This window comes from Ictalurus furcatus, chromosome 19 (genome assembly GCF_023375685.1).
Source record: "Ictalurus furcatus strain D&B chromosome 19, Billie_1.0, whole genome shotgun sequence".
Classification (NCBI taxonomy): Eukaryota; Metazoa; Chordata; class Actinopteri; order Siluriformes; family Ictaluridae; genus Ictalurus; species Ictalurus furcatus.
Window position 1 is genome coordinate 16,782,319 of NC_071273.1, and position 59,068 is coordinate 16,841,386.

The window sequence follows — 59,068 nt, forward strand, 5'->3', positions numbered from 1 at the left end:
CTGTCATCGATTACATTCCTCTAACAGCACATCCCACAACAACCAACATTTTTAATTGACTAGTGAATGATGTCATGCTTCATAACTGTTATTAGTTACATTTAATGTTGTGGATTGTGAGACACGTTAGTTCCTGTTATCTTTTATAACATCTATAAGTAGTTGTTCCCTTAACAGCCTCTCCTATATTCGCTCTCTTCAAGACAAAAAAACCAACAACGACACACTTTTATGATGTTACAGAGAAAGTGAACTTTCCCTGTGGCAGGAAACTTACTGACCATTACAAAGTGCTGAACTGGGAACTCCTCTCACAGTTTCACCGTATCAATGATTAAACATCCATTTAAAATATGGATTTCTAATCCATTTATTATTATACTTATTTTATGTGGTTTGTCTGTCATACAAGTCCCTGTGAATAAGTTATTACTATAGAAATGATAATGTATTTGAATGAGCACATTAATATAAACCTGTCATTTCATTTACAGGCAGCAATACTGTTAGAGATGCTGTTATTTAAAAAAAAAAAAAAAATCAACACATTCTGAGCAATCAGGTTAAAGAATTCAGCTGTGCTGTGGTATAAATAGTCACTAACTACCTAAAAAGCAGAAAGAAGTAATTTCCTATATGCACTTGGAAAAAAGGTAATACTTAGAAACTTTTTATAAATTGGGCATAATTACACAATTTATTTAAAAGCTATATGAATTGTAGTCAACAAATTGTTGAACATTGTTGCTTGATAAAATGAGCAGTTAGTCTTTGTAGGAGTCTTTGCATTCTTTGTCATTTGTGTTCATCAAGGTACTGAGAGAAAAGCTTTGCCTTAAATAAATACAAAGTTATTGATTGTTGGGATGTAGGGTTAAAGTGAGTTATGGTGCCATACAGGTAGTGACCCCGTTGTACCCAGCCATGCCTTCTTTCAGTTCCTTAATACCCTGTCACATTCCAGACATTCCCTCTGGCTTTGCCAGTGTTAACCTCAATGAGTCTCATGTCTCAACTCTCCCATGTCCTTCCTCCAACCAAACAAAGGCACAGAGTTTAACCAATGAACCTAACATTTCTAGTTCACACAGATAGAGATGACAGGCACATTACCGATCTGAAAGGAACATGTTTATCTGCATAAGTGGGTACAAATGTGTAAATACTAATAACCCTAATCCCATTATTGAGCAATAATTCAAGCCAATTATCTGCATGTCTTCCTGGACACAATGGCACTTTGGTATTAACAGGTAACAGGTTGGTTGCACCTACAGCTTAGCTTGTTGACTTTATTAAGACTGCAGCCTGGCCAAACACAGAGCTCAATGGTTATTGATTTTTAAGATTACGCAGGAACACAAACACTTCAATTTGGAGACTGTGGCAAAAAGGATTCTCAAGACGGAACAAGTAGGAGATCATTTGATAAAAACAGTGTTCAATTACTGCAAATTATTCATATTTGATCTACACATAATCAAAGTAATAGTTGCAGGCTGTAAGACAGTAGAATTATATGAACGGTGCCACTATATTATGCATATTATGATGGCCTTAAAGAGTGTTTGGCTTTGTTAAATGCAATCTATAGCTGTTTCCAGTAATCCTCTCTCTGGTGGTGTCTTATCTATAGATGCAGGTGGGTCAGAGCCCCACCATATATCACAGCCGTTCAACAAATGGTAATCTTCATAAATTCCAGTTTAACAACTCCATACATTATAAATTCTGTTGCGATATTATTTGCCTCTTTTGATTGAACGACAATGTAAAAAAAGCTGCTATTTGACAGACCTTAGCCGACGCTCCATTGATTTGCTTGCCTTTCTAGATGTCGCAGTATGCTCACTATCCCATTTAGCACCATAGAGTTGTTATTGCATCTAGTGGTCAAAAATGGGTGCTACAACAAGGGCAAATGGAGGTCCATTGGGGCATGAATAAGGCTGCACCTGATGCTCACTCTATGAATATTTTCATTTGAGGAGGTGCATAAAACAGGACAATTAATGACAAGGTTTATCGCTTTATGCCAAATCGGGCTGGTTATCCATCCATCCATTAGTCCATTTTCTGTACCACTTATCCTACACAGGGCCACAGGGAGCCTGGAGCCTATCTCTGGGAACTCGTGGGTACAAGGCGGGAGACAATCTGGACAAGGTGTCAACCTGCACATGCACTCGCACACCCATTCACACACTACGGACAATTTGGAAATGCCAATCAGCCTACAATGCATGTCTTTGGACTTGTGAAGGAATACCCGGAGAAAACCCCCAAAGCATAGGGAGAAAATGCAGTCTCCGCGCTCACAGTGCAGAGACGGAAATCTAACCCCTGATCAAAATCGAATACATTTCTGCAAACAAAATCAAAGTGTAAATGCAGACAGTGTGTCTACGATGTACAGAATCATTTCTATTGTAAGATATATGTCAAAGACTGGGAGAGGGAAAGGGCAATTATGGAGTGGATAATCAGAAATGATGATCTGGTTTATGGAACACAGTTGAACAATGGTACATTTAAAACTGCTCATAACAAGCTGCTAGACTGGATCACTGCATATTACAGGGTAACTGTGATATCCTCTTGACTGAATTTTGTATGAGGTTATGTTGTTATTAATGTTGTCCTGTCCCACAACTCCAGAGCTGCGCTCTCTCTCTCTCTCTCTCTCTCTCTCTCTCTCTCTCTCTCTCAGTCTCTCTCTCCAGAATCTGCTTCATGCATTGGCAGTTCAGCCTCATAGTGGCAGACTCATTTGAGATGTTTTTTGGGGTGTTCAGGAATGTTTAGTGGGCCGTTCACTTTCTTTTGAACACTTCCTGTCTCTCAGGCCAAGATTCCATAAATTTGTCACTGTGAGTAAGTTAATCGAAAAACAGAACAGACTTTACTAGCACTACACTAGTGTTTCTTGTGTGTTTGTGTGGTATGTGACTGCGCATGTTAAAGAGATGGGGTAGAGTGCGTGTGCATGCGTGTGTGTGTGTGTGTATGTGTGTGTGTGTGTGTGTGTGTCACATATGTTTATGTTTGTGTGTGTGTGAGTGTGTGTGTCACAGAGATGGGCTGCCTCTGAAAAGGTTTCCTGTTCTGGAAAACCATTTGCCTTTTAGGAAAAACTCACAGAGCTGTGGTTTGCTGCACACAGTTATGTTCGGCACAGCCACCAGAAGAACAGCCATTTTGTTCTGACCATAACTTGCTCCATTCATAAATTTTTACAAGCATGTACATTTAGCAGGTTACGATTGCTGGTGCCATGTGATGGAACAGTGTGCGGAGAAAGAATTTCTTGCGGTGACTCTATGCCCTGAAGAAAAAAAAAGGTATTGCACAGGTACATTTTGTCCCCCATGGATGATACAAAGAGTGTAAATTTACCATCAAAGTAGCAACATTGGTCCTTAAATAACTGCTGTCAAATTACATCTGTTTGGTTTTTCTTGTTGTTTGTTTTTTCATCCTTGCAACTATGCAGTTATTTGAGCTGACAAAATGATCAGTCTGTATTATAAATTAAAATTAAAATTTTATTTGTCACACACACACACACACACACACACAACTATACACAGTACAACATGTAGTGAAATGATTTTCATGACTGTCTGTGACATAAAATAGAATTTACATTTATATATACACATTAAGAAATACACACACACACATATATATATATATATATGTATATATATATATATATATATATATATATATATATATATATATATATATATATATATTGTACATATCTGCACTTTATCACATTTATAGTGTTGCTGCCACCCATCTTTATATCCTTACATTATATCTATCTATCTATCTATCAATATATATGTATATAATGTAAGGATATAAAGATGGGTGGCAGCAACACTCTATAAATTTGATAAAGTGCAGATATGTGTTGTTGTTAAACATTAGGGCTCATACAGGAGTTGAACCCGGGAGCTTTCACACCCAAAGCGAGAATCATACCTCTAAACCAACAAGCCAGCTAAAGTAACAGTTATACAATTTGGAATACATTTGAGGTATTGTTTTATCACATTAAACAAAGGAGTATATCAGCAAGATGACAACAAATCTGTCTTTAAATACTTTTTAGTTTAAATACTTTTCAGTACTTAAAATATGTTTCTCTACAATTGTGTTCCTTTAACTAAAGCCACACTCACAGAGCCCTTGAGGAGAATACCTCAGTGACCAAACTACCAGCATAGGTACCATTAAAAGTACAATATACTACCTTTTTTTGGGAACATGGATATAAAATAACCGCCATAGCACTTAAAAGGATTCTCTGAATTACAGTTGGAGATAAGGCCCACTAGACTTTTAGAAGAAAAAACAGGGTTACTCAAGGGTTTGAATGGTTACAGGTTCCTTGCTTCCAAAAGGTGTCTTTCCTTGGAACTATCTCTGAAAGGGAAACCCTCTGTTGTAGGGTTCTGTATAAAACATTCCTTTTCCGTTTCCCTTTTTTTTTTTTTTTTTTAAATGAGTGTATATTAATTTTTGTCTCTTGCATATTTTAGTGAATATTAATGGATTAATTGTTGTCTCTTCTCATATTTTAACAGTCCAAATTATTTATAAAGGTGATATATCTATATCTATTTTATTGCATTTTTATTTTTAAGTTCCAAAGAACAAGAGCCATCACAAAAATAGTAATCAAATTGCACACTGTAATCAAATCAGTTTGAGTTAGTGATTCAAAGCCAGCAAAAAAAAAAAAAAAAAAAATGTAATCAAGAACAAGGTCCATGTTACGCTTTTATGGACATCTTTTCTTGCACCCTAAAGGTGTCTTTGGTTTGTCCCTATAAGGGTCTATGTAGGAACCCTTGGGATTCCTCAAGTGTATACAGTCAAATGTCAATCCACCATGAGACCAGAAGGACACGTATTCTTTGTGCTTTGATGTCTGAATAATGGCGAGAGTGACCAAGTGGCAGCTGCTGCTGTCTCCCTTATTTTCTCACTTACAACATAAGCAAACTCAGTGTGCCAGAACTCTTTATCCATGAACATAAAGAGACAAGGACAAAGTAGCCTAAGAAAGAGGTCACTCCTTAAATGTTTCTTTAGAGACAGTTCTCTCACAGTGGTGGGGAGGTATTTTAAGCTGTTTATTTGTATGGTGAGATCTTTAAACCTCCATTATATATACATAATAAAATGTGCAGAGCTGCAAATTTACACACAGGCACAGCATCATTTCAAAGTTGAAATTTTGAGACACCTTAATAAAGTTAGTATTTGTTCTGTTTCCTACTTTCTCTGTGCACCATGAATCTCCTACATCCATCGTTCTCAGGTTAGAGGCCACATTCCTAACCCTCTTAGCTACTAGCTGTACATAGACCAGTTCAAATATAATCCAAACACAAGAACTGCATTGTCTTTGAGCCTTGCTTGAGAAACCCTCAGATTCTGCAATTGTGCTGTCAGTCTAAGGGTCTAGAGGTAGCAAGACAATAATTATCAAATGACGTAAGATTGTTTAGCATCGGTAGATCTGATAAGTAAGCATCATCCTCTCTTTTATGCCAGCAGATGGAGCCTTTGGCCTGCCAGCTTCCCACTAGAGTGCAAACACATGGACTTGGCACTAAGAGGCCCAGACAGACCCGCCAGGTAGTTCCAGGTAGTCTTATAAATACACTGTAGGAAATATTGTCCATTATCTCAGTCAAAAATGTTGGATTACTTGGCTTCGCTAGTGTGAATACATTCCAAAGGAGTATGTCAAAAAGTATATCAAATTCTTACATTTAATTGATCATCATTAATCAATAAAAGCCTGTTTACCTGGCTCTTTTATAAAAATACTACAAGCATCTGTGTATATGCTAAAAATTCTGGTAAAATGAAGCAGGTGACCAAACCAATTGATCAAAATCTAAAATGAGAAGAGTTTAATTTACATTATCTATAGATTTTAATGCAAAGAACTAATGATTTTTGAACAACATAGCAGATCGTATTCATCAAAGATTCATCATAAATCTGTCTATAAGTAATAGACTTTTCAGTAGCTGTTCCTGGTCTGTTAATATTTTTATTTGAGAGAGATGTCTCATTTGTCTTCGTCGGGGTACCCAGCGGTAGTTCTTGCCTTGGCTGTGGAGGTAAATCCTTTGTGTTACAAATACTTTGACTCCAGTAGGGTGTGGAGACAGAATTTTTACCTTTAGGTCTGGCAACACAAAGGCAACGGTCACTAGGGTTTTCTGCCAGTGATTTCCTGAATACCGCCATCTCAGGAAATAAACAGCATGAGATATGTCAGTACTAGCAGAGCTACTGCACAGAAACAGAACAGGAGAGCCAGTCTCAGCGTAATGATAAACCTCTGAAAAAAAATGCACACCTTTAGATATTTATATTTTAAGTATCTCTGAGTTTTAATATATATATAGTCTGTCATATATTACTGTCTTTTAAATCTCTCACTTCCATGATCTATTTAAGAACAATTCCTGTAGATTTTATTAGATTTTTTTTTTCATGCAGCAGTGCCTAGTTTGATTAAGCAATTAGCTTTTGACATTATATAGTATTCTGTCCTTTAACAAACCAGAAGATCACAAACCATTAGACTTTTTTTTTTTTTTTTTTAAATCTCAAATTCAAATTACTTCAAACTTCACCATATAATTATCTACTGTATATTATAATCACATGATATCTGCAAAGTAAACCTATAAAACAATTGTTTTAGCAGTGGATCAGATGGTTTAAACATGATACACTGGCCACATACACAGGGAAAATGTCTCCGATGTTTTATCCTCTCTCATGCCAATGTGACAGCCGCTTCTCCTTATGACTACCTCACTGAAGAATGTCCACATATAGCCCTATCTTTTAAAAGTGCAGCCTTACTTCTGTCCTTTTCCTGGGGTCAAGAGGCACTGTTCAATTAACCTGGTTAACTTCTGGCTGGTCACATAATGCCTGTTTTATAAAGCTAAATTAGAATAATATGGTGCTCAATGAGAGAGTGGATGCAGCAGATATGAGGAAAGTTATTTAGAAAATTCATTGGACATGAGTGAGAGTCAAAACTAATCTGTATATGTGTTTCTAGAATGTGTCTTGATTTAAAAAAAAAATACAAATGTATATATATATATATATATATATATATATATATATATATATATGTATACACACACACACATTATTTAGATTGAACAGTAATGTGTCCTAAACAAATATATAGATTTTTTTTTTTTTTTTTTTTTTTGGAGCTCAGAGAACATCTAGCTGAAGCTCATGGGTTTCAGTAAAATTCCCACCCCAACTACAACTCAAAAATCGCACAAACATTGAATCTTGCCCAAAGTGTTTTGGCATAGGTATGTATTTTTCTTATTTTCTTATTAATCTGAAATTCAATCCAAAGTTTTATGCAAAATTCAACACAACTTCCAGGTTATTGATCAAAAACCCATTTTTTAAATGCTTATATAATTGTGAGAATCTCCATACAGATTTTATACTGAATACCATAATCTACAATCTATTTACATATTAGGCCTTTGCTGTTGTGCAGAGTTCAACACTGCCTTCTTCTTCTCTACTCCAAAACACACCAATCAATCACATGGCTTCATGGAATGAACCCGAGGCTGTGGGCTTTCCCGCCCTGTCGACATGAGCATATCAACAGCACAAACACAATGAATGTGAGATAGTGTGACAAAGCTGATAACACCCTAGGTTTACCTGTGACTTGGCCCCCTCACCTGCCCAGGAGACCCCACATACAGCCTGCTGCAGGCCATTGTGTGTTGAGTTTGTGCACAAACACAGGTCTCTGTGAAGTGTGTATTGGCTTAGATGAGATTCTCAGGGTCTGCGAATGTAAGGAGTTTATGATTTCACCTGCGTAACTTGAGCCAAAGTACAATCCTTTGAACGAATGCTTCTGGTCTCCCAAGTAGTGAGTGGGGAGAGGCCTGGACTCAAGAGGTATGTAGATGTCATTTACTTGAAATGTGAAAATTCATCTGTCATTAGATGGTCGTGGCAATTTTCAACAAGGGATTGTGCATGCAAATTTATAAGAATTTGCACAACTCATTTTGTGTGGAAATTTACGCATCTTGGGGCTGAGGGTAGGGTTAGGTTCGGGTAAGGGGTTGATGGTTGTATCTTTCCTTATGGCTTCATTCGTATGAATTCTTTAAAAAAAAAAAAAGCACTCACTCATTGAATTCTTTTGAATTTTGCATGACATTGGATTCACAATTTTTAACTACAAAATCCACAATAACATGATTCCTAAGTCATGCTGAGAGAATGAGAAGAATCCTCTGACTGTGTGTGTGTATTTTTAAACAACACCTTTTTCCTGTCCCGAGCACAGCACACTATATCAACTTCCTCTCTGAAACACTTCCCAAATTACAGGATGAGTTCACGGAGGTTAATTAGCACTTCGACCAGCGCTCTTCACCTTGCCCTTCTCAACTCCATTAAGCACATGAGAGCCTACAGACGGCACAGAGCAGCCATCCCTACTGCTCTCCAGGACGCTCATTTACAGCCTGTGGGAGTGAGTCTGAATTCACACACATTGTCCCACGTCCCTTAAAGGTGGCCTGGGAGACAACCAGATGTCCATGTGACCTTAGAAGGGAGTCAATGGGAAAAGCAGCCCAGGATAATAATTTGTCTCTGTGGTCTGGGGGGACCTCTAACACCCTTCTTCCCTCCCTTTTGCCAGAATTGCAACTGGCCCTAGATAACTCATTCCTGTGCTTGTTACTACACAGACAGTACCACTGTGTGGTCAGTGGTACTCCAATGCCACTTCCCCCACCCAAGGCAAAGGGGTGGCCAACCATCTGGATGCATTTTCTTCCCCCTTCAACTTCTATATTTAATTTGCTAATTTCCTATGCAAAGACGAGGAGTTTTGAAAAGCCAACGCTCAGTATCTTCAAAACTGTGACCCTATATAAAAACGTTAAAATGCTTGCAAAACACGTTCTTGTATGAGAATACAATATTGAAATTCAATGTCTGTGGTCGTTTCAGTAAATAACTTCAATCATGGGCAGGGGTGTTCATTCATTTCTGTTCGTTCTTCATGTTAGTCCCGCTTCTGGTGGCTAAACCGTTTTAACAGTTTGTCTCTGGTGTGGCTGCAGGGCTTCGGCAGCTGAGTCCCATGTCCCACAGCTGGGCTTAAACTCAGTGAAATGGTTCAAATTTACATTGAGTATTAAGGGTCTGTGGCTGGTCTCTTTTTAGTGTGCCATGGTGGACAAGTTTCTCCACAATTTGTTCTCCACTGTCCAAAGAAAAAAAAAAGGATGGGAGAAATCTAGGTTTGGCCCAAAGAACATTTTTAAGGTTCAGAAGTTCCTTCTTCACCTAGATAGTGCTTTGTTCTCTTCTTCACACTGTAACTGGGATGATGGAGGAGGGGAATAAATAGCCGCCTCAAACAAGTGCAATAATCAAACCCAAACTGCACTGAACACACACACACACACAAAAATCACTGCAGTCTTTACTCCTTTATCTTTGATGATTAATTGAACCAAAGTGCCATTTTTTTAAACCTAGAGAGAAAAATACCTATTTGCACAATGTGTGCATTTGAGTCAAACGCTTCCGCCTTCACGAAAGTTTCGAGTGGCCCGTAATCGATCTCGCCAGGACTTTCAGCAGTGGTTTGCGGCAGTGCCTATTGATTGGCCTCGTTTCACGCGCCTGCGCTCGCGACGCCGGTCTGTCTGCGGGGGCGTGGCCTCAGCAAGAGCGCGGCGAAATTCCTTTCTGGTCCGCCTTCTCCGGGGGACGGGGGGCCCGGGGCTGTTTTTTATGAATGAACTGAATGAATACCAGCGACAAATGAACCCACTCTCTTTCACAGGAAACTCGGGACTTCTTATGCGAAGTCAACCACACCTTTTCCACTCCCCTTAATAATTAAAAAAAAAAGGTCTTCAGATGTGGAAAGACATTTTGGACCGGGAAGTAACAATAACACACTTAGGTACACTGAATAGGTTTCACTTGATTTGAGGTGTTTTGGTTATAAATTTATTTCTCCTCCCTTTTGCTGTTTCAAAAACTGAAAGCTGGAGTTGGACTCGATGTGAAGAGGGTTAGGGGAGGACTTTGCTGTCCCCCCTGTTGTCAGGCAGGCTCGGTCAGATCGTGGGAAAGGGCCTCCACGTAAGGCACTTCATTCTCAGGCCCTGTTGTTCTTGTGTAATTGATCTCGCCGCGCGCCGATGGGCGGGCCGCTTCAAAGCCCACCGACTGCTGGAGGTCCGTGTGCAAGTTTCACTCCATGCACACATGCAGCTGCACAATCGAGCTAAAGCACTGACTTTAATGCAACTCTACTTTGTATTATTATTATTATTATTATTATTATTATTATTATTATTATTAGTAGTAGTAGTAGTAGTAGTAGTAGTAGTAGTAGTATCTTTTTTTTTTAATAAATGTGTTATGTCAATAACATTTCATTTTTAATAATCAATTTACCTACATAAACCATGCAGGTAATTGATTGTTGCGTATTAAATGAATACCTGACAGTGAAATGAGCATTCAAAGCACGCCTGATCAGGTTACGCTATTATATCATTATTTGCATGAAACTAAGCAGGCACTATTAAATGACTTGACTAAGTAATGGCCAATATTAACGCATGCATTTTCTCTTCGTCTCTTTAAACCCGCTGGATCGCGTCCAGTAACATGGATGGTGCTGTACACGTGAGTTTGTCTCGATGTGGTCTCTCCTCGCAGAATTTCTCATGTTTTCTGTGGAAGCTGTCCAACACCCCCCCCCTCTTTTTGCGCCTCTTGTGCCCCCTCCCTCCCTCCCTCCCTCCCCATATTATCCACCCACGAGAAAAGTGATTTTCGTCTTTTTTAAATAATATATATACCACAGCCCCGTCCACTTAGTGGACTTGTTTTCCGTGTGGGCAACAGAGATGCATTTAAAAGGCGAATGTTTTTTCCTAAGCTGACCCGTGTAGAAAAGTTTTTCCTCGAAGTTTTTTTGGGAACTCCACTGAGCCCAGCCAGCAGCGCGCGCAGATCTGACAGCGCGCCGATTTCCCCTCTGCAAATGTCTCGAGCTCGTCCGCACGGACAAGACCAACATTCTTATTGATCGCGCTCTTATTTTATGACTATAGCCACCCCCACTCAGTTCTAAAGAGGAGACGTTTTTTTTTTTTTCCTTCCTTGCGTGTGCCAAATACTCAAGCGGGCAGCACGTGCAAATCGCGACACCTCCAGGATCACGAGGCCCGCTTTTTAGATTCTATTTCGCATCCCAAACGTCTTACCTGCATTGCTTATTCATTACCGTTATTCTCAGACCTTTCTCAGACTACAGTGGATCCCCCATCACACATCGTCTCGTAATTCTGCAGCAGGACGTCCGGTGCGCGACACGGAGCGCGCGCGCTGCAGGAGCACAAATCTACAGGAACTTCCCCGTTTGGCTCTGAGTCATTGCAATGAGCGCGCGCGGTGAGGAAGCCGCCGAAGCCTCGGGATCCCGCGAGCAGCCCGCTCCGGCCGCCGAGCCTCCGAAGAGAGGACCGGGCAGACCCAGGAAGCCGCAGCAAGTCAGTGCCATCGGCTTGTCTTTTTTTTTTTTTTTTAAACACTTCTGTAGCTACGTCCTAAACCGCATAATAAATAATAGCCTAGGATACATCTGACAATGCATTAAAAGAATATTGTACAGTTTCGGACCTAGCCTGTATAGCACGAGCATGCAACTGTCTCTTGACGTCTCGTGTTGTGGTGTGTGCCTATTTGAACTGAACTGAAATATGAATGCACAATAATGGTAAATAATTCAATTCAGTGTGTTTGTGATTAAACTGCGTTGGGGAGCAACTTTTTTTCAATGCAACTCATTATTGTGCAGGAAAGATGTTCACGTAAATTACACCTTAAATACTGGGGTCCTGCAAAAACGTAACCAATGATCCAAAACTGTTTCTTAGAATCTAACAATGATCAACGCATTGGCTATGGGAAATGTTCAGCTATGCAAATGCATTGCTTTTTCCTTTTCAAGTGCAAACAAACCAACGCACGTCTGAATAGTTTTAGTAAATGGTGCATATAGCCTGCCGGTGATTTTCGGAAATTTGAGTTCTCTAGTGGTTCGTTGAAATCACAGATTAGCTCAGGGTTGCCGCCGGACGAAGTTATTCAGTGTGTACAAACTTTACGGTTGAAAGTTGCGTCTTTAACGATGGTTTTTTACGCCGCCCATGACCGAGGCGCGACCTCCGCCGTTCTGCAGCTCAGATAAAGCGCTGCACAGACAAACCCGTTTGCATATACCTGTTGCAATTTTGTTGTGCCAGCTCATGACCTGCTCACGTTCTCTAATGTAACATTGAATATAGTTTAGTCATGAGCATGTACCGCACGATGATGAATTTATGCGCGTGTTTACGCGCCGTAAAACCGTGATTCACTGTCACAAGGTTCTCTCTGAGTCAGTCTTCCGCTTGTAATTAGATGTCCCCGCACAAACGGGAGACAGGAGGAGTTGCGTCTAAAAGCGCACACTGCCATATTAAACGGTGAGTTAAATAGTCTTCCTATGGTGCGTACTATTTTGATACACTATTTAGTACGGCAGCATGCGGCTTTGGACTTGGCCAGTGCGGTTCCTTTGTGGAACTGGCGTGCGTAAAAACCTTGACACCAGCTGATATGCTCAACATTTTCCAAACTTTATAAACCAACGACTTTTTCTAGATTTCTGCTGGCTCACTTGATCCATACCTCAGTATTTCCGATGATAAATATGTGACTCCGAAATAGTCTATACACTCATTTGTTAACCCTTCAAGATTTTTCAATTTAAAACACTACAACAGTATTTTCCTCCATCATAAGGGGCTTCTCATCCAGTGAACCCTCAAAGAACCATTTTTTTTCTAACAGTGTACATAATTCAACAAAGACATATATTTAGTTGTAAATATTTTTGTTCGTAAATACATGAATATTTAACTGGCTAAATAAAAATCGAAAATAGAAATTACAGCATAGTCCATTCTAGACAAAATATCCTTCGTCGTATGTGCAAGTAAAGTGCTTTTGGTATTATATATAATGTTATAGCTTATGTAATTGTATATTCCCAATTATTACTAATTCAAATAAATATTGCATTTTAATTAGACTCATAAACTCACCCACTAAACACATAAAACCTTTGTCCTTCTCTTTGGTTTTTGATGCATACATGCTGAACACCAGTAAATGAGAGCATTGTTCGAAGGGATCTTGTCTTCTTCAGTTGAGAGCAGTGGGTAGTGGAATTGGTGTTGGAGGCAGAATGGGCAACAGCTTTGTTTCCTGTCCTCATCTGCTGTGTTTACCTCCTCTCCTCTGCAGGAACCCACGGGTGAGCCTGTCCCCAAACGTCCAAGAGGACGTCCCAAGGGAAGCAAGAACAAGGGCCCTTCCAAAGCAGCACAGAAGGTAGGATGCTAACTACTGCTGCACAGATCTGTGGCATCTCATTCACTGCTGGTTGAGTGTGAAAACACAGACATACAGACAGACACTTCTTCCATAGTTGTTTTATCTGCATGCTCTCATACACACCATGCCCTAGAGGTTACCAGTAAGTAAAGAAGGTCTTTGACTTCAATACTCCTGAGTCAGTTTAAAGATGTGTGTGTGTGTGTGTGTGTGTGTGTGTGTATTTATGTGGTGTGGAACTGTTCTCTTTACTGCTGCAATCATAACGCTTCAGTGTTGTGTACCCAGGCCAGTGCACAGTGAGTCCAATGCAGCAAGTTTTTATCTCACTACCCACACAGACACACACACACATATGCATATTCATATATGTAGAGAAAGACACACCCAGTTTGCTTTAGTGCCCGCACACACAATACTAACGTTCTAAATTTCTAACTAGAGAAATCAATATAGTATACAGTTCAAATGCAATTGTAAAATCATATTCACACACAAAGCTTTCCAAAAACAGAAACGGGCAGCCGCTGATGAAATCATTAACATGTCCCTCTTTTTTGTGTGTGGTCTGGTCTGGTCTGGTCTGGTCTGTTGTATATGGGAAGTTCCCTCAACATCAGTTGCAGTCTTGGTTTAGATGTATTAGTGTGCGATTCTCATCCCTGAGCCGTGGGGGAGTTTGGATGTCTTCATTTATCTGCTGGTGGTAGGGGGATCAGGCTCTGGTAATGACTCACTGACAGCCCGACTTGGGCTCTTCCGCATTAAGGTATCACTGTAAACAGTCACAGGCCCACTTTGAAAAACCCAAGCTCTTTTCTGCCAGCGTAATTCTGTTTCATCTCATTTGGCATTGTTATGATAAACAGTGAGCAGATAAATCTGCTAAGATGAAAGGAGTGGAAATCGCCAAGGCGCCTGACTCAAAACACTTTTCACAAAGTTTGCTCTCCCACCCAAAATTAATCATCTTCACCAGCTCCTACTGCTTTAATGATTGAAATAAAGTGTTCATCTCCAGTTTAAAAGCACTGCTCCTCACTATGAACCCCAGACTGTAGCTCCACTAGTTAAACTAAACAGAGTGGAGACTCCCCTTGAAGGTCTCTTCATTGGTAAGGGCCAGATCTGGGTAAAGGACTGTAACTTGACAATACTCTGCATATAGACAGGTCCACTGTTTCTTGAAAACTCAGTTTGAACAGTTATAGACTAGATGGATGGAAAGTAGGGGAAAAAAGGGTTTATCGATTGTAATGAATTGACATCTTGCATAGTTTGTTATGAAATACAAATTTTGCAAATGGCATTCTAAAATAGCACAATTTTTTGGAATGATAAAAGGGCAGTTTATAATACTGCCCTTTGCAGCTTTCAATAATCATTACAATTTAAGTGCTGCTCAAAAATGATGAACTCCCAAATTAGGAGCTCCTGAAACTGTATCATATGACCAGGCTAAATCTGGAAGGATAACCTCGCTGGCTGTTAACATAGTGTTATACTTATTCAAAAGCCAGCTCTGAACCACACACTCTGATCATCTGCTCAATGCATTGGTCCTAATGAAGAGATGGAATATTTTCCATGGAGCAGTCATTGTTAAACTTGATACACTGTACTCAGGGGGCTAATTTTAGACCCTCCTTTTACAAAGCAAGTTCTGACAGGGCAAGTCTAGCTCACCCAGTCTCTACCTACCCCCTTAATCTGCAATGGCCTTGCCTAACATACACATGTCATGTCAGAGAAGGGCGAGTAAAGGCTCAACAGTGACTTCAAGGCGTACATAGTGGACATAAGACTAGGCTGCAGAGCCGGACAAGACACACAAAACCATGATTAATTGATAAGGGTGTTCGTTTACAGACCATTAAATATCCTGATTAAATATGTAGCAACCTGAACTGAGAACTGGGTACGGATACACAGATTGGTTAAAGAGACACAGGCAGATAGAGACACATAGACAAATAGCGATAGCAAGAAAAAAAATAGAGAGTTCAAAGAACTGTGGATGACCTGTGGGCTGATTTGTTTGTACTAGTTTGAGGTAGAACTTAAGTACATAGTTGAAGTACATCAGTCTAGTGATTACCAGAACTGTTCAATCAAATCACAAAATGGAGTAACCCATCCTCTCATTTAAGAATTTGATATGCCCTGTCTGACACATGAAAGTTGCATGAGCTGGCTAAGCGGTCAGTTGAGTGGTGGCTGTGGTCAGACTTGGGTTGAGCCCTAAGAGGCTGCGTCCTTCTAAGAACTTATTCCTGTGACACTTGCACAAAAGTTTTGCATATGTTTAGGGCCTTTGTTACAGTGTACGCATTTAATGTGAACAATTGTTGGATAAACAGTAATGTGAGGCAGTGAGGTCATTACTTACTCTGGGCAAGCAGAACAAACCAAACAGAGCTGATATGTGTAACTGTTGTGTATCACATAAAGCCATAATTCCTATTGTAGAAGACGTATGTGAAAGATTTTAGTTTCAAATATGTACTTCACTGAGCTGAATTTACCAAAAGCATTGCAACAGCAAGATGATTATTTATGTATGAGAATGATGACACTGAAAACTCTCTCTGACAGTTAAGATGACCATAATATTGCTTTTAGGAACCAGCTAGCAGTGTAGTTTTGACACCTGTCCTTTCCCTTTCCCAGAATTCATAGTTGTTGTTTTTTAAAATTTGGATAGGGTTTCTTTCAAAGTGCAGCATAACAAAAGCCTGCAGCCTGGGAGAACACTTTATATTCTATCAATTATTGAGACGCATCTTGTCTTGTTAACTGTCCCTGTCTATTGTGACGATGGGACGTTCTTGACTACGGTAACTGCAAAGGCACTCTAGTTTCACCATTGCTTAAATGTATGGAAATGGTTCATTTAAACATTTCACAAATTCAAGGTGGTGCCCTAATATAGTCCATCCATATTGCCTTTTAATTTTGCAAGTCGATCAAATAAGACAGTCTCTATGATGGGTTTATAAATCAAAAAGCGCCAGAAAGGTATTGAAGATTGCATTTCATATGGTCTTATAAACAGTCAAATCTACACTTGTGAAATGCTAGCTTATAAATTTTCCCCAGACGCAAGTGGCAAAATGAGATGAGACAAATAAGACAATTGAAATGGTGCTTGTCTCAACTTTTAAATGGTTAAGGGACATCTGAGAAATTGGACGTATTCCATATCAATGCCTGGCTGTTACCAAAAGGTCTTTAATGTGATCTAAAACCCATAACAGTCTGTTATGGTCCTTATCTCAGCAGTGAGTCTGCCGATAATGGTCCTCTCATTTACATTTGTATAGCATAAAATTCCTCCAGTGAAATATTATGCTGTCCAGGTTGGGAACAACCTCTGTGCAAGATACACAGACAGCTCCTTGTCAGATGCCTGGATATACTTTACACAGACCCTCTAGTGCTACTTTGCTAAAATACAAGAAGCTCCCTATTCATAATGTATGAAATTTTCTCAAAAAACAAGTTTCTGCCATGTTATGCTTTTTGGCCGAACTGAATGAGTATTAACTCATAGTCACTGATGTTCACAGAAAGCTGAGACCACAGGGGAGAAGAGACCCAGAGGAAGACCAAGGAAATGGGTATGTTGCACACTTTCATTTGTTTCATGTGTATTATAGGCACATATATTTAGCATTAGTTTTCTTTTTAGGTGAATTCATACCCAAGAATAATTTTTAAAAAATTGTTTGAAAGGCTGAGTAATCTTATATTATACCTATCATACTAATATGAAAAATATTTTAAACTCCTTTTGAATGGTTGACTACATTTATTAACGATTAAAACAGCTATTTCATTCTTATGACGAAAACTGATCTCGGCACATTGAGTATAAGTAGTAAAAGTTAGTAAAAGGGTGATTAAAGTGTCTACATGACGTTGTACCTGTCATGTCTACAATTGTTTAGAAACATTTAACCACAGAAACAGTGTGCTAAAGTAGCCAGGATTGCAGGAGGACATTTACACATTGCATATTAATGCATATTCATAGGCCCTGATATTTTTCATGAGGGTAAAGGTGTACAGAAGTTCCTAAGCCATTTTAGTAGTTCCATGCGGATTAAAACGTATTAATCCAATGGTTCTCCAAGTGGGGTCCAAGAAGCATAGACGGGTCTGCATGCTTTTTTCAGTGGTGGAAATCAAAACTCACCGTTATCAAAGTTATTGTGTTAATTATAGTCATTATCCTGTTTGACTGGTAACTGAAATTGAATGGGTTTAATTCGAACTTCGAAACAGGTAGGCCTTTTAATAATTTTAACTTGAATCTGAATGATAATTTTAATAAAAAGGTGTTATATGAGTGGAACGTTCAGGAAGGAAAAGCTCTATGGCTCCAATAAATAGCCAAAACATTATTGTACACATATAAATACTCAGCCTAATATTTGAATAGCTGGATAATGTGTATAAAATATAGATGACTGAAGGGGACTGTGGAATTTAGTTTACAGTTAATGGGGTCCACAGCAGCAAAAAGTATTAGATAATTTTTTTTAGACTATGTAAAATGGATGTTTATACGTGTATTTGTTCTACAAATTTGTTTTACAAACAATGAATGGCAACTTATTTTCTTACATTAGCTTTGACTGTACATTTTCACTTGTATTAATTGGTATTAAATATCCTTTGGGCATGTTCAAGGGCCCAGATTAGACCTAGTCGTGGACTAAAAGGATTTTCTTTAACATGGAATTGCCATCAATCACTGCAATTTAATCCATGTCTAGGCTTAAGGCTGTGCCTGGGAAACTGCCACAGGCCTTCCACTCAGCCTTGCCACTGCTCGCTTGCTCGTCAGCAAGTGCTTAATGAGATTGTACAAATGTTTGTATTCTCCGTTAAAGAAAATATTTAGATTTCAGTTTAGACTTCACACTGACCATAGCCATACGTTAGCAATTATGTAGACAGCTTAAAAACATGTTTATCAACTTGTAAGTGACACCTTGATAGATTGATAGGCTGCAGGGAGAGAGTCCTCTGAATGGACACGAAGGAACTTTTGTATATCAGTCTCTCTCTCTCTCTCTCTCTCTCTCTCTCTCTCTCTCTCTGCATGCTTGGTTGATGGTTTTGTGTTTTTCTATTATGGGAACAATAGCATAGGTTCATGTTGATGTGTTTGGCATTGCATGAATTCTTGTTCAATTGGTTTATTAATAAGCCAGTGCAAGTGATTAGAAACTGCTGTTTGAGATGGACAAATATACTCATTTAAAATTTTTTAATGAATTACTGTGTATTGTACCATAGCCAATTTTATGGGATTGGTTTCTGATTTTTAGAATTTTGTTTTCTACCAAAATCTACGTAAATGGTAAACCTGTTGACTCAAAACTCACTTCCATCACTAAGAAATCGAATGCCCTCACAGTCAAAAAACAAAAACAACAACAACAAAATTACATAGAAATCCGACTGTTACACTTGAACAATAAAGATCTTAGAGTGAGGCAAGCAGAAAATGTTTTGCCAAAGTTGTTCCTATGTAGTATCCAACTTTTTAACCCTGTAGCAGTACAGTAAAAAGTGGCCAATCATGTACTTGTTAACTAAGGGTTTGTGTAGGGATGCATCAATACCTTCTCTTTTTTTTTTCTAAAGCAGAGAACATGTAGGAGTACATGTTTTGTGTGCTCACTGACACTGATAGCAATACTCAGCTGCGTTTCTCTATCGGCAACATGCAGGGGAACAACACGCTTCCATTTTAATGTGTTTTCACAGATACAACATTCAATTATCAGTTATGAGTAGCTGGAAGTACATTTCTAATAATATACACTGTTTCGATAGAGATATTCACTGTTTAATTTTGAACAATTAATGTAATAAGCCTACTTCAGGAGCTAGCAGAATCCATCACTGTAAATCACTCCCACTATCTGAGAAAACTCTCCTGTTTACTCATTTTTAACAACTCAAGTTGAACGCAGCCTTAGTATATTTTGTCCATATCTGCCAGCTATAAGTTGCACAATTTATTGCATCTTAGTAAATGACTTTAAATAAAGTGCACAGTATATAACAATTGTGGCTTTGTGATTTTTGCTTGAGTTCTATAGAATTTATGCTTCACTCATTCAAACCATTACAAAAATAAAAATTGAAAAATAAAATAGTATTGAAGGAGGTCATTGCGCAATACGTCAAGTTGTTATTTGACCTTTAGTATAAATCAAGGACATCACAGAACATTTTATTTAGCTCTTGTTTATGTTCCCCCACTTTACATAATGGCCATAAAACGTGTGCATTATGTTTTCATGGACTGAAGCTACTAGGCTAGTGCTTTATAACATTATGAAGTTGAATTGGAATGAAGTGCATTAGCCTAGTTAAATTAGTTGCCCCTTTTTCTTTCCGAGCCGACATTGACTGCTGTGTGCTGCTAGTGTTGAACTCCTTGTGCTGAGTTTAATGTTTAAAATGTTTTATCAGGTTACTTGTAAGAAGATGCTATAGTTTTTTTTTTTCTCTTGATATTTTCACAGAAGACAGTGTGCAGTCTGTTTTGCTTTGATTGCTATCATTGATCATGAAACACATCCAGATCACTGTCATTTTGTTTCGTCTGTTCATTAGTGCAGCAACATACTATGTGAGGTAAGGTTAGCATTTGACCTGGTATCAGATGTTGGTATGGGGGCATCTTTTACAAATATAAGTATGAGTAAATAAGCATGGTATCAGGCCTATACCCAATCCCAGTATCGGTATCGATGCATCCCTAGTTTTGTGGTATCCATATATGATCAAAGCAAAACTGAGGCCAGTGATGCATATTTAGAACTTCCTTCACAAATATAGTTGACTGACCAATTCTATAAAATTCTATAGCATTGTACAAAGATATGTACATTATATTTACATTTATACATAGATATGTGCGTTGTACATAAACATTTAAAGACTGCTTCAATGGCCGCTCTTAGAAATGGGAAAATGTGTCTAAATTATTGTTTGTGGAAATGGACCATGCACTATGCTGTAGATTAAAAATGTTGGCATATTTGTGAATTGTATGACAATTAATCAATTAAACAAGTTTTATTTCTATCCCTGCAGCAGTTATGTGGTCACTTGTGTAATCTATTATTCCTGCATGCATTCATAGCTATTATAGAAACTTGGAGCTGTAAGGTAGAATGATTCATCAGTAAATGGCTGAGAAATAATTGCATTTGTACTGGAGGAAAACATGGCCTGGCTTACTATATCATCCAAGAATGCAAGCAGCAATCTTCCAACAGAGTAGGATAATAATGGAGATTTCAGTGTGAGAGCATTTCTAAAGGGTTTAGCTGTTGCTGCTGCCACCCACTGCTGGAAACTTTGGACTGGCCTGATAAAGAAGGTCACGTTTATTGCACTGATTTTCTGGACTGATGCCCAGAGGCACGATCGGCTGCTCTTTCATGATGGCTGCATATATACCACAGGTACACACACCAACGCAGTCTACTGGCTACACACATATGCACATATGCATGAACACACACACACACACACACACTAATGTCAATTCATACTGGACAAACAAAGCATGAAATGAGTTATAAATATCATTTCTTGAAGAACAACAAGGGGTGTCTAGATTAAATGGGAAGGGGTGCCTTTATTTATTATAGGGTAGTTTACCTGTGAAATGCAACATTAGGAAACAAAGGTTGACAGGAAAGAGAATAAGAGAATAACGCAATTAAAAAATTGACCCCTCCATACATAAATTTTAAACATTGTAAACATCCAGATTAATTCCTTTTTTAATGACATTAAATTGAATATCATATGAAATGTTGCCATTTTCTAAACATCACTTATGTTAAAAAATAAATCTCCATGTGTATAAATACCACAAATAATAATAATAAAAAAAACGAATTTCAATGGGTTTATAGTCAAATTGTTAACATCCGAAAGATCTAAAGATCAGACCTAAAAGTTTAATGTTGATGAGCGAAATTTTAGAAAACATCAATTTTAAACCAAATACAGCACTATTCCTGATGTAGAATATCTACACAGTTTAATAATGCTGCATGATGATGATTTCTGAGGTAAAAATCTATCTTCAATTTAAAAATGATGGTTTTACAAAGAGGCTGTAACAAATTTACTTTTATTTATTTGTACATAATTGGTGCTTTTTAGGGAAAGAAATCAGCATAACGATTTACAGTAATGGCCTCAAATGATTACATCTTATCATTTCCTAATAATAGCCTTTAATTTGACTGTCCATAAGTATGTATGCTATGCATTAAAGGGTTAATCAGTGGGGATAATAAAGCCCATTAAATGAGATATATTATTATTATTATTATTATTATTATTATTATTATCATCATCATCATCATCATCATCACTGCAGTTGCTTTTCTATATATAGTGTGTGGCCAGCTGGTGTGGCAGTTTTTAAAACCCCCTGTAACAGAGTGAGCTGTATAGTGAGAGTCATCTACAGTGAACCAAGTTTATGAATGAGAATGAGTCAAGGAGGCAGCTTGCTATCAGCGCATGAGAGTGTCCTCTCCAAGGCCCGCTTTTGTAGATGGGTCTCATTTATCCAAGAGCTGTGACGCACACCAGAAATTGCCCATTAACTCAACTAATGCAGTCAGGGACAGAGCACTAACTTGTTTTCTTTGCCCTGTCGTTTTTTTTTTTTTTTTTTTTTTTTATGAATGGACTGAAGGAATGTATGTCCTCAGACCTATCCTCATGTATCGGTGGCTGTGTTGCTTTGAAAGCCTGGGTTATGATCTGTTTGGTAGCTTTATTTTGTCACAGATGAATTGGCATGGCCCAGGCATCCACCATAGCCACATGGCTGCCTCCACATATACAGGGTGGACTTGTCAAGAGCCTTGCCATTCTTTTCCTGGATAAACAAGCCAGCTTTCTTCATTCAGCTACCACTCGCCCTCCTGGAACTAATTATAGCATATCCTTTTTAGCTACAAGGGGCCACTGGAATGTTTTCCTTTGCCTCCCCCCACCACCAGCAGCCATCATGAAATCCTAAATGGTTAATGGAAGAAGGTGGCTCTGGCCACCAGAAGGGAAAGAAAGTAGTGTTTAACCATATCTACCCCAGAAGGGACCAAGAATGTGTGCGTCTCGTTTGAGAGTTAAAAAAAAAACAAAAAACAATTTGAAATTGAAATCGTAAGGAGACCTCCACCAGCTGCTTTAGGCTCTTATCTCACTAGTCACTGTCCTCCCAATGTAACATGTTCAAGCAGAGTAAGTCTCTCAAGCTGTTACAGCATGTTCAGATCAAAAAGTATGAGAAGGAATTTTAAATATCATTCTTTCAAAAGATTAAGGAAATGCACTAATATACAGCAAAATCCCCAGCCTTTAAGCAACACACACTGTGCTCATGTATGACTCTCATGAGTTGATTTTGCTGTGCGACATTTCTAGGCTAATTCTGTGTTGTATACTAATAAGAACATTTGTCACTTAAACACTGATTTGGATGACAAAATGTGCCCATTTAAGAGTAGTCTTGTTCACTGATAAAAAGTAGGGATATGTACTCTCTTATGGGAAAACAAAGTGTTCTTTATTTTAATCCTCTAGGAGAACACTTACAGTTTCTATGTAGAACCTTACACCTGATTGTTTTGTTTATTTCTGAATTTCCATGCCATGTAGCAACTGGTAAGGGCACCAGTACTATCATAATATTGTACCTGATTATATCAATAATGTACAGATATTATTCATCACTACAAAAAGATTGTAGGCTAATATTGATGGATATGAGTCACACAATGCCATTTTTTCACAGGTGGTGTGGATGTCTAGAAAGTTTCTAAGCAGCAATTGGAATTGCCCTCCCAGGGCGATGAGAAAAGAGAGCTGTGTCTAGCCAAGACCTTGAGAAGCTGATTTAGAATAGAATGTCAATATGAAGAGATTCTGTCCTGTTCAACAACGTCCCACTGTGCAATACATTTTTGCTAACCATCGAAAAGGATATTCCCAGATAGCTGTGCCAACACTTACCATTGATGACTACAGAAAGATTCAGAAGGTGACCTTTCCCTTTTTATGTATCATTTTGTTTTGGCATGCCTTTTACAGTTTTACAAGCATTTAGCAAGTCCTCCAATCCAGCATCTGTGCTGCTAGGTCGATCTGTTTAAGCATGCCAAAGCCCTGATTTACAGTCTCCCTCTTCCTTTTCCGAGTGTGCATCCTGCACAGGTGCTGAGATGGACAGGGTCCTCTGTGCCAAGCGGACAGGCTCCACAGTTGGCAGGGTGAGGAAGAATCTTTGTCCTCAAACAGCTAGCATTAATCAGTTGTGCACAGCAGTTCCCCCTTTCATGCTGCCAGCTGGCTGATGTCCACTGAGTATTATGCATTTGATTCCTCACCAAGCAAGAGGAACTACAGTGGAGAGGGAAGCTCTTTCTCCTCTTCCTGAGCAGTTTGACCCCCTCTCTTGCTAGTAATGTCACAGTTGCATTTTTAGCACTTGGCTGCTTGGCAGACAACCTGTCCACTTGTTTCCATGGAAATAAATGGGTAGGGGGCAAAAACAATAGATTTATGCCTCATTGTGTTTTCTCATCGAAGTCACTCTGTCAGGGACAGTGCTGCTACCACACAGCCAGGACAAATGGCCCAGGCAATGAGTGCAAAGCAAGCCATCAGCAGCCTAAAGTGCCAAGAATTCCTTTGATATGAGGTATAAGATGACATCTTGATTTATGGTGCCCTTTCACTTGCCAGGTGCTTTATTCCATTCCCCTCTGTAAGTTTCCTCAACTACGTCCATAGAACTCCCCTGCCCTAGAGTCAACCAGCCACCCAAACACAGATGACTCTGTGTATGAGTGAGAGGCACAGACACCAAACAAGAAGACATTACCTCTAGCCCTAAAGCCCTTTCACCTCTCGCTTACCTTCCTGTATATTACTTTAAAGGAAGCCATTGCCAGCTCAGTGTATGTGGGGGGACATTAGTCATTGCAGACCTAACACCAGTGAGACTCCGCACCCTACGCCTTTGGAAAAGGCTGGAGAATGAGTAAATGAATGAGCACGGGGGCGTGGGGTGTGGGTGGATGGGGGGCGTAGAGGAAGTACTCTCATCTAACACAAGGCTGTGCTGCTCTTGGCTATGAGACAAACAATGTTGGCAGGTGGTGAGGAGCGGAATTAGAGCTTAGGGAAATGGGAGGGAGAGTCCGGCAGTGGGGAGGAGGCGGATCGGTGGAGTAGATGAGCCCTGGGATTGGGATTCATCCAGCAGTCTCGAAGTGTGGTGGAGAGGCTTGGAAAACCCTCAGCCTCTGCCAAAGTGTCAAAAGTTTTTTCCCCCTCTTTTTTCTTTCTTTTTTTTGTTGCATATATAGGCTTGGAGGAGGACAGTGTGATGGGAATTCAGTGTCAAACATCAAAAACCTTTTATAGCTGCAACAAGTCTCTCAGACAAAATATTGAACCTGACCCCATGGGTTTTCTGGCCAGTTATTCCTGTAGTTATCTCAGGAGATTGGCAGTTCTGTGACTCATTGAGTGTGAGCGTGAATCAACAGTTTAGTGGATGTGCTCTCCCGCTCTCTCCCTCACTCTCTTTCATGCGTTCATGTTGCACATTAAATAAGGAAAAAACAAAGAGATAATATGTGTTCTCAGCCTTTTTAAACACATTTCTCCCAATTTCCCTCCCACTAGTTAGCTGTCCCTTTATCATACGGTAGCTATTAACTAGGAAAGCTAAGGGCTAGCCTGTGAAGCCAGCCAGCACATTGTTTCAAACTGCATCTCATAGTACATCACGGGGGAGCTGAACACACTCGGAGGAAAGTGCTACTTGCCCTCTTTTGCATATGTGAACTCACAGTCATGCACAATTGGTTGGTGTCACTCTGACCACCACTACCCCTACCCAGACAGCATGGCCAATTTTTCTCTCTTGGAATCCCTGCCATGGGTGGCAAGAATCTCCAGATGAGCTGTTGGCCTTATTAAAAAAAGCACAAACAAGCATAAAATGCAAAGGATGAGAACTGCATGATAAGTCACACATGCTTTGTTTATTACAATGTCTTGTCCATGTACTATGGTCTGTATGTCCCCAAGATGAACACTTGCTCCCTGGTTTTGCTGCACAAGTGGGAATGTTGGCCTCTATTGGGTCAATTTCGTACCACCATTCCTGCAGTAGTTCCAGAGCCAAATTTCCTGCCAGAAAGTTCTATTTACACCCAGGTCTGAGCTCCTTGTCCACTCCAATTATTTGCAGGACTCTACTTAGCAGAGTTCCACTGGCCATTTCCTTTTCTTTCCATCTTACTCCCTGAGTGGTAACAATTGGACATGATATCGAAAGGGAGATCTAAAAAAGAAAAAATCTACCTATCATTGATACTACTATGAAACCTCCAGACTTAATGATATCACCAGGTCTCATCATGGGCATAAATCTATGATGCATACACATACGAGCACACAAACACTCGTTGAAAGGCAGCACCATTCATGCTTCTTAATTTTTTAAGATAAGTATTTTAAGTCTGTAATCATGCCATGTCTCTTCCGAATAGTAAGCACGCTGATAAAGGTACACTTGACGTTATCTAGCATTTTTGTTTAAGGAAGAAAATATGAAGTTCTGTCTTTGGTCCAATTGTGTCATATATATTTAAAAAAAATAATAATTATTGAGAGAGTAAGCCACTTTGGTCATGTTTATTATACCTGCTATTGTAATTTTTTTTTATTACACAGTGGTGTTTAACTTTGTGTAATCACCTGATATTACTGATAGCGATAGGCTTCGTTAAGCTATGGTCTGGTTAAGAAAGAAATCAGCCCCAGCCTTTACTTTATATGTGTATTTTTTCTTATGACTGTTGGTGGTGTTATTTTTTTTCGGTTGCACAAAGGTTAAAAAAAAAAAAAGAAACAATCCATGTCAAGGTATTTGTTATCAGATGCAGTCCACAGTTGTTTTATTATATGCACCAAACATGAAAGCACTCATCCAATTAAGCTGTATAGCCAGTGTTCACAGAAGCGTTGACGTGAGAAAGTGGAAGAGAGGGATAACGGGGGGTGGCAACTGTGTTTGTAAGAGCAGGGAAAGGTATGTGGCCTGTGTTATTGATGGTACGGCCTCTACACAATCCATTGCCTCTATCAGTCTCAGGCCCCACATGTGCTGCCTCTATTTCCTGTTCGGGGGAATGCTGGGCTGACACAGGGCTACAGTTGTGAATACTTTCACTGAAGTCTTTCATCCAGAAACTTGTACACATTGAGAATATTTCCATGAAACATTCATTGAAATACCTAGCTTGTATTTACAGGACTATTTTTAAAATGATAGAAACTAAAATGATGAGGATATCACAAAAATAAGGAGAAAAGTCAGAATACATTATAGAGTTTTGTTAAATTGCACACTCTTGTGGAGGATGTTTTAAGCAGGTGAACCCCATCCAGCTCCTACTCCAAACAAAAAATATATATAGATACACTCACATTTCCATTGTCAGTTAGCGATTAATGTGTGCAACTAGTGTGATTAATGCACAGAAAGAGTCTAAAAAGGCAAAAGTCAAAGGAAAGGCAAACAAAAGGAGCCTCCACTACTAAAGGATACAAATGCCAATAAGGATGTAGATTCATGTACTCAAATAAAACAGTAAAATAAACCGTCAGGAGTAAAACAAACAAACAAAAAAAAACAGTCTGTGAGCTAGTGGGCTCATCCAGCATGTAGAGCTGTAAAGCGGACATTGTGTACGTAAATACACCACCCTTTGCTAAATAGTTGGTCTTTTTCCATGTTTTCTCACCACACTTCTGCTGTTCTTCAAATTATATGAAAACATAGTGGGGATTCATGTTATTAGCGTTATTTTGCCACTGCCAATAGGACACAGGACATGAGTTGTTCCAGGCAACGCAGGTTAATCCACAACATCTGTATCATTCAGCTTACTATGGGCGGAGTTGACTGCTTCTTATGGATTCTTTCCCACTCAATTCTTATTCCTGAACAAAACCACAACTGCATCCTATAGTTCCAAGAACACATATATGTCTCTTATATGCTGCATAAGTGGTTATGAAGAACTTGCACAGCTATCAATAACAACACAGGATTTGTGTAGTAGAGAGAGACTGCAAACATCAAAACTCAACCAAAAGACAAGGAACTGCAAATGAGTGTGAGATACTCTATATGATCCCATAAGACTTAGTTAGGATCCTCAAGACAACAAAAACTCAAACTAGAAAATTGTGTGGAACTGAACTAAAACCTGAATTATAGTGCTGCCCATGACCCCTCGCCCCTTTGAAAAACTCTGGGAACTGATTTCACTTCAAACAGCAGAGGCTCCTAAACAGAGCAGATCCAATTTGCGCCTTTCTTTCCCTCTAGAACACCCCCTCCTGAAAAAAAGAAAAAAAAATCTTAACAAAAGGCTGCTTGTCCTGCCAGGAATTTTCCACATTCCTCACTCTGGCAGACATTTTTCTCCTCTACAATGGGCCCTTCGGCAATTCCCCTAATCGTGGGGTTTAGCTCTACTCTGATAGGTGCCATTCATAGCACTATTTGGTAGGGGAGTATGGTTGATTGGTAAATGGAGAAGAGAGGAATGGAGGGGTGGATGGAGGTTTGTTGGCTGTGGAGGGCTTGGATTTCCTGGCTGTAGAACGTTTTCAGGATCAGCCGAAATAGTGGGGGCATTCCAGGAGAAATCACAAAGCTGACGTTGTGCCACCCCTGCACCCAGTAGATGCCTGCCTCCTTTTCCCCACTTCCACCTTTAGTTTAATATAACATGTGGCCTTTATTCGTGGAAGTGGTGGGGGTGGAGAGAGACGCAGTTACTGGGTGGCTCGTCCGTGGGGTCTGCCTCGACTGAGGGAGTCCTTGGATAGGTTTGCCTCATCAAATCAGGCAGAGTGTTTTTTATTTTTTCTGTCTTTGTGGAATTCTTGTCAGCAGCCCTAAGGAGAGGCTATGTTAAAAAAAAACGGCCTTTGCGCAAACACAAACCATGTGTTCTCAGTTTAAGTTTAAAGTGAACGTGAGCTGCACGCTTGCTTTCTAGACTTCATCCTCTATTTTATTAGCAAGGTAAAAAGAAAATGTGTGGTCTCTTTACAATTTAAAAATGCTTCAATAATTGCACAGTATTACTGAGTTTCTATTTATAATTCACATTTTTAAGCATGTGGTAGCATTTAAACACAAAATATCTAAAGAGTCGAAAGAAAACTTCATATTAAAACCATCCACCACAGATCTCCAAGACGGAGCTGAATGTAGTTTCCTGGATCAAAAATCCAAAGTATTAGAAGCGTTATCATAATTTGGACATATGGTGATACTTTTTTTTCTAGAGCCTTGTGTAGAGAAGATGTCATGTTTATCTGTAGAAAACTAGTTATGTGGTTCTGTTGAAGTTTGTTAGGGTTTAGACACCATACAATAAAGTTCAAAAAGCAAGGTCATGGGCACAAAATCCTATCTGAAGATGCTACCAATAATTACAAATAACTGGGATTGACAAAACAAATAATTTAAATGGTGCCCAGGGCTTCTGAGTGTCGTAAAAGAGTTCACCCTATCATTGGGAGATCGCAAATGGACAGGAGTAGCCATCTCTTTGGTTAGGAAGGCATTCTTTCTCTCTCTCTCTCTCTCTCTCTCTCTCTCTCTCTCTCTCCTGTCAATTAGAATGTCACGTTTTTGAGGTCATGTATGCCTAAGAGGGTAATTAGAGTGGTGATGGGCTACTTATCTGAGGGAGCATGTGTTAGACTTCACCCTCAAAAGTTGGTAGTGGTTGCACCATTGTGGAGAAGTATCTCGTGAGTGGAAATTTATTAACTGACCAAATTGGCAGAATGGGGTGGAAAATGTTTATTTATTAGTTTAAAACAATTAGAAAGGTAATTCAACTTGTGTCAGACCTTTAGTTGGGAAGATCTGTGATTCATGACACCAGAGAAACACCCAAATGTTATGAGAAAAGGCCAGGAAGAAAGTTATTCCACCCCTCCAACTGAGAGGAACAAGGGGGTTCCTATTAGTTGGCAGCTTTTAGTAAATTGCATGGCACGCAAAGGGGGCCATTAGGCATGACATGTTGTGAGGGTGAGAACCCTTCCTTTTGCTCTGTTCAGTGTGAGGCTTCATACTGTTCCAGCATGCTCTTCTCTGGAGCTGCAAAGACTTGCCCTTTAAAGTTCAAGGATTGTCGTCTCACTACTACGTAAATCAGAAACTTCTAATCATTAATTATGCCTCCTTACCCTTGCATAATCTCTCTAAAAGTCTACCTTATATTTTTTATTAAAGAAAACTGGTCAAATATGGACTCAGAGCAATGCACTTTGTGGGTGTCTTCAGGTCTGCCACCAATTCAGTGAGCTGTCACATATCCAAAAAGCATGTGCTGAGAACACACAGAGGACAAGGCAAGATTACACAAGAATTGACTCGTAAATTCTTTGAAATCCAAGAGGCATGAATCATTGCCAAGGTATTTTGAAGTGAAGATCTACCACTTCACAGGGAGGGGTAGAGCTATTGACAGCAGAAGAACAGTAGGAGGTCTGCCCTTTCCTTACTTTTCCTTCATGCACTGGAATAGTGAAGGAGATGGACAGGTTTTTATTGCCTGCGAAGCTACACCCACACAAAGTGAGGCTGGTAAAAATTCATGCCTGTCTCATCAGTTGAAGAGGGGGTGACAAACTGATTTTCCTGTTTTGTCAGAACTTGAAAAGGGGGCCGATGGTACAGATGAGAGTTAACTGGCTGTTGAAGAGCTCACTTATCTTGTTATGCTTTATTTCTTTGGCAAACCTAAGTGCTCCGCTAAGAACTATGGAGGATTTTTTGAGATTGCCATTGTTGTCTGCTACATGTACAGCAGCCTTTAGCATGGACTAAGCAGTGATGCCATGCTTTCTTTTGCTTTGCTTTTCTCCCCATCCCTCTGGTGAGCATTTTTTGATGTTATCATTCCTGAGCGTGGTGTGTGTGTTTCAGTCATCCGCCAGGCAGTTGTTACAAGGCATGCAAAACACTATAAGCTGGGAAACCAGGCTGTGGCAAGTCAGATGTCACTGGCAAAAAAAAGGAAACTCACACTGACTGCTGCAAAACTTGATCTCTGCACTAAAAAAAGACTTCTGTACTATTAATCCTACTGTGAAATTGTGATCACTGTGACAGAACAATGACCAAAGGATGCACTAACCACAGCGCAGACTAAAAAGATTCTATATTGATAGATATAGTCTTGATAGATAGATCATTTATTTGTCTTTTTTTTTTTTTTTTTTTTACAATGCAAGTGACAAATGATTTTGCACAAAGGAGCTGATAATATGCACAGATTAAAAATAATATCTTGGTGTCTTGTATTACGCAGCAGAAATAATTGTAGAACTGTGATGCACACCAGTATTTGTGGAATGATGAATGTTCATGTACTAGTATCGAGAAATCTATATGATGGCATAGTTCAAGATATTATATATATATATTTGCTGGCTGTTATTCATGGTATGCTTTGGCTACCTGATGAGCAAATAAAATCAAACTGAAATTCACATTTATATTGTGCTTAAAATACATTTGAACACAACTGAAATATATTTCAATTTAAATAAAGTTGAGATATGACAAAACAAGTTAAGTGTAAGGGTGCTATTTATCATTGATTGATAACTACTTCATCATTAGTAGATTTTATTTGTCCAAGCTTTTAACTGTAGCCAATGTCATTAAATGTTTCGCATCATTTGCTATAAGGCACTAACACCTCCTCCTCCTCCACACATGCTGTGACTAAGTGAAATCGGGTCAGCCTTTTTTTCAATCACGGTTTGAGTTTTTTTTCGATCAATCATAACTCAGTAGGCAGCTCCAATGCTGCACATTTTCATATTTCTGAATAAAAATGCGCATCCTTGCTAACCACGTTGTTTATAATAATATAACCTATTTATAAAATAGATGCTTACAGCACTCAGAAAAGCATTCTTGGGAGATTACGAGATCTAATCCTGATGATGCCACAGACATTCATAGCCAAGAGAACAAAACTGACTGGAGTGGCATATTCTCTCTCTCTCTCTCTCTCTCTCTCTCTCTCTCTCTCTCTCTCAATCAATCAATCAATCACAGCAACACTAACCAATCATGGGCATCTGTGAGCTCATGTATGCCGAAGAGGGCAGATTTCCTCCGAGTGTGTTATGTTGCCCTGCTACAAGCAGCAGTTTGAAAAGATGCCATAGCTGGCTTCATGTGTCTCTTAGGGGATATATATATATATATATATATATATATATATATATATATATATATATATATATATATATATATATATATATATATATATATTCCCACATGGTTCAGTTTTTCACTCTGGTTAATATGTAATGCATTTTTTGTTGCTGTAAAAGTCAACAGGCACAACAGGTACGTTGTTTTCAGGCAGGCATTAAACTCTCCTGGCTTTTACAGGCACATAAGCAACTGTTCTCACTTACTGACTTGCAATTACATTAGTCAGATAAAATGTTAACCTAAAGGAAGGCAATGTTCAGTAATTCATAAAATCCAGAGAACATTATTAGATAAAAATGACAATTAAAATGTTATTAGATGATAAATAGAATGACATTGAGTGAATTAAGTTTAATTTGTTCAACGAGGTCTCTGTTTTTGAGGTCTTTAACCAGTAATGACTGATAAGAGTTTTTGTCTCAGGTTACACCTTGCAGGTAGCTGTAGATGTTAAATGCCAGGAGTAAAAGGTTCTCACAAGTTAATTAGCTTTTGTCTGGCACATTATTCCTCCTTTGATCAGTTAGTGTGTGAGTGAGAGGGAAAATGTGTAACCGTAACACCACTGGGCACTTACTGACCTGTGTTTCCCTGTTTGTCATTATTGAAATGGCTCCCATTAAAATGTGTAATTAAGACATTTCAAAACAACCCTGGCAGTTTAAGTGTATTTCTGAAATGATTAACTACTGAATTCACAACCTGGACAGAAATAGAAATGAGGACTTTTTTGGGTGCCAACAGGAAGGATCAAAATATCCCAACTTGTTTTACCAAGAGTGTCATTTACCAACACTAATATGATGGGATATGTAGCGCAGATTGGTGGAGATCCAATGCCCTATGCCATGTGGAGTTCATCAGAGGATTGCCTGCATTCAATACGAGTGCCAGAATGGGAATTGATTTGTACTGCATTATCTCGAAAGGAAGTTGATCTGGGAAGGGCTTTCCAAAGATAGCTGGGTAGCAAAGGAGGGAGAGAGGGGGAATAGGCTGCATTCTTTCTCGGGGGTTGAGTTTCAACACTGATGGGGCAATTGCCTCTGGGGCTCCTTCTGCTGATCTCTTCCTTCTCTGGGAACATATCTCTAGTTCCTTTAGCACTGGGCCGCACACAGTGTGTGTGTGCACGTGTGTGTGCGTGTGTGTGTGGGTGGGTGTGTAGGATGTTGGGGGGCCTTAGGGTCACCAGGCCCTACTCAGCTATGGTCCACATCTTAAACCAGCACCCAGAGTGTCAGCTCCAAGCAACTTCAAAGTAGAGCTTCAGCCTTGTGAAAGACAATGCCAAGATTTCCCCTTTTGTGCAGATGGGGCAGAAGGGAAGGAGGTGGGGGGAATGTTCTGAGCCATAGAAAATGGGGGGCCTCTCTACCTATAGAGCTCTGGTTTCAAATACTGTTTGTCCTGAGCTACATTCCACAGTCAGTGATGGGGAAGAGAGCTGTGGGAACTCACTCTTCACATGGAGATTTGCCACAGCAAGTTTATAGAGGTGTTAAGATGTAAAACACATAAAATCCATGCAAAGCATTTTCTTTCAGTGGCCTTCACTGATCTCATTTTTGCATTATAATTACTTCAATCTTCTAACATGTAACTGTATGTTTTGGCCATTCAATTTCCATTCTGTAATAGGAAAATCGTAAAAGCGATGGAAAATTGGAAAATAAAGGATAACCTGTTATCATCCGGTTATCATTATATACTGTTATAATTCAGTTTGAGTTCCAGTAAACTCGTAACACATGCTCATTACCAAGCTAGCTCCAAAATTAGGTCTATAGTAAGCATAATGACCATTATTATTAAACTGTTTATCTTCCATTTCATTTTCCTATTATAAAGCAAGAATATATACATATTCCCTAGATAGTGTGTGAAATTTAGTGTAGCGAGCAAATGTATAACCAATAAAGGCACAGTGTAGGTATTAGATCACTTATGTGCGGCTAGTTTTGTATATTATCTTGCACAAGGTCCATGATGCTACTTTTTGCAAAATGAATCAGACTGTAAACTATGTCGATGAATGAGACAGATGAGAAGATTTGCCATTAAAATGTAGGACACGGCCACAATCTAGTGGAGATATTTGTCAACAAAGTCGCGGTTGCCACGCATCTGAATTATTGGTTGACAGTTCCCAGCTTGTATTCACTTACTCCTTCGTCTTCTCAATTTCCCTTTATCGACACACACACTCTCCTCGCAGGTCCATCCGGTGCTGACATTTACTATGTTACAGCCTGCTGGCATTCTGGCAGGAACTGGCACAAAATGCACCAGCTGTTCCCAACAATCCAGTGTAGTATGTGTGAGTGTGTGTGAGAGTGTGTGTGTGTGTGTGTGTGTGTGTGTGTGTGAGTGTGTGTGTTCTTGCAGTGGCTGGCTTTAGCTGCAAGCACAAGGGACTCTCAGGGGTTTTTTTTGTTTCTGGAAGAGCAGAAGACTGCTCAGCTGTCTGCTTGGGGTCTTAGAGCCTCTTCCGGTGAGGTGGCAGTGCTTAGTGGGTGTGATGTAACACTAGGAGGGCACAATCTATGCTTTGTTCACTCACCCATTTGCCCACTATGAAGGCTCTGTTGTGTTTCGGCCCCGTTTTCCTTTAATTTAAGGTTAGGTGCTGGCACTTTATAGAAGGCAATTTAGGGTTTTATAGTTTAGGTAATGTTAGTATTGATTACCTAAAGAGTAGTAGACAGCTTTGCAGAGAGCACTTATATGTCAAACGAATTGCAAGTGTCAGGAATGGTGGCATGGTAGGCAGTACTGATGTGCAAAAATGATCAATATCATAACCGTATTTCTTGCTGTCTCTCTTGCAGCCACAGCAAGTGGTCCAAGAAAAGCCTGCTCAGGTATGTAAGCAATTTTTTTTATCCTTAGCTCATGGCTTTCACACTCTTACTTAGTTTTGATGTAACCAAAACTTTTATTCATAGTGTATCCTGCACACACACACACACACACACATACACACACAAGCTCATGGCTCTCTCACATTAGTGCTTACTTAGAAAAAACAATAATTTCAGTCGAAACCTGCACAGCTTCAGTGTACATACTACAACCAGTGTCAAAGCATGAGAATACAGACCTATATAGACCCAGCTCACTGGTCAAATGTACACAGTCTGTCAGAAAAGGATGCTGGGAGGTCAACCTACATGCTTATATTTACATCAAAGCGAAGGAGAGTCATGGCCAGTTTGGGTTTTCAAGGTTCCACAGTTCCCAGTCTCTGACTCAACAGCATAACTGTTTCTCAAGCCAGGGACCTGCAGGGTGAATCTCTAGTGCCAATGTAAATCTTCTACTCCTGCGGATGATTTCAAAGCTTTCTGCCATATCATCTCCTTATGTGCCCTCACTGATGGATATGGAATCTGACCTGAAGGGTGTTTTTAGCTTCATTGCATTAAAAATAGAAAAACTGGCAAGAACTCAAGTGATTGCATGAGCTGACGGCAGTGATACGCTGGTACATTTATATTTGCACTCAAATCATTTCAATTAGTGGACATTTGGTTTAAAATAAAAAAGTCCCCAAATGCAAATACCTTCAAGTGCAATTAATGGATCTATACCAGCAGTGACTATGTTGATTAGTGTGGGAAGTCACCTATGGAAAGTAATGAATAGGTAAGAAATTCTCAAACTCCCTTTGTTCGCTGATGCGAACCATTTTGTGGTGGGAATGCATAACTGCAGCCTGATTTGTTGCTGTGTGGGAATGCATGGGCCATGATGAGCATTGGGAGCAGGAGCTCTAGCCCTAATGTACACGCACACACACACACACACACACACACACACACACACACACACACACACACACATATTTATACAGTCCATATAGGATTTAGAGATTTTTGTGATTGTTGCGGTGAAAAACGCTTCATTTTGCTGCGGATTTTTTCAAAATTTGCTATGCACCTTGTTGGAGTTTTTTGTGTTTTTTTTTTTTTTTTTGCAGAAAAGTACATGAATTGGCAAAATTACAGTTACACTAGATTGTTTCGCATGGTCTTTTGCAGTGACATTTCTTGGCAAATGTGATCTTTTAGCTGTAGTTATGTTTGCTGCTCGTGAATCGAAGAGGGCTTTGGCTAAATACAAGTTGTGGTGATGTCTCATGATCCCAAGTGTGCTGAAAATCTGTGGTAATTAAAAATAATAATAATTGCAAGCTCCTTTGAATACTGCAGAGTTTGCTTGATTTTGTGTTAACTTCTGCAATTGCAAAATCACAAAATCCTGGAGGGACTGTTTATATTTATATCTGTATAGCACTCCAGGTATTCGTATCTGTAGATGTTTATTTATTTATTTATTTTAATCCAAAGTGGCGTGGCCTACACACCTTTTTAAAAAAATAAAATGAAATATAGAATTCTAATTCTGACAGCATGGTCTGTGATTTCTCCTCACTTGATCATTTGTCTCATGAACTCATCATTTGAGTTCATAATCGGTCTCAACAAGAGATGTGTGCTAGACTGATTTTAATCACGCTTGCACAGTTATTTTTGTTTGCACTTGCCTGTGGTATCTTCTAACAAATTTCATTGGTTCCCACATAGCTCATACCTTTACGTACCTCTCTGTCTGGTGCTTGGGGGAAAAAACTCTTGACTTTAGATACTAGTGTAGCTATAAAATTCCTTGTCCTACGTTAAGAGAAAAGAGAGAGCTATTCACTAAGTTTAACTATAGATCTGTAGAACTGTCTCTCACCCAGCAGTGGAAACGTTGGGCCATCCATATTTGTTACTTGTTGCTGACTGATTTCTTTTGCCTTCTCTTGCCTTATTAGTAAATGAAAGATGCATACTCAGCGTGAGGGGTGGTATTCCTCACTCACCTGTCAATCAGAGTAACACCAGTCAGTCACAGGCATCTGTTATGTATATGTAAGAGTAGCTTGCACTCTCATCAGCTGACCTGTCAAGTTGCATGAGCAGCAGTTTGAAAAGCTGAGAATAGTTCATGTGTCTGGCAGGAAGCAGGTGTTAGCATTCGCCCACCCATGTCCAGAAAATGGCCAAGACTGTACTCTCACACTTTCTTTTTCCTCATTCTCTCTCTCTCTCTGTCTGTCTCTCTCTCTCTCTCTCTCTCTCTCTTTGTGTCTCTCTCTCTCGCTCTCACTCTCTGTCTCTCTCTCTCTCTCTCTCTCTGTCTCTCTCTCTCTGTGTCTCTCTCTCTCTCGCTCTCACTCTGCGTGTCTCTCTCTGTCTCTCTCTGTCTCTCTCTCTCTCTATCTCTCTCTCCCTGTCTCTCTCTGTCTCTCCCTGTCTCATTTCAGTGATCTCTCTCTCTCTAGTGATCAGTCAGATTTAAACACTTTATAGAGCATGAATATATCAAAACAGAACTAGAGCAAATCTTTACACTACTGACAAGTACACATGCTTTACTACCTTTATGTTAAAAAAAAAAAGAGTTTGCATCTCCCTTTCTTCATTATAGACAGCATTGAAAGTTTTAGTATTATAATCCTCAAATGTGGTGTCATTTAGTGTGTATGTGTGTGTGTGTGTGTGTGTGTGTGTGTGTGTGTGTGTAAATGGCATTTATTGAAGTAAGTTTTTTTTCTGCTTTGTAGGAAGAGGAGGAGGCCGAGGGCTCTCCCGAGGAGGACTAAACAACCACATCATTTTACCTCTACCTCATCCAGCTGTCAGCTCTCTTCAAGGGAAAAGACTGCCTTGACCACTTATCGTTGAGTTTCCACTTTTGTTTATCAAGTTTGTTAATCGTTCTCATTTGTTGCTTTTCTTAGGTTACCTTTTGTTTGTTCTTGTTTGTTTATTTTGTTTTGGTTTTGTTTTTGTGATCAGCACACAAAACCTCATAGCGCGAACGCAGGGCAAAAACACAGCAACAACAACAACAACAACAACAACAACAAAAATACAACCATTGTGCAGATGATAATTCTGCTCACCTCCGCATTCCAAACTGCTGTAGCACAGAGGTGCAGGGGTTAGCCACATGGGATGTGCTGCTGTTGCTCTCGCCACACACACACACACACACACTCACACTCACACTCACACACACACACACACACACACACACACACACACACACACAGAGACAGACACAGAGACACAGACAGACAGACAGATATTTCAGGTATTTAGCAAAAGAGAAGGAAGACCTATCTGGTTTTGTCATTTGAAAAGTTTGTGGTAGAGCCTTCAACAGCTACTCCATCACAAGTGCACACACATGCAGAAAGCCCCTTACTTCTGTGTCACACCACCAAAGACAGAGGAGAAATGAACCATTCTGTTTAAAAAATAATTATATATATATATATATATATATATATATATATATATATATATATATATATATATATATATATATATATATAGTTAGAGATGTATGATATTTATGATACAGCATTTTATGTTGACCTCCTGTGATAAAAAAATGTTCAGCAGAAAATGATTCACTCATAAAAAAGATATGGCCTGCAGATCTGAAAATAAAATGGTCTATTGGGCGTTAATCAAATTCTTTAGAAAGTTACATGCATTACATGAGTTATATAGTATCTTTGATACTACCAAAAGAAGAAAATAATCTGGTGTCACCGATAATGAAGAACATTGTGCTGAACATATTTAAAGGCCATGCCATAGCATAAAATGATCTGTCAGCAATTTTGTACAAAATAAGCCCAAATTCAATTATGTAGACAAGACTTTGCAGTACGTATACAAACACTAGAACTCCCTTATTATCGCTGGGTCTTATACTGCAATTGCATAAAGCACATAGTGAATATTTAACATGGATTTGGAATGCCTTGGGTAACAAAATGTGATTAAGGAATGCAAATAATGTGAGGTTTATAACTTTTAAAAGGTGTACTTATAGAATTGTGTTTATATACAGAACTCTCAATTGAAAATCTTCACCAAAAACATAACTAAGCTTTACTATATTTGCCTTAAATAAGCCCAGAGTTTGTTCAATTTTATTTAGAGTGCTGTCATAATTACCTGAATGTGGCATTACTGCAGGCTTCTTTTGTCAGGGGATAAAAAGACAGTTGGTTTAGTGTTTTTTTCTTCTTTTCTCCAGCCTGTCTTTGGTGGTGAACATAAAAACTAGACAACACCGTACTCCTGCAAATTGAGAAAAAAAGAGACACAAGTCTCCAACAGTACTACAGAACAATCATGCAGCAATCTACTGTACATACACAATCCTGGCATTTTCTTAACAATTTGACATGTATAGATTCGTTATTGTGTTTCTTTCTTTTTTTTCTTTTTCTCTTTTGGTAAAATATAGCTTTAAAGAAGACATAATATTCAATACTTTCACATAAAGGGAAGTATGTCATCATGTTCTGACTCAAAACCTGAACCTCAAGAAAGATAATCCACAGGAAAGAAACCACACTATACCTCAAGACACACAAGATACATGAAGCACAGTGACTTTGGAAGAGTTCAGGGCTTCGATCCCGTCGGCACTGGTGCCCATGAAATATCTCCTCACCATTTCAAAGCTACCTCCGATTTCTTCACCCAGCGAATCAGCTTGTGAGACACACGCTGCTATAAACTACTCATTACTCAGCAGGGGATGGCAGTGAGTGCCAATGTCAAAAAAAAAACCTTCTCTGAATGCCTGTAATAATGATGTGTGATGGCACAGAGAAGCTCTGCAAAAGATTTGTGAGAGTCAGGCAGGTGATGACTGAAATCAGAGGTGTGATTGGATTCCAAGATGAACTCCTCAAGCAGCTAAGGGAATACGTACTGTTTTGTTTTTTTATTATTATTATTAAAAAAAATTTGTTTCCTTATTTTTAACACTTTCATTTACCTATGTAATAAGATTCTTTTCTTTCTCTGCAACTGGGGCATCTGTTTTACATCAGTTAACTTGAATACGTTTTGTACTGATTTTATTCAATTGTTTCTATGGATCAATTGCTTATATGACTCTAAATGATATTATTGCAAATGGATTTTCTCTGCTCCTCTTATTCTTTTCATTCTTCTCCTTTTTTTGAGTTGTAGTGTAGATTTCTTCTCATATACGTACTATTCAGATATGTACCTCAAAAAAGAGAAACAAAAGACTAATAATCAGTTGACAAATACCTACCTCCGGTCTTGATCAAATAAACGATTTTGCCTGGTCTATTTCAGCACAATTTCAAACAATGTACGCTGAAGAAAAACAAAACAAAAACAACGGACTGCACGAAATCCATGCTTTACAAACTTTCAATTTGAATCAATTTTAATTTGCCTGGGGGAGAAGACAGAGTAGAAAAAAAAACTTGATAATTTTTCAGGTTAAAATATATATATATATATATATGTTTTGGTTTTGTATATTGCATACATGACTATGTTTTTTTTTTTTTTGTTTTTTTTTTGGAAAGATTAGTAGATATCGAGATATACTTGATTAGCAAGTTTTGTGTCTTTTACACAAATGTGATTTTTCTGTTCTTGTTATGTGGTTCAAGCAGGTTTATATGTGATACTTCATATGTAGTGAAATGTTACACCTTTTTCAGCCTATCGTCATGAAAACCTTTGAACCGTTAACTGGTATATTCTCAACTGGGCCTGAGGTAGAGCCTCATGGAAAGCTAGTGGAGCAGCGGACATGCCTCTTGAACTGACACATTTATAGTTGCATGGAGTGGCTACCTTTAGCATGGCAGCTGCAAACCAACATTAGATCTTGCTCAAACACTGTAACGCTACCTAACTTTTTTACAAATTCAGCAGAGCAAAAATCTGCCTGAAAGAGTAGTTTATAAGTGTAGGAGTGTATGAGTGTAGGCATTGAAATATGGTCTTTTGGCAGCTTGAAACTAAGGCTACATTCACGTTCGACACATTATGAAGCAACTAAATGGCAGAGACATAAATTAAATTTTTTTTTCTTTTTTTTTTTAGCATCATGCATCCAAAATGAAATGTAGCTCTGCAGGGAGCTGTACATTCATAAGAAAGTTCAGCTCACTGTAAAGACCTTCAGTTTACTATTAATGCAACAGTTTTATGTGATTTATGTGAATGCAGCTTAATTCGGAGTATTCACCGAGTTGGTAGATGTTGCCATTTATCACTTCAAAAATGGATTATTTTGGGAGAAATAAAAGAACAATTAGGTAAATGAGATTCAAATGTAGTCGGGGGAAGCAGGTTCCTGCTTAGTGGTAAAACGCAACTCCTACTTACAGTGACACCCATTGCCTAAAGCAGAGCTCATACTTCCTGCAAAACTGATGTGCACTCAGCTCAGAGGAGCAAAATAATGTACTGTAGCCGGTCACAATACTGGATTCTGGATTCCAGCAGGTCTCTAGGATTCTCTCGGATTCTGCAAAGGAATTGAACGTAAATACATCATCCTCACATTGTTCGTGGTAAATTGACTAAATACGTGCTTATAAAGCAAGGGTTTTGAATGAAACAGCTCACTACTGTAACATGTTTGAAGGGGTGGGGCCAAGTGGATAACTCCAGAGAGCTGAGGCTTGGATCCGAAACAAAATGGTTTACAAGTTACTACAAAACTATGCACCGTTAAACCCAAAGAGAGACGTAAAGGATGGATTGAATGTGCGAAAAGAAGTAGTACAGACTTTGCTGACACATTCACATACTGGAAGTATGTATCATTTTGAAACTGCATAGATTCTCTTTTATCCTGAAGAGCCTTAAAACAACTTTTCATTTGGAGACACCATGTAATGTATAGGGCGTTCCCTTGTTTAGAGAGTTTACATTTAAGCTTGTTTAAGTTTTGCTTACCCCCTAACAAACATCTGTTTGCAAGAAGTATGTTCACTCCTTTAGGGAAAAGAAATCATGAACAAAACAGACTGTTGGCTGTAATGCACAAGTCTGACAATGTGCATTGCTGAGAAAACGTCACAATGTTCTCATGTCCTTTCTTGACTTGATCTGTTGGTTTGAATGTGTATCCACAGGAGCCACTGTTAATGTGCTTTCCGCTGTGGGTGTCTTAATGAAGTCGACTCTGATAACATGGTCTAGTACAATCGAATACACACTACTACCTCCAAGAGGGCCTCTTTTTATACCTCATTATTCAAACTGCTTAAATTCAGTTAAATTCAGGTGGCTGACTCCAGGGAGAACATGTTATATATAATTATATATATATATTTTTTGTTCATATATCTATTTTTATGGGTGATACATTTTATAAGTCTGTTCATCTCTGCCTTTCAGTCACAGTTGGACTGAACAGTTAGAACCTTGCTCTAAAGCAAATTTCTTCTCATTATGCAATGTTACGTAGTTTCATTAGCTGTGGGGAGAGAAGGTCGCCTGTTCTTGGCCTCCTCCTCCTAATATATAACTTCAAATGTTTTCTAACATTTATGGCTTTCTCTGTTTCACCTAGTATTGCTGTCTATAATTCCACTTCAAATTGCTTGCCTGTTAAAAAAAAACTGAATTAAAAAAAAGTTCTCTTTATAGATATTCACTGCCTTATTAAGCACAATAAAATGGGTGCTTCTGACTGCTGTTGTCTGTGAAGTCTTTTGTGATACACTACTTTTGTATATTATTAAAAAAGTATTCTTCAAGGGTTCTTTACCAAAGGCAATGATGTACACTACAAGTCAGATGTTTGGAGACAAGAATACATTTTTGGAAATTCTCGGCAGAAAGGGGGTCTAGTTTGAAGATGCTAAAATATTAATTTAATTTGATTGATTTGGGATTTTTTTTTCACAACATAATTCCCATAGTTCCACTTGTGTTACTCCAGAGTTTTGATGACTTTATTATTATTCTAAAATGTGGGGGGAAAAATTAAATGAAATAAAGAATGAGTGTGTCTAAATTTTTGACCGGTAATGTAGAACTGTGACAATGTGCTTAATTGGTTTCTTACAGTACAGAAAATGGAAAACATTTGCTATTCAAGTTATGACAGTTGCCACCACAAGGTCAGTTATTATATTCTATACACTGTAAAAAGTCATTCATACCTTACTTAAAAACTTACTTAATTTTGGCTAAATTTAATTTAACCAGTTCTTCCATCTTTTTGATGAGGAAAGTGATTAAACTTGTCAGCTTTATGTAAGCTTTGCATAGTACTAGTAACGTAGAATTACATGCAATATTCAAAATTTTGCTTGGGCTGTGGTCAAGCCTTCTTCCAGCCCAGTGCAAATGTACAGATGGGTGACAAATTAAAGGAAAAACCTTAAATGTATTCGTAAGGTGTTGGGTCACCAAAAGATGCCTGAACAAATTCATTTCGCTTGGGCACAGACTCTACAAGTCTCTGGAATTGTACTGGAGGGATGAACACCAATGGGGCATGGTGGCTTAGTGGTTAGAACTGTTACCTCATACCTCTGGGGTTGGGGGTTCAAATCTTTCCTCTGCCCTATGTGCTCAGTTCACATGCTCTCCCCATGATTTCGGGGTTTCTTCCCTAGAAATCTCAAACGCAGTCCAAAGACAAGTGTTGTAGGCTGACTGGCATTCCTAAATTATTCGTAATGTGTGAATGTGTGCGATTATGCCCTTCCAGGATGTGCCCCGTCTTGTGCTGCAAGTTTCTTGGGATAGGCCCCAGGCTTCCCCGCAAACCTGCGTAGGATATGTGGTACGCAAAATGGATGGATGGGTGAATGCCATTCTTCCAAAAGATATACCGTCAGATGATGTTTTGATAATGTTAATAGAAAGTGCTGTCTAACACGTGGGCCCAATATCTCTCATATGTTTTCAGCTAGGTTGAGATCTGGTGAGTGTGAAGCCAACAGCAAATCCTCATCAAACCATTCATTGACCCCTTATACACTGTGAATGGGGGTGGGGCCATCATGGATGAGGCCAATCCCATCAGGGCAGAAATGTTTCATCATAGGATAAAAGTGATCAGTTAGAATAACTTCATAGTGATTTGGAGGGAGTTTTTCCTGAAGTTGCCCCAAACCATGCCACCAAAGTGCCTCACGTTAACAGCGACACTGAAGCCATCACTTTTCCCCCACATCTGTAGACCTGCGCCTATGGTTTTCGCACCACTAAAGTTTGAGTATATGCCTTAGTAATGTGTGATGTATACACTGTAACCCTATTAGAATATCCCTATGTAGTTCCTGCTCTTGCTGACAGTCTGATCACATCCCTCAGTGACTTTCACAGTCACAGGAAAAAAAAAACATTGCTCTTCTGTTTTTCCTTACATATTTCACTAATGCACAAGCACCAAGGTCGTTGAATGGGTGCCTTCAACCATAATTTCCAACCCAATCTACCGATGCCTTTCCCACAGATCTCAATGCATATCACTTTAGTTATTGTTTCTACTGAAACATTAGACAGTGGAGCAAATCTTTGTGACTGAAGCTCTTGTCATCCAGTCCCAAAAATGAGCCATAGGTCTTTTTTCTCTTGCTGCCTTGATCCAAACTTCAGTTGAACTGGGCCTGCTTTCCGTGCCACACAGCTTAATTGTAGCATACAGTATACCTGACAGGAAGCGTCTGCATTTGTCACCCATCCAATATGTGTGGACAGCTGGGTAATCCTAATGTTTGTTAGGCATGTTTTAAGATTTTATTTAAGTCTACATTTGGGAAAAAATGGTGAACATCATATTATGATGGAATCTATGTAAAATTAAGTATTAAATTATAATAAATGGGAAAAAGAAGAAAATGGAAATGTGAACAATCTTTTACCTGTATTGGGATAATTGTCTGGTCAGCTGTTTCGCATCCTGGAGAACTTTCTTGGAGCTTCTTGGAGGAATGCACCTTCTGTAGATGTTCACTGTCTCACTTTGCTGCTTTACTCTCTGCTGGTAATCCCGGACAGTCTTAATGATGTTGGTACCTGAAAAATCTTACTTTTATTGACATACCAACTTTTCTCTATAGTACTTCATTTTTAGGACAATTAATTTTTGGAAACATACAGTTTGTTCTTTTTTTTTCTATTAAAGGTATATAATATATATACCAGGATAAACATGTTTAAAGCTTCAAAGCTAAACAGATGTAAACTATAGTATATAGTAATCTAAAATAGCCTATTTATAAACATCTCAGTATTACATCGTTGATGTTTTGTGGATTCTTATATCATGCACAACAGAATAATAGTTGAATTCCACAGTAATTCCTGTTTCTTCAAATCTCTGTAATGATCTGTTGAAAGTAATTAATGTATATATGAAAGGTTTCTCCTGTATTGCCTCTTCTCTCTCTCTCTCTCTCTCTCTCTCTCTCTCTCTCTCTCTCTGGCACTCTCGCTGGGGGGATATGGCCCACCCATAAGCCCCTGACCTTTGTCTACTGTGGCCCCTCAGAATGGGAGGGAGGCCCACACTTCAAAGCTACACCATTCCTTGAGCAATGACAAGTTCCTTCACTCATTCAAAGCCCCTCCTTCCCCAAAATGCATTCTGCTCACCCTTTAAGAGTCCATCGTTTGTGTACAGCACACATCATACAGCTGCTTACTAATTCTTACAGACTGACCCATGAGGAGGAAGGGAAATGAGGGGCAGAGTGGGAGGCAACAGCTGAAGAAGGAGGAGGTGGGAACAAGCTTGCTGTCTGGGTGGAGAGGGAGTTAACTTCTACCACAACCACATTTTGAGGTGGTCTTTCCACCTCTTCCTCTTTTCCATGAACTGGGGTTCCCATTCTGTATAACCACAGAGAGGGTGAATCCACTGCCTTCTTCAGCTCCAGGCACACACTAACGTGCCAAGCAGAGAACCCCAGAAACCCAGAGTTACTGCATGCAAAATAAAATATTAGATGAACAGTTCAACAATGTTGTTTGAACAGTTTAAACAACTATTCTACTGTAAGTATATGAAAAATATTTAAAATATCTTAAAAACTGAAAAGGTACAGTCTGTAATCTTCTTTATGTCTGAACATAAACTGTTATTATAAAATAAATACTGTACAATAAATACTATGTGCAGTTTGACATACACTTGAAAGTAAAATTTATTTTAAAGATTCACCACTCCACTCTTGCTTGTAGCAGGAAAGACATATACACTGATATATATTTTTTCATAATATGGCATTATAGTACTGTGAAAAAGTATTTGCCCATCCTGATTTCTTCTGTTTTTGTGTGTATCTCATACTAAATAGTTTTAGATCAAACAAAATACAACATAAAACAAATGCGACCTGAGTAAACACACAATACTGTTTTTATTTATTTATTTTGTTTTATTGAAGCAAAAAAAAAAAAAAAAAGTTATCCAACACCTACCACCAATATGAAATACTAATTGCCCCCTTAAACTTAAAATCTGGTTGTGGTACCTTAGCAGCAATAACTACAACCAAATGCTTCTGATAACTGGAGATCAGTCTTTCCCTTACTTCTAGGACTGGGACTTACTCCTCTGTTTGGATCATTGTCTTGCTGCATAATCCAGTTGCATTTGAGTTTCAACTTATTGACTGAAGACTGGACATTCTCCTAGGATTTTCTGGTAGAGAGCAGAATTCATGTTTCCCTCAGTTATTGCAAGTTGCCCAGGCCCTGAAGCAGCAAAGCATCCCCACACCATCACACCTCCTCCACCATGCTTGACTGTAGGTATGATGCTCTTTTTGTGGAATTATGTTTAACTTCTGCAACAATTTAGTATAAAAACAGAAGAAATCAAATACTTTTTCACAGCACTGTACATGAACATGAATAACTCCAACAGGGGCAGATACAAAAACCAGAAATACCATGACGCTCACACCATCCATGCCGTGCAAGCTGGTCATAATTATGGTAACATTAACTAAATTTGTTCAGTGCGAGAGGCGTTAATATCTAGCAGCTACTTAAAGGAAAACTCCATCCTGGCACACATTAAATTTGCTTATATTCTAATATTTGTGATGTGATTAATGATTCTGTATTTTCATTATTACTTTGCGAAGTTAGAGGTTAGCTGCTACTCCGACATCACAGGGAGACAATGGCTTACACAAGAAATTTGGTATTCATAAAATATGAATTGAACTATGTCAATGAAAGGAATACAAACTAAAAGATCAACTCAATTTCATTACAAACTAAATCTCAAATGTCAGTTATAAAGATTCATGTGCAAGTCACTGAGGGTGTATTTTTAAAAAAAAAAAATATATATATTAATAACGATTCACTGAATGAAGTAACACTATATCACCAAAAGTGTGTGGACACCTGACTATCATACACATATGTGTGTCTTCCCCAAATTGTTGCCACTAAGTTAGAAGGACACAATTGTATACAATGTCTTTGTATGCGGTTGCATTACAATTTCGCTTCACTGGAACTAAGAGGCCAAAACCTGTTCCAGCATGACAATGCCCCTGTACATAAAGTGAGCTCCAAGGGTGGAGTGGAAGAACCCTGACCTCAACCCCAATGAACAACTTTGGGACGAACTGGAACACCGACTGGATCCCAGACCTCCTCACCCAACATCAATGTCTGAGCTCACTAATGCTCTTATGGCTGAATGATCAAATCCCCACAGCCACGATCCAAAATCTAGTGGGAAGCCTTCCCAGAAGAGTGGAGGTTATTATAACAACAAAGTGGGAACTACTCAGTCAGTCCATATATATAGAATTTCGCAGAGTTTTTTTGTGACTGATTTTGCTCCAGCTTTTTTCAAAATTTGCAATGCAACTTGGAGTTTTTTGTGTGTTATTCTTGCAGAAAAGTACTTGAATTGGCGGAACATTTGCAGTGATATTTGCTGGTAAACGAGACCTTTAACTGTACTCATTTTTGATGCACTTGAATTGAAGAATGATTCGGCTGATTGTGCGTTGTGATGACATCACATGATGCGTCTTGACCCAAATTTGCAGAAAATCTGCTGCAATTTTGAACAACTGCAAGCTCCTCCGAAAATTTCATTTTGAGTTTGCTTGATTTTGCATTAATGTCTGCGATCACAAAATCCTGGAGGGACTATTCAATATTAATACCCCTGGTTTTGGCATGGGATGTTCAATAATCAGGTGTCCACATACTTTTGCCCATATAGTGTATGTGTGCTCATGATTTCTGCTGATGGTGACAGACTGAAGTTGGAGACTGAACTGTGTAAAGTTGTAAAGTTGTCACTCCACTGCAAAGTTGTCAAACTCCAGTGCTAGCTAACACGATTTAACCTGACAGGATTTCTGAGGAAACTTTTATCACATAAAATGTGTACACGAACAATTTAAGTACAATTTAAAAGAAAAAAAATTAAATAAAAAATAAAAAATTTATTATTATATATAAAAAAAAAATAAATAAAATTCCATTAGCTTTTGCTAAGTTTCGTATAACAGTTAGCTAGTTAGCTCTAATTTGTTAGCTTTTTGCCAACTAGGCTTATGTCATTGAAAAACTAGCAGTTATTTGAGAAAATATAGCCTAACAATTTCTTAGTGCAGATATAAGTTAACATTTAATTTTGAAACAGGGGAGGTAGAAAAATCCTAGTAATAACCATTAAGTTATGCAAAAACGGATTAAAAGTTATACAAATGTATAAGTTATGGGAATGTATAATGTGCATTAAAAACATGAAAGTTACATTTTAATAAAGAAAATATTATAAACCAAATTGGAAGTAAAAAAAAAAAATGTTGTCAGAATTGTTAGCCGGGTAAATAAAAACATTAATAAAAAGAATATGTTTATGAAATTTGCCTTACATTATGATGTTATTTTATGGCTTTATAGTGAACCTAATGGTAATAAATAACCTATCCCTTTTGTTCATTTCCTTCCATTACTGTTATAATTATACAAATTATATAAAACGATTTTTCAATAGAATAGTGCGAGAGCATGTCTCAAATTGAATTATTAGATGCCACCTCTATAACAATAAATAAAGTTGTTTGGAAGCTCTTCCTTAGAGCATCTCACAAATTGGAACAACAAGACCAAAATCAAACTGTTTAACTATGCATACCCACATATGTGTGTGTTACATGCCAGATGCATGTAAAAGCCCCCAAAACCCACTGTGAAGTAGGGCGATGATTCTGTACTATCTTAGGGATGTTTTATGGGATAAATGCCAAGATATTTTATCTAAACCTGTTTGCCTCTGCCAGTAAGTTAAAATATGACCATAGACAGAGCTTTAAACAAGATAATGTCCCTGCACATCAATTAAAAATAAAGACAGAAAGTTGATGAGTTGTGGGGTCAGTGTTTGGTAATGTTTATCTCAGGTCTTAAAGAAGCCAATTCAGAATATGAAGGAGATTTAATATAATGGAGAACATAAATATTCTGCATGGAGCTGTGTCTAAGTTCCATCTAAGTGCTCTCCAGCCTTGTTACATATTGCATTACAAAATATTACTTATTACATGCGTTGTTTATTTTGTACATTTATTGTTGCTTCTTTTTATGAAGAGCTCTTTTATTATTTTTTGGCATTGACTGTACTGCATATGCTCGAAGTCTTCTAAATTGGCTCATCCTCAAAACCCATTCCTACTAAATACAACATAGTTTTAGCATTCTAAAGAGAAAAGAAATATATGAACTGAAAGTAAATGCCCTGTCCGTATCTTTTTCTTTGCTTACTCTTTTCCTCTGAGGTGAGCTCTTGCACATGTACTTAATTGGCTGTTTCCTGTATCTTCCACTCTAAAGGATGTCCGTCCTCTCCACTGAGCAAATAAAACACACTTCCTGCTCTGTGGGTCTGCATGCAGCTGCTGCCGAGAGCTGGCTCAGGCTCAGCTTTCACACACCCTCCTGATGCAATTCATGTGCTGCCACAGGCTCCATGAGCCCCAGGAGTGAAACAGTGGAGCGCTTCTTCAGTCCTGCCCAACATTTTCATTCAATTTACTCACTCTGCAGGTATAGTGTATAACTAGCAAAGGAAAAAGAACAATTAAACAGCTAGGGCTTGCTCCTCAGCATGACTGTAGGTTTTGGTTATAGTGCGGATAATAAATTCATCTTGTTTTTTAAAAAATAATACTGGCATGCAATGAGAGACATTTTATACTCCTGTCCAGTAAGACCTCTTCCTCCTCTTCCTCCAGGCTAGTCTATTGTGTATTTGTCCTATTTCAGATAGGGTAACGTAACAGATATTTGTCATTAAGCTTGAGTACATGCATGCTGGAGCTGTTTTCAAAGATTTCACAAATTGTAAACTAGTTTTCAAAAAGGTAGCAAATGAAAATGCAAATGAATAAGAAGTTCCCAAACATAAAGGAGAAATGAACTGTTTTGTGGAAAATATGCTAAACTTTTTTTATCTCCACTTCGTCTATCTTTTTCAGTTCATTTCATTCTGAAAATATTTATATTTTTTTTCTGGCTTATCAGTTCAGTTCTTCATGCACACTTTCACAATTTCCAAGAGTTGAATGAAAAACCTCTAATGTCTTAATAGGGTGGGGGGTCTGTTAAGAAGTGAAGAGTCATTTTAAGTCATAAGCAGCAATATTGGTGGTGGAGTGGGATGTCCACTAATTGTATGGTTGGCGGTTCGATTCCCGGCCCACGTGACTCCACATGCCAAAGTGTTCTTGGGCAAGACACTGAACTCCAAGTTGCTCCCGATGGCATGTTAGCGCCTTGCATGGCAGCTCTGCTACCATTGGTGTGTGAGTGTGTGTGTGAATGGGTGAATGAGACACAGTATAAAGCGCTTTGTAGATTCACTAAGATTAAAAAAAAGCGCTATATAAGTGCAGACGATTTACCATTTACCAATATTGTTTGTAACAATGAGCAGGGGATAAAGGCTGAAGTTTGTGGTGTAAAAATAGGATATAACCTCCTCCACTTGCACACACATGCACACACACCCTGTACAGCCACTTCCCAGCCTCTTGAGTAAATATTTAACCTCAGTATCCCTCTCGGGATTTTCAGGAAGTCTGACTTCTGTATCTCCTTGAGGGAGGACAAAAAAAAAAAAGACAATGAATACCGCCACATGACATGTACTTCACCTAGTTCCCCTTTTTCACGTGTATGACCTCCTCCAGTCATTTCCAGACTTTTTTTTTTGGATATAGACTTTTTTAAAAAAATTATTTACTCAATGTAATCTCTAATTCAATCTTTTGCAAAGTTTAGTGCATTATACCCATTAAAGCAGAACTAATATTTTGGCAAAGAAGCTCAGGTAATGATGTTTCAGGCTTGAATGCATAGATAAAGTACGGAGATTTCATATCTGAAATCAGAGGACGCATCAGAAAATGGAAAAAAAAAATCATGTGCTTAGGATAAAATTAATTCCAGCGATTCTTTGGAGATCAGTGTGAAAGTGCATTTCCCATGTCTTAAGTCTGATTAAGAACACAACTTTTTACTGGCTGCATGATGGGCTGTTGATCTTTCTCTGTCTGCCTCTGCTGAGTGTCTGGGATATGAGGGGGATCCACAGGGGCAAGTGGGGAAGTCCCCACTGAGGCTACTCTGCATCTGGGTGCTTCCTGCAGACAAGTGTTTGGAAATGACCCTTTTGGGTGTCTGCCTGTGAGGAAGACCAGACCTCACTCCTGTCTCGTCCTGCACCAGGAAAGGGATTAAGGCTAGCCATTCTGGCCCCTAGCAGGGTCACAGCAGCATAATAAAAATAGTTAAACCAAGACTACTTTGGGAGTATGAAACAAGCGGATATATGCTTCTGAATATCCTAAATGACCTGCTCATCTAATCTCATCATTTACTATTCACAACACAGTCCATCTTATCATCCCATGCATCAAAGCACAGGACTGAGCAGACATCTCTAAAGATGGCGCAATGATTCTTTTTTAAATGTATTGAAACAGATGAATGGCTTTGGGATCTGAGAAAGGATGTCACCCTTTCTTCATCTATTTCCTCCCAGCCATCCATCAAAATGAAATGGCTAAAGTTCTTCCTTCCTCCTCCCCCCCCTCTCTTTCCCTCCCTCCCTCCCTCCCTCCCTCTCCCTTCTGTCTCACACAGGAAAAAGGATGTCTGATTACCAGTTACCTGGTGATGGAGCACATCCATGCCATGGACCCTAAATGGAAAGCAAAATAGAAAAGAATAAAAAGCACTGCAAAAAGACACTTGGATCACATCAGTGCTGCCTTTTATTCTTTTACAGCACAAAAGCGAAAGTCACTGTAACTGCATGTGAATCATCTTAGTACAAACAGATCAATAGATAGTCGATAAAAAAAGTATTTTATAGCATCTCCATGTGCATATCTTGTAACATAGCAAAGGGAGGAACTTCTCCACCTGACACTGTATAAAAGAATGGAATTAACATATAGACACTTAACTAATAATTTTAAGGCCATAATATGGCAAATGATTAAACCTTGTGGCCTTAAAAACATAAGATTTGATTTGATATGAGTCATTTTACATTATCTCTGACTGTTCATTTTTTGCCCCTGAAAATAACTGTTCTTTTATCCACAAGGTCTTGTCTCTTTCCAGAGTTTTTCATTTTAATGCAGCACAACATGACAAAAATTATACATGAACTAATGTAACATTATTATTTTCTTGTGCTCTATGTTAAGACAGAGTGGTTTAATTTTTTTTTTTTGATAGCTCATGATAGCTGGCATTAATAAGTGAAGTATTGACTTGGTTTAGCATGGTATTGCATTTGCCTTGGAGCCTATCCCAGAAAAACTGGGATATATACCTTGAGTGGGACATCAGTCAATTGCAGGGCTCTGTACACACATATTCACACACTACACACCAGGAGGCCATTTAGAATAGCTAATTCACCCATGGGCATGTTTTTGGGTGGTGGGAGGAAACTGGAGAAACCAAAGGAAACTCATACAGACACTGGAAGAACATGCAAAATTCCAAACACGAGCTCAGGATCAGCTACGTTACCCACTGTGTCACTGTTACATATACAAATTATTAAGCTTCTACTTGTTTATATGCAACATACCATGTTTACATGCAGGTGCAAGCATACTGTGCTGGTTTAATGCTGGGGTATTTCTAATTTGGACATTTTCCATTTACAGGCATTGCTATTTTCATATTAAGACTCTAATATACCTGTACTGATGTGGATGGAGTGGCACAACAAACACATGACATTCAAAACCTGCTGCTGCAGTGTTTTATGTGGCTCAGTTGGTAGAGCGGGTTATCCACTGATCGTAGGGTTGGCGGTTCGATTCCCGGCCCACGTGACTCCACATACCGAAGTCTCCTTGGGCAAGACACTGAACCCCAAGTTGCTCCCAATGGAACATTAGCGCCTTGCATGACAGCTCTGCTACCATTGGTGTGTGAGTGTGTGTGTGTGTCTATGGGTGAATGAGAACCAGTGTAAAGCGCTTTGTAGAACAGCTAAGGTTAAAAAAGCGCTATATAAGTGCAGACGATTTACCATGTACCAACATTGTCCATATTAGTCCAAATTTGAACTTGCATTACCATCTGCTGAGGTTCCCTCTTAGTGCAGAAATAATGCCAAAGCAGTTGTTGATCTACACTATTGGCACCCCAACTCAATATAAACTAAATACAACTAATATGAAGTAACTGAATTTATTATATCCGTGACAAGAACAAATTCAGTTGTGCTTTTGAAATAGTTGATCATTATTATGAACTGAACATGAAATAATTTATAGAATTAACAAAATATCTAACTGAAACTAATTAAATATGAGACTTATCTAATTTATTATTGTCCCTTAGTGCTTGCACATTTATTCTACCAGAAATAGTATCAAAATCTATTGAGTGTAATCTAATGGCATGCCATGAAAATGTCCCTGTGCTGCACTGAACATATTCTCTTAAAAAAAAAAAAACAACCCAAAAAACAAAGAGAGAGAAATGTGACATGAAACAGATGTGGTAAAAGTACTCAAATTCTTTACTCAAGTAAAAGTGTAATTGCTTATCTACATAAATATACTTGTAAACGTTGAAGTACGACGTTAAATACATTATCATAGAAAAGTATAAACTCTTCAATATACGAAAAGTACAATACATATTCGCAAATGAAAAGACAGCCTGAAATCATATACTCATTTTAGTTACTTTCTGTTCACCAATGAATGTGAGGAAATACTAGTTAACTCTAACTAGCATTTTTACTTGAGAAAACATTAGCTAATGCTAGCTAACAAGAGATTGATTCCTAATTTCTCAGATGTTAGCTAGCATGATATCTCCGACCATACAAACTGTTTAAATACTAATAGCTAGCTGTCACAATACAAATGGTCATGATAAATATTTCTGTATATAAAATGTACACAGCAAAAGATAGATTAGAGTGATGGTATTAGCTCTCATTCTCACTGTCATGTCTGTTAAAGTTCAAATTTGTTTACTAACTTAGATCAACGCCTTGAAGCTATCTGATGCTTAAAAAAAAAGTTATGACTTGGCAAATATATGATTTGATATATGATATGATAAATATGATATATGATATGATGAATGTAGTGATGTAGTGTTTAAAAATGTACTGAGTAGAAAGTTTTGAAACGAAGTAAGTAAAAGCAAAAAAAAAAAAGATTAGGGGAACAAAGGACTCAGGTATAGTACAGATACTTAAAAATCAGACTTAAGTATAGTAAATAAATGGTTACTTCACACTTCTGTGAGCTGATTTGATAGGATATCGCAGCACCATGCCAATCCATACCTCTTATAATGTATTCATTTAAACTGAACACTTTTACAATTGCACCGCTGGGAACCATGCTAACACTTGAACAGACACCAAAATTGCCAAAAAATATATAACTATGATCTTACGACTTATATTTGCACTTACTGTATGATGATGAATGAATGGGCAGGTATGTTAAAATAATATGTAAATACCTGTGCCCACTAATGCCATAATTTACCTGAATATATGTGCCAATTTATTAGATTATATAACCTGTGTTTGTGTAGATACTATGAACGGTAACATGGTATTGGTGGTTTATATTTGATCTGTTCTCCATAACCTGATTTTGTGCAATGTGAGTGAGTCACAGTACATTAAAAGGCAGGTTGTATAACCGTGACCGCAGGCCCCAGACGAAGGGAGGGACATGAGTGTGTCTGGTTTCCCTTGCTGGTGTGGGGTGCCGTCTGTGTGTGTGTTTCATAGATCTGCAGGTATATGTGAACACGGCTTAAATGAATGAGGCTGAGCGTTGGTATGCATGTATGAGGTTATATATTTTAGGAGACATTTCCAGTGGTGAGTGTACGAGAGTGAGTAGCTGAATCACATAGAGATGTGCTTGTGTACAGGACAGTTGATTTGAATGGCAGTGGAGGCATGAATGATTCAGAGTAGCTTCATCATGATGAATGAAAAGGCAGTGTTTCTCTCTTCCCCACAAAAATGTACAGGATGTCAGTGAAATGTTTATGAATTGGACTGTTTATGAATCAGTATTTATGAATCGGACAGTTATGAATCACACATGGCTGCCCGTGTTTGCACTGCGTGGGCGTGTGTGTGTGTGTGTGTAGTACGAGCGCTCCTGTTCGAGGGTGTGACTGGCTTCACACTGTCCCTGAGTCATGTTGGCGGTCCTGACTCACTTTGCCGTCACTGCCTGTGGGCTCGCGTGCCACCACGCACAACTGGGCCATGCTTGTGTAGTCATCGAGGAACAATTTCCTCTTCTTCCTCTTGTCTCTGTCTTGCTGCTTTCTCTGGATCACACTCTCTCTGACTCATTTTGGTTTCATTTTGCTGCCCCATTAACCCCCCCCCCCCACTCTCGCTCTCTCACTCACTCTCATTCTCCCTCCCTTTTTTTCCTCCCTGGTTTTGTAAATGACCTCATTTTAATGAAGCACAGACTTGGCGGCGAGACCAGACCGCACGGCTGGAGCCTCCCTCTCTGCTCGCTGTTCTCCACCGTCGTACACACTCGACGAGCTGCCTGAGATTTGAGCAGCTCTAGAGTTTCATGACAAATGTTTGAACGTGGTCCATACCTAATGGCAACAATACCACACATAATAGGACTCCCCCCTCCCCCACCCCATGTCTGCATGGCACTTGAGAGTGTCTCATAAACTACAAGTATCTATACATGTTTCTATACCTCTCAGGATGACATGTGTCTGCTTACTCTAGTGATGGCTGGTTGTTCTGGAAAGCACAGCAGTGCCATAAAGCTGTTCTATAAATGTCTAGTTATTTGTTGTTAAGTGGTTAATACACTCGACATGGCTGTTCTTGTGCAGGGTCAAACAAATGGGTGACTGGCGAGCCTGTGGTGTCTGCAGAGAGCAGCCGTTTCTCCAGACTTTGAAGCTTTTGTTATGGTTTCTGCTGAAGCCTTTACAGGGAACTGAATGTTACCACATGTGCTGTCCCAGCAGTCTACCTCCACCTGAGTCAGCCGAAAGATTTGTGGCCTACTGTAGATTTAGATATGAAAAACCAAACAGGTGCGAAACAGTGGGCTGTTTTCTCTGGCTCAGGTGTCTGTCACCAGTATTTGGTGAATGCTTTCTTACTCTCACAGAAGCAAATATGTGTAGAGCGAGAGAAGTATCGCGTTCACATACAATTCACATTTGCTCCCGTGGCCACACATTGGGTTGTCTTTCTTAACATCCTTAAACTCCAGGATGATGATTTCAGTTATTGCTTTTAAATGCATATTACTCAGTAACTACTATGAATTGTTCAGTAACTCAAGTAGAATTGTGTTACGAGAGAGAGGAATGTACATCTGAACCTACTGACCGGCATTAAAGGGCTGCACATCTTTGTTATTGTGCAGAAACATGTTATTGCAAATCCAAGCAGTGGTCGCAATGGTCATATGAAATGGCATGTAGGTCATATGCATTTCTACAGCTGCAGGTTATATACATTTCTGCAAACGTTCAGCTCAGCGTATGGCTTATATGAGGTAGATTAGCAGCTGACTGGCAGAAAAACTTATCTTTAAATGTGATGTCTTGGATGAATTCTGTAATGTAAAAGCTCAAACACTCATGTTGTTGATTTAAATAATCATACACACATGAATCCCCAACTTCCCAGCAGAACCAAACACACACACACACACACACACACACACACACACACACACACACACTTTAGTCCTGGTACAATGCTGCCATCAAGGGGACAAAAACAATTACACACTGTTTTAATATTTTTATATACTAGTTATTCCCCCGACCTTCATAACTACAGTTGCACTTTCTCACCCCTTAAAAACACACCTTAACTGATGTGACTCATGTATAAACATAAAAACACAACTACATACTATTATCTCACTGTAATACTTACTACTTCCTGTTCTTGCTTGCCTCTCTCTGTTAGTGTTATGCCACAAAATAAGCTGTAGTGTGTCATGTACATCTGCTTTGGCCAGGAACTATCAAAGGGTAGATAAACTATCTTTATCTTTGCAGTTCATATATCATAAAGAATGAGGCAGGGGCAGCCGGGCCTTTAGTCTATATGTAGCCATTTTATAGATCCTTACAAACACTATAAAACATTACAAGGTCTCCCTGTAATATGGTGCCATAATATTGTTCGGAGTATCCATGGTGACTGGGGTAAAGGTGGAATGTTTGTGGCAAGAACAGTCCTCCAAGCCAAGCCGCATTTAACACGCGCCTCCTCTGCATACCATAACTACAGCAGAACACACACACACACACACACACACACACACACACACACAGCCTGAGAAACACAGACCAGAAGGTACAATGAGAAAACCTAAAAGATGAAATTGTGGCATCCTAAAAGTAAGGTGAGACGTTAGGTTAATGGAATCTCAAACACATCCATCTCTGAATGATGATACTGAGTACTCTTAGAAGAAAGAGTTCCACACAGGTTCTTTGGATGGTTTTTGAAGGCGGTTCTAGCTGGTTCTAGTGAAATCCTCAGTTGTGGGGTTCTGCATTGCACATTTAAGAGTCACACTCACTAAGTAGGCTACTGACACAGACAGTAACCTGAACTCAGGAATATATACACATATATGTAATATTGTAACCCTTAGATTTGGTATTGTTTGTGTCATGTGCGCTCCTGGTCCACAGTCCCTCCCTGCCTTCCTCCCTGCCTCACTAAATCCCTGTCTCCCTCCCTGTCTCCCTCCCTGCTTGCTCATAGAGAGAGAGCGTTCGACTCTCACGCCGCTGACCCAAGTTTGAGCCCTGGCCTCAACAGATGCACCGAGTCTTACTCCTTCCCCACACATCCCTACCCTCATTGTCCTTCAGTAAAACCCATTTAACCTTCTATCCTCAAGTCTGTGTTCTGCTTCTGGGTCCTAAGCTTTCTTTGGTTACAAAATTGTGACTGTCTCCCCAATCCCCACTGGCGTGGAAAGAATTCAGGTTACAATGGTGTTTGTAAACTTTATTTGCAGCCAAATGGCAAAACAGTAATTAGCTCATTTTCACACACATCACCTCACCTCCTCAACTCTCTTGTCCCCCTGACAATAAACTTCTCAAGGGAAAACTGTACACACAGAAGCAAGTATTCATGGACTAAAAAATATTCCTCTTACACAAATACATAAGCCCAGTGAAAACAATACATTTATATTGCCTACATCATTACAGATAAATTAAACTCACATCTTTTGTATGAATATTAACTTAAAATACATATATAAAATAGTTATTTATGCATTTTAAAAATGTAGTGTTACAATATCTTAGCATATCTTGGTATACGGGTCACCTTTAAAGTCCCTGCAACAAACTTTGATGTAATCAAGAATGGCCAGAATTTCATAATTCATAATAAATGTCCATAATTTAATTGTCCCCAAGAATGCTCAAACTCAATATCAAATAACTGTGTGAATAGCAGTAACAGTGATGAATAATTCCATATGTAACAAACGTTATGATGTATATATAATATAATAACAATATACTGTTAGTCACAGAGATCAGCTAATATGTTTTTTTTTTTTTTTGCAAGTCAAACATATCCTCTTTTGAATATAAATTTTAAAACATGCATTGAAAATGCAATGTACTAGTTTAAAAAATCCATGCCATTTAATAACTTATGTTTTAATACTGTAGCAATATCTGTACCACTTAACACATT

At 38.8% G+C, this 59,068-nt stretch overlaps 1 protein-coding gene across 3 annotated transcripts; it reads left to right on the forward strand.

Annotated features, from left to right (window-relative positions):
* The first annotated feature begins 11,186 nt into the window (after nt 1-11,186).
* hmga2 (high mobility group AT-hook 2) lies at nt 11,187-42,998 on the forward strand. 3 transcript variants are annotated; one of them, XR_008388578.1, is made up of 6 exons: nt 11,187-11,642; nt 13,444-13,530; nt 17,103-17,153; nt 34,774-34,806; nt 37,557-37,672; nt 39,263-42,998. XR_008388578.1 is itself a non-coding variant. In XM_053650466.1 (5 exons), the coding sequence occupies exons 1-5, from the start codon at nt 11,532-11,534 to the stop codon at nt 37,593-37,595; spliced, it is 321 nt and encodes a 106-aa protein (XP_053506441.1). In that variant the 5' UTR covers nt 11,187-11,531; the 3' UTR covers nt 37,596-37,824. The 3 variants fall into 3 exon arrangements, 2 of the variants coding, with proteins under 2 accessions (XP_053506441.1, XP_053506440.1); XM_053650466.1 differs by lacking the exon at nt 39,263-42,998 and having other exon boundaries at nt 37,557-37,824; XM_053650465.1 differs by lacking the exons at nt 34,774-34,806; nt 37,557-37,672; nt 39,263-42,998 and adding an exon at nt 23,390-23,591.
* The last annotated feature ends 16,070 nt before the right edge of the window (nt 42,999-59,068 follow it).

What these genes read in the sequence shown, in the direction of transcription:
- hmga2 (XM_053650465.1), top strand. Translation starts at nt 11,532, where the DNA reads ATGAGCGCGCGCGGTGAGGAAGCCGCCGAAGCCTCGGGATCCCGCGAG. An exon ending in GACCCAGGAAGCCGCAGCAA is followed by an intron (nt 11,643 to 13,443) that starts GTCAGTGCCATC and finishes TCTCCTCTGCAG; the next exon opens with GAACCCACGGGTGAGCCTGT. An exon ending in GAGGAAGACCAAGGAAATGG is followed by an intron (nt 17,154 to 23,389) that starts GTATGTTGCACA and finishes ATTTTTTCACAG; the next exon opens with GTGGTGTGGATGTCTAGAAA.